The sequence below is a fragment of the Monodelphis domestica genome, chromosome 5 (assembly GCF_027887165.1).
Source record: "Monodelphis domestica isolate mMonDom1 chromosome 5, mMonDom1.pri, whole genome shotgun sequence".
Classification (NCBI taxonomy): domain Eukaryota; kingdom Metazoa; phylum Chordata; class Mammalia; order Didelphimorphia; family Didelphidae; genus Monodelphis; species Monodelphis domestica.
In genome coordinates, this window is record NC_077231.1 from 226,110,789 (window position 1) to 226,182,877 (window position 72,089).

The 72,089-nt window shown below is 42.2% G+C and overlaps 9 non-coding genes across 9 annotated transcripts; 6 read left to right on the forward strand and 3 right to left on the reverse strand.

The window, feature by feature from the left end:
* Positions 1 to 4,645: 4,645 nt before the first annotated feature.
* On the forward strand, positions 4,646 to 4,717 carry TRNAC-GCA (transfer RNA cysteine (anticodon GCA)). Its single transcript has one exon. It is a non-coding gene; the product is annotated as a tRNA-Cys (tRNA).
* A 10,629-nt stretch (positions 4,718 to 15,346) lies between these two features.
* Positions 15,347 to 15,418, forward strand: TRNAC-GCA (transfer RNA cysteine (anticodon GCA)). Its single transcript has one exon. It is a non-coding gene; the product is annotated as a tRNA-Cys (tRNA).
* Positions 15,419 to 19,981: 4,563 nt separating this feature from the next.
* TRNAC-GCA (transfer RNA cysteine (anticodon GCA)) lies at positions 19,982 to 20,053 on the forward strand. Its single transcript has one exon. It is a non-coding gene; the product is annotated as a tRNA-Cys (tRNA).
* A 6,411-nt stretch (positions 20,054 to 26,464) lies between these two features.
* TRNAC-GCA (transfer RNA cysteine (anticodon GCA)) lies at positions 26,465 to 26,536 on the forward strand. Its single transcript has one exon. It is a non-coding gene; the product is annotated as a tRNA-Cys (tRNA).
* A 12,566-nt stretch (positions 26,537 to 39,102) lies between these two features.
* On the forward strand, positions 39,103 to 39,174 carry TRNAC-GCA (transfer RNA cysteine (anticodon GCA)). The gene has a single exon. It is a non-coding gene; the product is annotated as a tRNA-Cys (tRNA).
* An 18,140-nt stretch (positions 39,175 to 57,314) lies between these two features.
* Positions 57,315 to 57,386, forward strand: TRNAC-GCA (transfer RNA cysteine (anticodon GCA)). The gene has a single exon. It is a non-coding gene; the product is annotated as a tRNA-Cys (tRNA).
* A 4,483-nt stretch (positions 57,387 to 61,869) lies between these two features.
* On the reverse strand, positions 61,870 to 61,941 carry TRNAC-GCA (transfer RNA cysteine (anticodon GCA)). The gene has a single exon. It is a non-coding gene; the product is annotated as a tRNA-Cys (tRNA).
* A 6,017-nt stretch (positions 61,942 to 67,958) lies between these two features.
* On the reverse strand, positions 67,959 to 68,030 carry TRNAC-ACA (transfer RNA cysteine (anticodon ACA)). The gene has a single exon. It is a non-coding gene; the product is annotated as a tRNA-Cys (tRNA).
* Positions 68,031 to 71,912: 3,882 nt separating this feature from the next.
* On the reverse strand, positions 71,913 to 71,984 carry TRNAC-GCA (transfer RNA cysteine (anticodon GCA)). Its single transcript has one exon. It is a non-coding gene; the product is annotated as a tRNA-Cys (tRNA).
* Positions 71,985 to 72,089: the final 105 nt, after the last annotated feature.

Here is a 72,089-nt window from a genome sequence, read left to right on the forward strand (position 1 = left end):
GTTTCTAGTCTTATTTATTATTAATTCAATTGCTCTTTTACTTTATATTTTATTAATTTCTCCTTTAATTTTTATGATCTCTAATTTAGTTTTCATCTGGGGATTTTTAATTTGTTCACTTTCTAGTTTTTTAATTTGCATGCCCAATTAATTGACCTCTGCACCCCCTAATTTGTTAATATATGCACTCAAGGATATAAATTTCCCGAGTACTGCTTTGGCTGCATCCCATAGATTTTGAAAGGCTGTCTCATCATTGTCATTTTCTTCAATGAAATTAATTGTTTCTATGATTTGTTCTTTAACTAACCAATTTTGGAGAATCATATTGTTAAATTTCCAATTAATTTTTATTTGCCTCTCAATGTACCCTTATTAAATATTATTTTTATTGCATTATGATACAAAAAGGTTGCATTTATTATTTCTGCTCTTTTGCATTTGTTTGCAATGTTTTTATGCCTAGGTACATGGTCAATCTTTGTGAATGTACCATGTGCTGCTGAAAAGAAGGTGTATTCGTTTTGGTTCCTATTTACTTTTCTCCAAATATCTATTAACTCTAATTTTCCTCAGATTTCATCTATATAGCTTACCTCTTTCTTATTTATTTTTTGGTTTTATTTATCTAGATATGCTAAAGGAAGTTTCAGGTCTTCCACTAGTACAGATTTACTATCTATTTTGTCTTTGAGCTCCACTAGTTTCTCCTTTAGAAATTTGGATGCTATACCATTTAGTGCATACATATTGAGTATTGATATGATGATACATGTATAACCCAATGGAACAGCTTGTTGGCTTTGGGAGTGGGGAGGAGAGAGTGGTGGGGGCAGGGGGATGTGAATCATGACTCATGTAACCATGGAAAAATATTCTAAAGAAATTTTTTAAAAGAAAAGAAAAATTTTAAAAATTAAAAAAAAACAAATTTCTAATAAAAGCTTTTTCCCCCTTAAATACATACTCAAATGAGTTGAATGTATAAGGACAACAGTCATTTCCCAACTGATAAATGGTCAAAGGATAGGAACAGGCAATTCTCAGAAAAAGTAATTAAAGCTTTCTAGACTTATTCCAAAAAATGTTCTGAGTTACTATTTATTTATAAATGCAAATTTGAATGCCTCTGATATATCAACCAAACCTATTAGATTAACTATTGTAACAGAAAAGAAGAATGACAAAACCTGGATGAGCTGTGGGAAAATCAAGACACTAAAGCACTGTTGAGGTAGTTGTGAACTGATATGACTGTTCTGGAGAGCTATTTGGATCTTTACCCAAAGAGCTATAAAACAGTCCATACTCTTTGACCTAGAAATACCATTACTAAGTTTGTATTCCAAAGAGACTACAAAATAAAAAGGGGGAGGACCCAGATGTACAAAAAATATTTCAAGCAGTTCTCTTTGTGGGAACAAAGAACTGGAATGTATGGGAATGCCAATCAATAAGGGAATGATTAAGATATAATATATGATAGTAATGAAATAATGTTGTGCTCCATAAAATGATGAGCAGGAGGAGCTCAGGAAAATCTGGAAAGACTGAGATGAACTGAAGCAATGTGAAATGAGCAGAACCAGGAGAGCATTGTACACAGTGACAGGAATACTGTACAATGAGCAACTGTGAATAATTTAGCTATTCTTAGCAATACATTGATCCAACACAATCCATTAGGACTCATAATAGAAAATGACATCTGCTTCCAGAGAAAGAATGGATGATGGAGTCTGAATTTGGGCCAAAGCAAACTTTTTTCACTTTCTTACCATTGAGTTTCCTTTCACAAAATTATTAATATGGGAAAATATTTTGCATTATTTTAAATGCAAAATCTCTATGAGATTGCTTACCATTACAAAGGTCGATGGAGGTAGAGAATTTGAGACTTAAATTCTTTTGAAAATGTCAAAAACTGTTTTTTCCATGTAATTGGGATGGCTATAAAACAAAATTTCAAATATTCAAAAAAGGTCCCTTCTACAAATATATACATTAAAGAAAAGAAAGAGTGACTTGTAGTTCTCCCTGATAATATGCAGGTGACTTTGAGACTCATCCAAGTCCTGTGGAAGGGGAATGGGCCTTGCAGCTCCTCCTGAGGGGTGATCTGCCATGCTTAAGAGCTAGACTGAACCTGATCATCCAAGGGATTGTTTGCCAGTGGCTTGGGGTAAGGTTGGGTCCTGTTTTCCAGGGGACCTGTCAGTCCTGTGAGGTGAGTGAGGAGGGAAGACAAATGGATCTCCATAATGGTAAGGCCTCTGTTGGAATGATTGGGGAACAAAAGGCCTTTGGAAGGCTTGGTGGTTGTTAGGGTCCCTTGACTTTGGGGTCACTTGATATGACTCTTCTTCCCAGAGTCAGGGAAGGCAGCTGATCCCTAAGGAGGTTTCTCCAAACCACTGGTAATGGCTCTGGAATGCAGGTGCTTTGGGTGTGGTGAAAGCTTGGAAGCTTATTGAGAACATTCCTGTAGATCAGGGGATATAGCTCAGGTTTAGAGCATTTGACTGCAGATCAAGAGGCCCCTCATTCAAATCCAGGTGTACCCTACCAGCTATCTTAACTTTTAGACCTTCCATATGCCCCTCTTCCTCTTTGCTTCCAAAGTACCTGTAAAAACCTGTTAAATTTATGTGGTTAGACTGAATTTTAAATTGGTGGTCACCAGGGATTTAATCAATAAATCCCAAAATGAATTACTCAAGTAAATGAAATTTATGGTAGTTTATTTTACAATAGAGGGGAGATATTAAGGAAGAAAGAAATGGGAAGAGAGAAGGAGAGAGAAAGCTCTAGCTTCCTCTGAGCCAGGTAGAAATTGTAAGGCACCAGTCAGGGGAAAGGAGTCTCAAGACAATGGGCTTTTCTTGGAGGTTCACACCTCCAGAAAGGGCAAGGAACCAAGTCAGCCTTTACACTCACCACAGTGAACATCTAAAAGGAAAGTAGCCTGAGATCTCAGGCATGAGCTTCTCCAGGGGTCCAGTTCCACAGCCAAGTGTCTTCACTCCAAGTCTGAGTGTCTATCTTCCAGGCTCTCCTCAAGTGTTTCTCTTCACTCCAACTCCGAGTGTCTCTCTTCACTCCATCCAGCTCTGAGTGATCTGTCTTCCAGTCCAACTTTGAGTGACTCTTCATCCAGTCCAAGCCTGAGTTACTGATCGATCCTGTGTGTCTCTGTTTCCACTATTTAAAGACATTTTTCTCTTGTGCCACTTCCCTAAATTTTACATCTACCAATCACAGCAGACGTTTCTTTCCAGGACTGCCCACTCTTTCACATGTGGGTCACAGACCTCCCACTCAATGTATAAAATAGGGGTTCATACATTTTTATGGGTAGTTCACACCTTTTTTGTAGTTAGATTATACCTTTTTGTGGTTAAAATGGGTAGATCTATTTTAAGTACTTGGTTTACACATTGGGGATTAGAATCTAAAAATAGATAGGAGAATACAATTTAATCTTCACAATAAAGGAAGAGCTAAGTACCTTCATGTTATAATCAAGGGAGAGCTTAATCCAATCTTCACAAACCCTAGTCTCTCTCAGCCTCAGCTTCTTTCCTACCTTTGACTGGCAAACTCCAAGTATGTTGAGCCCAGGTCAAGTCCCTTCTCTGTCCCAGGCTGGCCTGACACACCTGGAGAGGACCCCAGTTTGCCTCTGTCTTGTCTAAATGACAGATGCTCTTTGGGCATTCCCAGACCTCAGGGAAAACAGAATCTGACTTGATCTAGCTACCTTCCAGTGGCTACCACTTACCTACCTCTTAAATTCTCTTCTGGTCCTAAACCAGGAAGAGATAAAACAGATAAAGAAAACTATAGACACATCTTTCCAATAAACATTGATGTAAAATTTTTTTTAAAAGTACTAGGCAAGGAGGATACAGCATTGCATCACAAGAATCATACACCATGATCAGGTGGGTTTCATACCAGGAAAACTGTGATGGTTCAATATTACGAAAACCATCATCCTAATGGATCATGTAATAACAAAATCAATAAAAGCCACAAGATTGATAAAATACATCTATTCATTTAAAAAACTTTAGGGAATGTTGGGGGAAAGTGATAAATTGCTATCTATCTAAAACCATCTTCAAGTATTATGTGTAATGGGGATTAAATAAATTCTTTCTAATAACATCAAGAGTAAAAGTAGAATTCTCTTTGTTGCCAATAATATTTAGTAATGTACTAGAAATGCTTGCTATAGCATCAAGAGCCAAAAAAAAATCTGAGAATTACAACAGGCAATGAAGAAACAAAGCTATCAGTCTTTGTAGGTGGCATTATTTTATGGACCTGAAGATCCAAGCTTTAGGGGAAAGAATTTAGTACCTGATAAAAATTGCTAAGAAAACGGAAAAGTAATGTGGTAGAAACTAGGCATGGATTAACATCTAAAACCATCCTGTTGGAATGGTTAAGGCCCTAAGGACCAGTGGAGGGCTTGGAGGGTATTTCAGACTCTCAGAGGAGGCCACTGGACATGGCTCTTGAGGCCAGGGTCAGGGTTGGCAGCTGGGCCCTGGAGAGCTGGCAATGGCTCTGAAAGGCAGATGTGCTGGGTGTGGTGGCAACTTGGAAAGGTACTCATTAAGAATATACTTATAGGCCAGGGGGTATAGCTCAGGGGTAGAGCATTTGACTGCAGATCAAGAGGTCCCTGGTTCAAATCCAGGTGCCCCCTACCAGCTGCCTTTCCTTTTAGGCCTGCCACATGATCCTCTTTCTCCTGGCCTCCCAAGTGTCTGCAATAACCCAGCCTCTGTCAGCCTCAGCCTCTTTTCCCCCTGTGACAAATAGTCTAAGCATGCTGGGCCAAGGCCATGGCATCTCCCTGACCTTAGGCTGGCCTCATACCCCTAGAGGATCCCCTGTCTTGCCTCTTTTTAATGTTGAAGATACAGACTTCTCCTTGCTCTTTGGGGATGCCAGGGCCTCAGGGCACACAGTCTGACCAGCTTGAGCAGCCTCCCGTTGGCTGCCATGTTCCTGCCTTTCCAATCCTCTTCTGGGGCCTGTAAAAGCCTCAAGTGGAGGCCACCAACTTGTCAGCCAAACTGCTGACCATGCACACACTCTAGCAGGCACCATACCCTGGAAATCATGTTCAGGGGATCACCACAGTTACATGGAAAGCCCCAGGGGGCCTGATCAGGGCCTCCTCTTTGCTCCCTCACCTCCTTCTCCCTGCATTTAACACCAGGGATCCTCCTGTGGACTCAAGTATATCTTCTGCCCATTGTTCTCTGGCTTCTCATGGACCTCCAGCCTGTGCCAGCTGCCTTGTCTCTGGAATCTATCCCTGGTCAGGTCCTTCTGCTTACACTCCTCCAGGGTATATGAGCAAAAGCCCTGATCCTCCTCCTGCTCTAGACCTTGGGTCTCCCGGCTAGCTGTGATGCTACAGGAAAAATTGGGTTGATGTCTTTGGCATCCAGGTTAGGGTTGACTACAGAAATGGTAAAAAAGTAGGAGAGGTGTGTGAGGAGAAATAGAGAGAGAGTAAGAGAGAAAAAGAGAGACCAAGACATAGAGACTAAGAGACAGAGATGGTGAAAGAGTCAAGACAGAGACAGAGATAGAGAAGAAGAAGCAGCAGCAGCAGCAGCTGTGGCCTTGGGTGAGATCCTTCTTGCTAGCAAGGCCTGGAGGCTGCTCAGCCATAGGGCAGGTAGCTGAGGGTGCAGGTCCCTGGGGTTTCCTGCCTGTTCATTTGGGCCCTGGGTGATGGCTTGAGGTTCCAGAGATGACTGGCTTAAATGCTAGTGTGAATCTCTTTGTCAGGTGCAGCTGGCATGAGGGTCACAGGGAGACAAAACAAATGGCAGCAGTGGGAGATCCAATGGTTCATAAAGAAAGTGAGCCTCGGCAAGACTGGTGGGAGATGGGGGCAGCAGATTGACCAGCTGCACCCCCCCCAACCGGCTGGAGAACCTTGCCTGGTCATGTACAGAAGATGTCATCCTAGGAGAACAGGGGACAACTACCCCTGTGGGCCACTAACTGTGTGTCCCACATCAGGAAGGAAAGCAAATCCATCAGAAACCAGGGGCTGACAACCAGGCTGGAGCTGCCTTCTGGTGATCAACAGAGAGGGCCTTGTCCTTCTACAGGGCAGAGGAGCCAAAAAGATCAGAAAAGGTGCATAGACCCACCTAATCTCTACCAAATGACCCTCCAAAAATCTATAATGCCTCAAAAATTGTTCTGGAGCAGCATAACCCTCAAAAGATGGAGAGAAATAATTTTTCTGTCCAAAACAATTTAGAAGGGCAGCAGGAAAGATCGAGTATGCCAGAGTGGAAGTGGAGCACAAAGCAGCATGCCAAAGCTGCCTTCACCTACAGCAACAGGTTTTGGGCACAGCTGAATCAGCAGCAAAAGCTTCTGAAGGTCTCAGTCATAGATGGTAAGGGAGGGGGGATAGGACAGCTGCTCAGTAGGTGATCACAGGGGTCCCCTTGCTGGCTTTGGGTGCAAGACTCTTGTTGCATTACTCATATGAAGAACCATGTCATAGTCCAGGGTCATGGTCTCAGAGCAAGATCACCAGCACACACCAGTGCTTGAGACCACAGGGCAGCATGGCAGCAGGGACCCTGGTCACAGTTCCAAGACAGAAAAGAATGCTTGTCGTTACTCATATAACAGAGCACAGGCCTGAGGAACATTCAACAGGGCCCAACATTAACTAATTTTTTTTTATTAAAAGAAGAGAAAAAGATTGGAAAATGAGCAAACAACAATAAAGAAAACACAACTTAGTTATTTTGGTGACAGGGAAGAAAAAACATAAACTCAGAAGAAGACAACAAAGTCAATATTGATATATCCAAAGTCTCCAAAATAAATGAGTTGCTCTCCAGCCCCCCCCCCCAATACTGTGGAACTCAAAAAAGCATTTTAAAACTCAAACAAGACAGGTAGGAGATAAATTGAGAAAACAAATGGGAGTGATACAGGAAAATCATGAAAAAAGAGTCAATAGCTTATCTGGTAAGATAGAATTGGTATATGAAAAAATAAGTATAAAAATTTACTGAAGAAAAGATCTCTTTACAAAGTAGAATTGGACAAATGAGGAAGAAGTTACAAAAGCTCATTCAAAAAAAATCAGGTCTTAAAATTGGAATTGAGCAAGTAGAAACTAATGATTCTATGAGACATCAAGAAATAAACAAAGAAATTAAAAATAAGAGAAAATAGAAGAAAATGTAAAATATCTCTTTCAAAAAACAACAGACCAAGAAAAGATATCTAGGAGAGTCCCTCAAAATTTATTGAATTGCCTAGAAGGCTTAAAAAAAAGAAATTAGATGTTATTCAAGAAATTATCAAGGAAAACTGCCCTAGTATTTTAGAAAGTAAAATAGAAATAAAAGAATCCACCAAACATCTTGTGAAAGAGATTCCAAAAGGTTAACTACATGGCATATTATAACCAAATTCCAGAACTACCAGGTAAAGGACAAAATATTGTAAGCATCCAAAATGAACCAACTCAAATATCCTTTAGCGGTAATTGGGAGCTGGGAGAAGTGAAAAATAGAATGGGGTAAATTATCCCACATAAAATTAGCACAAAAGAACTTTTATAGTAAAGAGGAAAATGGGTGAGATGAGGAGGGGAGCATGTGAACCTTACACTTCTAAGAATTGTTTGAAAAGAGGGAAGAACATCAGTCAATTAGGTATAGAAATCGATCTTATCCTACAAGAAAACAGGAGCAGAAGGGAATAAGAGAAAGGAGGCTGAGATGATAGAAAGAGGGTAAATCAGGGGAGATGATGCTCAGAAGCTAAAGGGGGGAAATAAGATGGAGAGTTCTACCCAGAAATTATAATGGTTCAAAGATTTTTTACAAGTCTGTAATAAAGGCTTCATTTCAGAAATACCTACACAAATGAGGTACATGTATAAGAATGCAAGTCATTCCCCAACTGATAAATGGTCAAAGGATAGGAACAGGCAATTCTCAGACAAAGTAAAAAAAATGCCTTAATTCATTATTAATTTAAGAAATTCACATTAAAGCAATTATGAGGTACCAACCCAAATCTATTAGATAGTTATTATGACAGAAAAGGAAAATGACAAAACTTGGAGGGTATGTGGGAAAATCAAGACACTACAGCACTATTGGGGGAGCTGTGAAATGACTCAACCATTCTGGAAAGCAATTTGGACCTGAGGCCAAAGGGCTAGAAAACAGTCCATACTCTTTGATCCAGCAATACCATTACTAAGTTTGTTTTCTAAAGAGATTACAAAACAAAAAGGGGAAAGACCCATCTGCACAAAAAAAAAATTTCTATCAGCTCTCTTTGTGGGGGAAACAACTTGAGAGTGAAGGAATGTCCATCAATTGGAGAATGGCTGAACAAATTATGTATATGTTGGTGATGGAATACTATTGTGCTCAAAGAAATAATAAACTGGAGGAATTCCATGTGAACTGGAAGGATCTCCAGGAATTGATACAGAGTGAAAGGAGCAGAACCAGGAGAACATTGTACACAGAGACTGATACACTGTGGCACAATCAAACGTAATGGACTTCTCTACTAGCAGCAATGCAATTATCCAAGACAATTCTGAGGGACTTATGAAAAAGAACATTATCCACATCCAGAGAAAGAACCGTGGGAGTAGAAACACAGAAGAAAAACAACTGCTGGATCACAAAGGTTGATGGGGATATGATTGGGGATGTAGACTGTAAACAATCACCCTAGTGGAAATATCAATAATATGGAAATAGGTCTTGAGCAATAACACATGTAAAACCCAATAGAATTGTTGTGTTGGCTATGGAGGGTAGGCAGAAAAGGGGAGGGAAAGAACATGAATCATGTAACCATGGAAAAATACTCTAAATTAATCAATTAAAATTTTTTCAATTAAAAAAAAAAGAAATGATGAGCAGGAGGAGCTCAGAACACTTGGAGGAAACACTTGGATGAACTGAAGTAAAGTGAAATGAGCAGAACCAGGAGAACATTGTATATAGAGACAGGAACACCTTACAAAGAACAATTGTGAATGACTTAGCTATTGTTAGTAATACAATGATCCAAAATTATCTCAAAGGACTCATGATAGATATGTCATCTGCTTCCAGAGAAGGAACTGATGGAATCTGAATTCAGTCCAAAGCTAACTTTATTTCACTGTCTTTCTTAACTTTTTTTGTTCAGTTTTCCTTCCAGAAAATAATCAATCTGGAAAAAATGTTTTATATTATTTTACCTATGAAATCTATGTAAAATTCCTTACAATTAGTGAAGGGGAAGGAGCTAGAGAATATGAGAATCAAAATTCTTTTGAAAATGTTGAAAACCTTTTACATGTAATTGGGGTAGATATAAAATAAAAATTAAAAAACAAGTATAAAATAAATATTCAAATCTTACCAAAACATGATCCATTCTAAAACTGTGGACAACATGAAAAGAGACAGAGAGAGAAATGGGCTTATACTTCTCCCTGAGCCTCTGTAGGTGACACCTGGACTCTCAGAAGTCCTACAGAAAGGCCAAATTAATTTCAGCTTCTGTTGAGAAGCATGCTCCATGCCTGAGGGCCATGTTGAATTTGAAAGCCCCACACAAGGCTCCAATAAGATTTTTAGGCCAGTGGGCAGGGGAAACTCATGGTTCTGACTGCTTCAAAGCCCACCAGGAACACACCTGGAGAGGACCCCAACTTGCCTCTCTGGGGCCTGAATGACACAGTCTTCTCCTTGCTCTTTGGGAATGACAAGCTCTTAGGAAAAACAGACTCTGACCAGGTCTAGCAGCAGTCTTCCAGTGACTACCACTTACCCACCTCTCAATTCCTCTTCTGGACCTAAACCAGGAAGAGCTAAAATAGAGAAAGAAGACTGTAGACCTATGTTCCTAATGAACATTGATGCAAAATGTTTAAAAAAATATTAGGAACCAGGTTATAGCATTATATCACAAGAATCATATACCAAGATCAATTGGGTTTCATACCAGGAAAGCAGTGATCGTTCAACATTAGGAAGACCATCATGCTAATAGTCCATACCAATAGCAAACCCCATAGAAACCACATGATTATTTGTACCGGTGCAGAAAAAGCATTTGAAAAAAATACATCTATTTTTTATAAAAACTTTAGGAGATGTTGGAATAAATGGAACCCTTCTCAAAGTGAGAAACTGTATCTATCAAATCCATCTGCAAAAATTGGGACAAAAATGTATTGCTGGTGGAGTTGTGAATTGACCCAACCATTCTGGAAGTCAATTTGGAATTATGCCCAAAGGGTTCTCAAAGAATATGTGGACTGAAAGGGATAAAAGTTATGGTTGGACTGAATATATTTTTAGTTGGTCGCCAGGGATTTTAAATTCTAAATCCCCCCAAAATACTCATTAGAATAGAATTTTATGGTGGTTTATTTACAATAGAGTGAAGATATTAAGGAAGAAAGAAAGAGAGGAAAAGGAGAGAGATACCAGGCAGGAGTTCAGAGGCCTAAACCAAGGCGGGTAGAGGCAAAAGATTAAATCTAGCATGGTTTCTAGCCACTAGGCCTCTTCCAAGATGAGGGGCCTCCTCAGAGGCTGGTGCCTCCAGAAAAGTCAAGGAAAGTGGAGTAAGCCTTACACTCACCACATGACAGTCTAAGGGAAGCAGTCTGAGGATTTAATGATGATCGAGCTCCTCTATAGTCAAGTTCCACCACCAAGTCCCTCTCACAGGAAGTGAAGCAAAATATAAAGGCAGCTCTTTACATCACTTCCTGTGTCTCACATGTACCAATGGTGATTTAAGCTTTGGACAGCCCAGGGGGTCAGTCAATTGTTTCTGATTTGTAACTTGCTAGCACACGCAGGGTCATGATCTTCCTCCTCCCCACTTAATCATTAAGTGGGGGTATATACATTCCTGGTTGCTAAAATTCTAAAGACTAAGCAGGGTGGAGTAAATCTGAAATTCACAGTCCTTGAATCCAGCAATACCACTACTGGGTTTGTACCCCAAAAAGATTTTTTTTTGAAATGGGAAAGATTCTGTTTGTACAAAAATATTTATAGCTGCACTTTTTGTTGTGGCAAAAGATTGAAAAAAATGAGAGGGTGTCAAAGACAAAAAGGCACAAAAGACCATTAAGGCAACATGTGACCTTGATGGATCTGATGACAAACCTAGCATTAATAAGTATCCAGTCTTATGGGGAGATACAATAAAAGACAATGTAACAGAATATAGAGCTAATTGTCAAAATACAGTAACAGAAAATAACTTAGTGTAACAGAATATATTAGATTACATTAATGTGTGAACTTAACCAAAAAATTAAATCTTAAACAATCAGGAAATACAATATATGTGACAGGATAGAGGTACTGATTTCGAGAGTCCTTTTCTCCAATTCCAATAGCTGTGTTACAGACTTCTTCACTATTTTGGAGGGGAACAAACTCAAACAGTTAACATCAATAAGGCAATGGGGGATCTGAAAAGGCTTAAACTTCACCTCCAGACTCATTAAGGTTCCTTCCGCTCCCAAGTGTCATCATCTGGCTAGATTCCTTTGATCACACTTCTGGGGTTCCATGTACTTGCACCGGGCATAGTGTGGACAAACTCCATATTGGATGTGTTTCAGAGACTGGGCAGGCCAAAATGGCAAGGGTGTGTAGGGAGATGACTTTCCCCCTCTGAATCTCAAGAGTACTCAAGCTATCAACTGCAAGAAGACATCCTAAAGCTGGAAGCTGTGTGAGCTTGGTAAGGATCTCCAGAAACAGGAGCTGTTTGAGATAAGCAAGAAACTGGGCCATGCTTGTAATCTCTACTTCCTATCCAAAGGTGGCACTCCCCTAGTATGCACTGCCTAGGAGTAAAAGCCTCATCAGGAATGTTTGGGAGTAGAGTTCTGTTCCTTCCCTCCCATGGGGGTAAAACCAGTGGCCTTGTGAATCCTTAGTCCCCAATCCAACAGCCAGGAGGGTGAAATTCCCCAGGGTCAGTTTAAAAATTGGCTTGGAAGCTAGATGGGGTTGTGGGTGGACAGTGTGGAAGGGGCTGCTCTTGAGGAAAAAAAAAACTCAGCTTCGGAAACTGCAGCAAGCAAGGGAAAGGGAGATTTAGATCTCACCCAAATCTGAGGAACCTCAGGAGATTAGCAGTACTCTGAAGGCCTTGGATTATCCTTTTTGGCAAGGAGCACCAGGCTAAGTCACTCAAAGGTATAAACCTTAAAATTACACACAAAGGTGTAAAACCTTAAAAAAAAAACCTTAAAATTAAAAAAAAAATCTTAGACTTATAAATGTTGGAAATTTCACCATTGGGAAATTTCATACTTGAAAAATTTCCTATTGATAGTGGGAACTCTATTGGAATGTGAACCCCATTGGCATGGGAGGTTCCTCCTCCTCCCTTCTTAAGATTACTTTAGGACAGAAACCTTTTGTTGAACAATGGAAAGGGCTTTGACCTATGCCTAAGCATAGAACAGGAAGTTCTTTGAGTCATGATTGATTTTAGAATTGATACAATAGAGATACTTGGAATGACAGAACCAGGTCTTGGAAAATACAATTTCCACCCCACTCAGTCCTAACAGGATTTAGGAAGGGCTGCAGCAAAGGAGCAAGATTTAATTATTTGAGAATATGATCTTCAACAGACATGTGCAAAGCCACAGACCTCTGGGCGGTCCTGGGTTAAGATAGAGCCACCATTGGCACAGGGAAGACATGGACAGTGATTGGTAGATGTGAGAACTGAGGGGAGGGAACTTGGATGGATTCCTTAAAGATGGAGGGGTCTGAGGACTGAGGGGTGGTTGGTTGGAGAGGTTTTGCTCTGAGAGGTGGTGCTTTGAGAAGTTTGCTCTGAAGGAAGCTGGAGGTGGAGGCCCCTGAGACTGTTTCTCCATTTTGGTCACGTGAGTGATAGGGACTGATCTCTTTTCTTTGCCTCAGCTATCTAAGGGCTTGGGCCTTTTGGCCCAGCCTAAACAGAAGGGGTATTTAAGCCCTATTCCCTTCTCTCCCCTTTCTTTCTCTCTCTCTCTTTCTCCCTCTCTCTATCTCTAATACCTTTCTTCCTCCTGTTTGTAATTAAACTCCATAAAAAGTTGACTGCTGACTTGAGTTTTCATTTAGGAATTACATAGCTGAATTTCTTGGAGACCTTAAATTAATATATATTCAGTCTTTAAAGTGATTTCCTTGTCACAAAGGAAAATGGATGAGCAGGGCAGCCAGGCAAAAAAACAAAACAAAACCAAAAACAGCAAGAGAGAAACACAGTTTTTCAAAATTCATCTACTCCTTATACTTTCTCCAAAGACTTTCTTCAAAGAAAAAAATTAGAATTCTTTTTCCAATTTCATTGGTTGCTAGAAATGTAAGATTAAAATTAATATCCAATAATTCCCAGCATTATATTTTATAAGATTTATTCATAATAACTTGAAGCAGGGGAAGTAGATAAAGCCTGAGTAAAGACAAATTAAGTGGACTGCAAAAGTGGGAGAAGGACTCAAAGAGGGGCATGGTTACAGAACCCTTATCTCCAAAATGTAAGGATGTAATGTAAGGATGAAAGTAGGATTCTGGGAAATGAACTCCTGGGGTACAAAATTCTAATTATAAAACTCTTCCCAATGATATGAAATAAAGCAAGGATTCTTTCTGTTGCCACTATTATTTAGTGTTATACTAGAAATGCTTGTTATAAGAACAAAAGTAACAAAAGAAATTGAAGAAATTAGAAAAGACAATAAAGAAACAAAATTATAGTCTTTGTAGGTGACATGATAGTATATAAACTAGGAAAAAAATTTTATAACAAAATTATCTTACAAAGGTCTAATTTCTCAAATATACAAGAAACTGAGTCAAATTTAAAGGAAATGAAATAATTCCACAATTGTAAAGTGGTCAAGGAATATGAAAAGGCAGTTGTCAAATAAAGAAATCAAAAGTATCAATAATCAGAAGAAAAAAAGTTCTAAATCCCTCCGGATTAGAAAAAATGAAAATCAAATCAACTCTGAGGTACCACCTTAAAACTAGCAAGAGTGGTCAATATGACAGCAAATGAAAATAATAAATGTTGAAGGGGATGTGGCAAAATTGAGACACTAATGCATTACTGGTAGAGTTGTGAAAAGTTATGTTTCCATTTATCTAGCACCTCTCTTGGAATGATTAAGCTCTAAAGAGCCTGTTGACAGATTGGTAGGTGTGGGGCACCCACAGAGAGGGCCCCAGGACATGGCTTTTTTTTTGTCCAGGATCAGGGATGGCAACTGGGCCCTGGGGAGACTTCTCTAAACCACTGACAATGACTCTGGAAGGCAGGTGTTGTGGCAGCTTGGAAAGGTGCTAATTAAGGGTATTTTTATGGCCCAGGGGGTATAGCTCAGGGCTAGAGCATTTGACTACAGGTCAAGAGGTCCCTGATTCAAATCCAGGTGCCCTCTATCAGCTGCATCATTTTTAGGTCTTTCTGTTGTTCCTCTTCCAGCTGTGAATCTCCTTGGGAAGAGGAGCTGGCATGACAGTCACAGTGAGACAGAGAGCCTGGCAGCAGAGGGAGAGGCAAGGCCTGGTCCTGGAGCCCCAGGAAAGTGTCCTGGGTAGGACGAGTGGGAGATGGGCTGCATGGGGCCCATTACTGGTCCTAGAAAGAGGGTGTCTGCCTCGTGGCAGCTAGGGGTCCCCACCTGGGTGGGCCACTAACTCTGTCTCCAATCTGGAAAGGGAATAAGCCCATCAGCAGACAGGCAGGGCCTGAGGAACAGGATGCAGCTGGATGCTGGTGCTCAAGTGAGAGGGATTTGCAATTCTCCTTGACTCTCTCCAGGTGACATCCAGGCTCACCCAAGGCCCATGGAAGGACAAAAGGATTTTCAGCTTCTGCTGAGGAGTGTGCTGCCCTCCTCCAGAACAGATGGAAGCTGAAAGGCCAAAGAACTGAGTGAGCTGGGTCTCAAGGCCAGTGGGTGGGAGGAAGGGTGGATCCTCTCTGCTTGGGGGCCTTCCAGGCCTGTCTGGGTGAGGAGGGGGACACAGTGCAGCTCCACAATGGAAAGGTCTCTGTTGCAATGATTAAGGCCCAAATGGCCTTTGGAGGGTTTGGTGGGAGTTTGGGACCCTCAAAGGGGGCCCCTGGACTTTACCCTTCAGCCAAGATGATGGGCTGGAAGCTGGGACCTGAGGAGGCTTCTCCAAGCCACTGGCAAGGCCTCTGGAATGTAACTGCACTGGGTGTGGTGGTAGCTTGGAAAGGTGCTCATTAAGGGTATTCCTGCAATCTAGGGGGTATAGCTCAGGGGTAGAGCATTTGACTGCAGATCAAGAGGTCCCTGGTTCAAATCCAGGTGCCCCCTACCAGCTACCTCACCTTTTAGGTCTCCTACATGCTCCTCTTCCTCTTTGCCTGGCAAGTGCCTGCAACAACCTCAACCTCTGCTCCACCTTTGGTAGCCACTCTTCAAGCATGCTGGGTCCAGGCCAAGGAACCATCCTGTTATTGGACTGCCCCAACACACCCGGAGGGGATACCAATTGTCTCTTTGGGGCTTGGATGACACAGTCCTTTTGTTCTTTCAGGATGTCATGACCTCAGGGCAAATAGTCTGCCTAGGTTCAGCAGCCTTCCATTGGCTGCCATTTTCCTACCTCTCAAATTCTCTTTTGGATCCAAACCAGAAGGAGGTAAAACAGAGTAAGAAAACTATAGACCAATCTCCCTAATGGCCATTGATGCAAAAATTTTAAATAAAATCATAGCAAGGAGATTAGGCATTATATCACAAAAATCATACACTATGATCATATGGGGTTTAGACCAGGAAAACAGTGATGGTTCCATATTATAGAAACCATCCACATGATGGACCATATCATTAACAAAACCAACAGAAACCACATGATTTTTTTTCTATAGATGAAGAAAAAGCATTTAACAAAATACAATACTCATTCCTTATGAAGACATTAGGAAATGTTGGAATAAACAGAACCATGCTCAAAGTGATAAATGGCATCTATCTAAAACCATCAGCAATCATCTTTAATGGAGATAAATTAAACCCTTTCCCAGTAACATCAGGGGTAAAGGAAGGACACAAATTATCACCAATATTATTTAATATTGTAATAGAAATACTTGCTATTTCAGTAAGAGCAACAAAAGAAATTAAAAGAATGAGAATAGGCAATGAAGAAATGAAATTATCATCCTTTCCAGATGATAGCATTCTTAGAGAATCAAACAAAAAAACTAATAGAAATAATTCACGGATTTACAAAGTACAAGGATACAAAGTAAACCCACAGAAATTATTAGTATTTCTATTTATCACCAACAAAATATTATTGCACAAGATAGAAAAGGACATTGCATTCAGAATAACAGTAGACAACATCAAATACTTGGGTACAGTTAACAAAACCAATCTAGCAACTACATGAACATAGTCACAAAATACTCTTTCCACAAATAAAGTCAGACCTAGACATTTGATAAAATGTTAATTGTCCATGGATAGGCAGAGCCAATAAGGTGAAAATGACAATCCCATCTAAGATGATTTATCTATTCAATGCCATACCAATTAAAGTAGGCAAAAGTTATTTCATAGAACAGGGAAAGATAGCAACAAAGTTCATTTAAAAGAACAAGAAGTCAAGAGTATCAAGAGAATTAAGGAAGAAAAATATGAAGGAAGGAGGTCTGGTCATCCCACATATAAAACTATACTATAAAAGAGTAGTCATCAACACAATCAGGCACTGGCTAAGAAATATTGTGGTGGACAAATAGCGTAGATTAAACAATCAATGCATGATAGTTAATGTCCTAGCAGTTAGTGTTTGATAAAGCTAAAGATTCAAGCTTTGGGGGAAGGAACTTATTATTTGACAAAAACTGCTGGAAAAATTGGAAAATAATATGACAGATACTAGACATGGATCAACATCTCACACCATACACCAGCATAAAGTCAAAATGGATACTAGATCTAGAAATAAAGGTTGACACCTTAAACAGATAAGTGGAATATAGAAAAGTTTGCCTGTCAGACTTATGGATAAGGGATAAATTTATAACCAAACAAGAAAAAGAGAAATAGATCATTTGGATTACATGAAATGAAGGTTTTGTTCAAATAAAATCAATACAAGGAAGATTGAGAAAGAAGAAAATTGGAAAAATTTTATAGCAAGTACCTCTGACAGAAGCCTCATTTCTCAAATATATACAGAACCGAGTCAAATTTATAAAAATAAAGCAAAAATGTCAAAGGATGAGAACAGGCAATTCTCAGAGGAAGAGATGAAAACTATATATAGTCATATGAAAAAGGTTTCCAAATCATTAGTGATTCGAGAAATATAAATTAAAACAATTCTGAGATACCACCTCACATCTACCACATTAGTTAACATGACCAAAATGGAAAAAGATAAGTATTGGAGGAGGTGTGAGAAAATTGTGATTATAACACTGTTGGTGGAATTGTGAATTGATTCAACCATTCTAGAGAGCAATGTGTAACCAGGCTCAAAGGGGCATACAATTATGCAAATCCTTTTTACCTAGCAAAACCATTACAAGAGATCAGAGATGAGGGAAAAGGACCTTCTTGTACCAAAAGATGTTTAGCAGCTCTTTTGTAGTGGCAAAGAATGGGAAATTGAGGGGTTGTCCATCACTTTGGGCATGGATGAACAAGTTGTGGAATATACTTATAATGAAACGCTATTATTATTATTATTATTATTATTAATGAAATATAAGGAATGATGAACAAGATAAGTTCAGAAAAACCTGGAAAATCTTCCATGAACTGATCCAAATTGAAGTGAGCAGAATCAGGAGAACATTGTATACAGTAACAGATATTATGCGATGATCAACAATGAAGGATAAACCCATGACCAAGAAAACAAGTCTCCAAGAAAACCACAAAGGATTCAGGATGAAAATACTCTCCACAATCAAAAAAGAAATTGTTGAAGTCTGAGTACAGGTCAAGGCCTGCTATCTTCCACCTTATGATAAATATGTGTGATTTGGATCTTCTATCTTGACATAAGCAATATGGAAATATGTATTACCTGAAACATATATATATATATGCATATATATATCTGATATTGGGCTATTCATCATCTTGGGAAGGATAGAGGAGGATGGGAAGGGGAAAATTTGAATGTTAAAATGTCAAAAAATAATTGCAAAAATTCTTTCTAAAGTTAACTGGAAAAAAATGGGAAAAAAAGATTCCTGTTATCTTCAGAAGCCTCAAGAGGAGGTCAAAGACCAGTCAAAGTCAACTGTGCCCTTCCTGGAAGCTCAGGGTCATTAGGTCACCCCAGGGACATTGAAAACCACAGGACCTAGCCAAGGCCTTCTCATTGTTACCTCAACTCGTTTGTCCCTGCATTTAACACCAGGGCTCTTCCTATGCCCGCAAGTGCATCTTCTTCCCATTGCCCTCTGGCTTCTCATATGCCTCTGACTTCTGCCATCTGCCCTATCTCTGGGGTCTGCCCCTGTTCCATCTGCTGACCCTCCCCTCAGATATATGGGCAAAAACTCTGCCCTTCCTCCTCCTCTAGCTCCTCAGGCCTCCCAGCTATCTGGGCTGCTATGGAAACTTTTAGTTGATGTCTTTGGCATGCAGGTCACAATTGGCCATGGGAAATCAAAAAGCACAAGAACGACAGAGACAAAGACAAAGATGGGGAAATAGAGACAGAAAGAGTCAAAGGAGAGAGAGAAAGAGACAGAGAGAGAGGGAGAGACAGGCAGATAGATAGAGAGACAGAAAGAGAGATAGAGAGACAGAGAGAGAGATAGAGAGACAGACGGACAGAGAGAGACAGACAGACAGACAGACAGAGACAGACAGACAGACAGACAGACAGACAGAGAGAGAGAGAGAGAGAGAGAGAGAGAGAGAGAGAGAGTGAGAGAGAGATGTGGCCTTGGGAGGGGTCCTTCTTGCTAGTCAGGTGGCCTGGAGACTACCCAGTCAGAAGGCAGCTGACTGAGGGTGCAGCACCCTGGAGTTTCCTGCCTGCTGGCTCAGTCCCAGGGTGATGGCCTGAGGTTCCAGAGGTGACTGGTTCAAATCCAGACATGAATTTCTTTGTGAAGAGGAGCTGGCTTGAGGGTCACAAGGAGCCAGAGAGCCTGGCAGCAGTGGGAGAGGATGCTCTGGTGGCCTAGGGTAGCAGGAAAGTGGGCCTTGACTGAACTAGTGGGAGATGGAGGGACCAGACTGCCCAGGGTCCCCTGGCTATAGAGCATAGCCTGGACAGAAGATATCTGCCTTGTTTCATCCAGGAGTGCCTAACCATGTGGGCCACTAACTGTCTACCTCCCATCGGGAAAGTCTGTCAGTAACCTGGAAAGGGCCTGAGAAGCAGCCTAGAGCTGAGATGGTGCTCCAGAGATGGGGCTCCTTGTTCTCCCCAACCCTCTGCAGGAGACATCGAGGCTCACCCAAGGCCTGTGGAAGGGCAAAAGCACTTGCAGCTTCTGTGGAGGGGGCCTACAGCCTCTGGGCTATATTGAAGCTGATGGTCCAAAGCACTGTCTCAGCTCCATCTCCAGGCCAGGAAACTTGGGACAGTTGGCTTCTGCCTTCCTGGGCCCTGCCAGGGTGATCTGAATGGGGAGGGAGGACAAGTTGCAGCCTCATATGACTAGGGCCTTTGTTAGAATGGTTGAAGCCCAGAGGGCCTGTGGAGAGTATAGGGGGTATTGGGGACCTTCAGAGGGGGCCCCTGGACATGGCTCTTGAGTCCAGGGTCAGGGCTAGCCACTGGGCTCTGGGGAGACTTCTCCAAAACAATGGCAATGGCTCTGGAAGGCAGGTGCTCTGGGTGTGGTAGCAGCTTGGAAAGGTGCTCATTAAGAATATACTTGTAGGCCAGGGGGTATAGCTCAGGGGTAGAGCATTTGACTGCAGATCAAGAGGTCCCTGGTTCAAATCCAGGTGCCCCCTACCAGCTGCCTCACCTTTTAGGTCTTCCACATGCTCCTCTTCCTCCTGACCTCTCAAGTGTCTGCAATAACCCCAGCCTCTGCCAACATCAGTCTCAGTCTCTTTTCCACCTGTGGCTGCTATACTCCAAGCATGCTGGGCACAGGCCAAGGCATCTCCCTGACCTCAAGCTGGCCCCACCCCCCTGCAGGGGCACCCAGCTTGTCTCTTTGTGACCTGGATGACACATGCTTCTTGATGTTTGGGATGTCAGAACCTCAGAGTAAACAGAGTTTGGCCAGGTCCAGGAGCCTTTCATCAACTGTCATTTTCCTACCTCTCCAATCTTCTGGGCCCTGAAAAAAGCTCAAGAGGAGGCCATCAACTTATCAGAAGCAACAGCAGGCACCCTTTCTTGGTAAGGGGTACACAAGGACACAGAAAACCACAGGTGTCAAGATTCTGGTTCTGGACCTGGTCAGAGCCTCCTCTTTGCTTTTTCATCTCCTTTGTCCCTACACATGAACTTTGAGTTTTTACTGGGTCTGCAAGTGTGTCTTCTGCTCATTGTCCTCAGGCTTTTCATATGCCTGCAGCCTCTGCTTGTTACCCTGTTCTTTGGGACTGCCCCTTCTCCTTCTGCTTACACTCTTCCCAGGTCTATGGGCAAAAGTCCTTCCCATCCTCATGCTCTAGATAACCTTAGGCATCCCAGCTTGCTGGGCTGCTACAGGTAAAATTGAGTTGAAGTCCTTCAAATGCATGTTAAGGTTGGCTGTGTGAAGGATCAAAAAGCAAGAGAGACAGGCATAGAGAAAGAGACAGAGAGAAAACTCTGGATCATAGAAATTGATATAACTAAATATGGCTTAGTAAATAACAAACACACAAAAAAATCTTGAAATCCAAGGCACCATCCTCCAGCACCCTAGGAACTGTGGGACTACAGGCTAAAACTAATAATTAAACTTATTGTTCTAGATGCTAAAAAAATTTTCTTAATGAGCAAGCAAAGAAGAAAGAAGCCAATTATTGATGGCTATTTTTCAGACAGAGAAAGCTTCAGTTCAACCTCAAAGGACCTTGAAGTAAAAATATTTACTTCAAAAACAGAAGACAAATACAATAAATGGCCACAGGCTCTAAAACAACATTTGGAAGATCTTTAAAAAGACCTGAAAAATCAATGAGAGAAATTGAGAAAATATTAGGAAAAAAATAAGGATAGGGAAAGAAAATTAAGAAAATTATGAAAGAAAGGCCACCCAACTGGAAACAGAGATTCAGAAACTCAAAGAAGAAAATCATTTATTAAGAATTAGAATTGGACAAGAGGAAGCTAACAACATTTCAAGATAGTAAGAAATAATAAAATAAAACCAAGAGAATGAAATTATAATAGAATATATGAAACATCTTGTCATAAAAACAATTGACCTGGAAAATTGGTCAATAGGAGGTAATATAAGAACAGTTGGAATCCCAGAATGAGTGATTTTTAAAAAGAGAATAGACATTATAATCCAAGAAATCATCAAGGAAAAGTACCCAGAAATTATAGAACCAGAGGGTAAAAAAAAGAAATGGAAAGAATCCACCAACCACCACCTCAAAGAGATCCAAAGATGAAAATACACAGGAACATCACTGAAAAGTTCTATAGCTTCCAGTGTAAGGAAAAAATATGATAAACAACAAGAAAAAAATTTAAGTGATTATGGAGCTATAGTCAGAATAACACAAAACTTAGTGGTTACAATATTAAAAAAAAACAGCATGGAACACGAGATTTCATATAGCAAAGGAACTGGGTTTATGCTGAAGAATAACAGCCAGCAAAGTTAAACATAAGTATACAGGGTAAAAAAATGGATATGTAATAAATTAAAGGAGTTTCACCTACTCTTGGGAAAAAACCCAGAACTCAGTAGAAAATTTGCTGCGTAAGAAAAATTACAAAGGTAATGATAAAAGACCAATCATATGCAACCCAAAATGTCAAATTATATAATTCTTACATGGGAAAATGTTACCTATGACTTTAATAATGACATCATTACCTGGTTACTGTGAATGGGCATAGATAGGCAAAAGTCTTGATATCAATACAATATAATAAATCAAAATAATAGGAAAATGCACCAGGAAGAGGTAAAAAACAATAACTATCTCATAAAAAAGAGGAATGAGTATAAGAACTGCCATACAGAAGAGGAGGAGGGGTTGGAGGACTGGTAGTACTACAACTCTGCTCTCATCATATCCTGGTTAAAGAGAGAACAACATACAGAACTGAAAGGGAAAAGCCTTTTTGCTGTACAGAGAAACAGAAGAAAAAGGAGTTAAGGAAGGGACTAAGTCTCTTTAAGGGACTGGGTGACTAAGAGAAGGAAGGGTAGAGTATGAGAAAGCAGGGCAAGGGGATAAGAAAATGGAAGGGTACCTAGAAGGGAGAAGACATCAAGAAACAAGGAAGTAAAGAATGGGTTAAGGGAAGGACTCAGTACAAAGTATGATAAAGATTTTTAGAATCGAACTCATATCAAGAAATAGAAGGGCACAGTGGTGAGGATAAGGAAGGAATTTTGGGAAAAGTGAATAAAATAAGAAATAAATTGTAAAAGATAAGGAACAGGGAAAGAACCCTAAGAAAGGTGGGCCAATTTGGAACCAGGAGGGCAGATTTCAAATAAGGGAAGATTTCAAATAAGGGGTATGAATTGGAGAGATAGTGGACAGAAGAAATAGGACATCAGAGGAAGGATATGGCAAAAAGTAAAGAAGAGGACAAATAATGAGAAAAAACATATTGGAAGGAAGAGCCACAGAGAGATACACAGAGGAAGAGACACAGAGATAGAGAGAAACTAGGCAGGTAGAGGCACTAGGCAGATTCTTATGTGCTCTCTTGGCACTGTGCAGTGGCTCTTTTTGTGTTCCCTTCTCCTAGAATCAGACACAATCATTAAGAAAAGTCCCATAATATTTTAACAATCAATGGCACTGTTTCTATAGTCTAATATACATTGGCATTAGGGCTAATGAACATTTTAAACTTACCCTACTGCAAAATTAAAAAAAAAAACAATTATACAGGTAACATGTGCTTCAAATACAAAAAAATGAGAGAAAAGTAAAACTGAAATACTGTATTACACATAAAAGGGAAAAGAATAATTTTAAATGTTTTTAAAAATTAAAAATATAGAGCTTAAAATCAGTGACACACTGTGTCAGTCCAGGAAAAGTAGAAACCCCAAAATGAGATCCATTTCCTTTTTAACTTGTCCATGATCCACAGTGTGAGTCCAAATGATTTTCACCATGTAACAGTTTTATAAAACAGTAGTATAATAGGTAATGCACATTCAAAGATATACCCAAATCCCCAAAATCATAATAGCCCAGTTAATGACAATAGCAAACAAACCCACTATCTTTTGGATTCACTTGAGCCTCTATATAGCCACTTGCTGTGTGACCTTTTAAAAACCTATGAACTCATGGATACTTGTCACAAATTGTCCAAATGTAGCCAATCTTTCAACCTTGGCTGAGATATTTTAAACAAAGTCTACTGTTGCCATCAGTACAAAATTTGACAGGAGAAACCCAGAAAAAATCCCCTCTGTACTCCTGATGAAAATCTTTTGGGTCTAAAAATGTCACCAAGAATTTAGATCATTCTGGTGGGAGAGTAGAGTAAGCAGAAGATTTACAAATATAAAAACTCACTCAGTAGTTACTAGGCTTCACAGGAAAATCCTTCCTACCTCCCAGGTGGTTACCCTCTACAGGGTAAGCAAGCCCCTATTTGGGGACCTCCATCCCTCTGGTATGAGACTGTAACAGAGTAAAAGACCTGTCTCCAAAATGTCCCATCCATTTCACTATGAATCCAAGGACTAAATAATAAAAATTAATTCAGATGTTTCATCCATTACATTTTTAATAAATGTCGAGTTGGGGAAATACAATGGTGCCATTGCACTTCACCTCAGCTACTAAATGGACCCTTGCCTCTTGTTACAAACAACTCAAAGACAGGCAAATGATCAGTCAGAGGTAGTGGTGCTACTAGATATCTGAAAATCACTTCCAAAGACCCCCTTAACATTAATTGAGATATTTAACTCACTAAATTCTCCAAAGGTTACATACAGGTCATAACCAGTTTGATGGAGTTTATCCATCATAATCTATGTGACAACTAACAAAGGCAAAAAGGCACAAAAGGGCATTAAGGTAGCATGTGGCCTTGATAGATCTGGTGACAAACATAGCATCCTTAAAAAACTTTTTTTTGCCATGGAAAAGGATTTGTGCGAGTTGTTTTTGGACTTTTGCAATGGTATTTTCTCCAGTCTCATCATAGGGCCAGTACAAATAAAAGCAATGTAACAGAACATATAGCTAATAGCCAAAACACAGTAGCTAAAAATAATTCAATGTAACAGAATAGTATAGATCAGATTAATATGTGAACTTAAAAAACGAAATTGAATTTTAAAGCAAACACTCAGTAAATACAATAACCATGACAAAATACAGGCATTGAATTCAAACGTCCTTTTCTCCAATTTTAATAAAGACTTGTTCACTATTTGGAGGGGAACAAAACTCAAAAAGTAAACATTCATAAAACAATGGAGTCTGAAAAGGCTTAAAAATTCACCTCCAGATCTCATTAAGGTTCCTTCCCCTCCCCAGTATCATCATCCATTTAGATTCCTTTGGTCACACCTCTGGGGTTCCCCATACCCACACTGAGCATAGTGTGGACAAATCCCACATTGGATGTGTTGCAGAGACTGGGCAGGTCAACATGGCAAGAGGGTGTAGGAAGATGAATCTCCCCTCTGAATCTCAAGAGTGCCCAAGCTAATCACAAGGACCAGTGCACTGAGGAACAGTAGGAAGAAAAGACATCCTAAAACTGGGAGAGGTTTGAGTTCAGGAAGGCTCTCTGGAAACAGAAGCTGTTTGAGATAGGCAGGAAATTGGGCCATGCTTGCAATCTCTTCTGCCTGTCCATATGTGACACTACACTTGTATGCATTGCCTATGAATAAAAACCTCACAAGAATATTTGGGAGAAGAGTTCTGTCCCTTCCCCACACACAGGAGTAAAACCAGTGGCCCTGTGAATCCTCAGTCCCCAGTCAGCTTAAAAATTGGCTTGGGAAGCGACAGCAAGCAAGGGAAATGGGGATTTATGCTTCACCAACTTCTTAAGAACTCCCAGTTTGTGTGTTGAAAAGACACCACTCAGGGTCACAGCAGAGGATCTGGTCCTAGGCAAACAGAGACTGCACACTGGATGGGGACCACACAGGCTGAACTGGCAGAAGCAAGAGCAGGAACACAGTGACTGGAACAGGAAGAGCAGCCGGGCACCAGAAGCAGCAGGAGAGAAACACAGCTTTGCCAAATTTATCTACTCCATATTCTTTCTTCAAACGCTTTCTTTAAAAAATGTGAGGAGTCTATTGCTTTGTGAATCACCAGAAATGTAAGATTACAAACGAATATCCAATCACTCCAAGTATCATATTTTATAAGATTTATTAAGAATCACTTAAAGTAAAGGAATAAAAAAGGTAATTATCTAACAAAATAAAACCATGTGCCCAAGCTTTTCTACCTGCTCAAAAACCCCACATCCACAGCTTCTATCACAGGAAGAGAAGAGAGCGAGAGGCAGAACTACACAGAATTATATCCTGCCTATGTCAGCATATAAAGACTGCAGGAGAGTGGGATGCTGGGAATTGTAGTTCACAAGTACAAAATTCTAATTATACTGGCATAGCCCAGGCTGCTCATGGGCAGCCTGGGGTACCTACCTGTGTGGGCCATTAACTGTGTTAACAGCAGAAAAGAGAGCATTTCCATCAGCAGCCTGGCAAGGAGGTAAGGAACAGGATGGAGTCTCAGGCTGGTGCTCCAGAGATGGGGCTTGGAGTTCTCCCCAACCCTCTCCAGGAGACATCAAGGCTCACCCAAGGCCTGTGGAAGGGCCCAAGAACTTGCAGCTTCTGTGGAGGGGGCCTTCCTCACCTCTGGGCTATATGAAGCTAAAAGCCCAAATGACTGTCTCACTTTGTTCTCCAGACCAGTGAGTGGAAGAATGTTGTGTCCTGCCTGCTTGGGACCTGCTAGGCTGGTCTAGGTGGGGAGTAGAGAAATGGTAGCCTCATATGGCTGAGGCCTCTGTAGGAAAGGGTGAGGCCCAAAGGGCTTGTGGAGGGCTCATTGGTTGTGGGGGCCCTCAGAAGAGGCCCCTGGATGTGGCTCTTGTGCCCAGGCTCAGGTCTGGCAGCTGGGCTCTGGGAAGATTCTCCAAACCACTGGCACTGGCTCTGGAAGGCAGGTGCTCTGGGTGTGGTGGCAGCTTGGAAAGGTGCTCATTAAGCAAATCCTCGTAGGCCAGGGGGTATAGCTCAGGGGTAGAGCATTTGACTGCAGATCAAGAGGTCCCTGGTTCAAATCCAGGTGCCCCCTACCAGCTGCCTCTCCTTTTAGGCCTTCCACATGCTCCTCTTCCTCCTGGCCTCCCAAGTACCTGCAAGAACCCAGCCTCTGTCAGCCCCAGGTTCTTTCCCACTTGTGGTTGCCACACTCCAAGCATGCTGGGCCCAGGCCAAAGCACCTCCCCTGACCTCAGTTTGGCTCCACGTTCCTACAGGGGACCACAGCTTGCCTTTCTGTCACCTGGATGACAACTTTATCATTATTAGGGCAGTTAGAAAGGGCATACATAGACAAAGGGCAAGGGTTTGAGTTGAATACAGCTGATGATATAAAAATATAAAATTAAGGAGGAATGCTTTGGAAGCAGGGAGAAGAGAAAAATAGAGGCAGATATGTTATCCCACATAAAAAGTTATGAAAGAGGCCTTAGAGTAGAGGGGTAGATAAGGGAGCTGAGGAGGAGATCATGTGAACCTTACTCTCATCAGAACTTACTCAACAAGGAAAAAACATACACAGTCAGTTGGGTACAGAAATCTATCTTACCATACAGGAAAGTAGGATGAGAAAGGGATAAGAAAAGGGGATTGGGATTGATAGAAAAGAGGGTCAATTGGGGGATGAGGTGGTCAGAAACTAAACAAGGGAAATAGGATGGAGAGTAGTACTTAGTAATTATAATGGTTTAAAGATTTTTTGAGGTTACTAATAAAGACCTTATTTCTTAAATATAGAGAGAAATGAGTAGAATATATAAGAACATAAGCCATTCACCAATTGATAAGTGATCATACGAGAGGAACAGGCAGTTCTCAGATAAAGCAATTAATGTTCTACATTGCTATTAATTTGAGAAATGAAAAGTAAAACAATTCCAGAGTACCACACCCAAATTTATCAGAACAACTATTAGGACAGAAAAAGAAAATGATAAAACTTGGAGCAGATTTGGGAAATGTAGACACTAATATATTTTGGGGGGAGTTGGGAACTCATTCAACTCTTCTGTGGAACAATTTCAGCCTATGCCCAAAGGTCTATAAAGCAGTCCATACCTTTGACCCAGGAGGACCATTATCAAGTTTGTATCCCAAAAAGATAAAGAAAAAAGGAAGGACCCATATGTACAAAAATATTTAAAGCAGCTTTCTTTGTAGAGGCAAAGAATTAGAAAGTGAGGGGATAACCATCAATTGGGAAAAGATTAAATGAGTTGTAATATATTATGATGATCAAATGATGATCAAAAAAATCTGCGCAGGAAGAGCGCAGAAAAACCTGGAAATATTTAGATGAACTGAAGATAATTGAAATAAGTAGAACCAGGAAAAAACTGTACACACTGATAGGAATAGAGTACAATGAACAACTGTGAATGACCTAGCTATTCTCAGTAATATTATGATTTAAAATAATCTTAAAGGACTCGTGATAAAAAAAATGCCATTTGGTTCCAAAGAAGGAACTGATGGTGTCTGAATCCAGACTAAAGCAAACTTTCTTCACCTTCTTTCTTAGAGTTTTTTGTTCTAGTTCTTTCCACAAAAGGATTAATGTGGGTAACTCTTTTGTATTATTACACATGTAAATTCAATAAGAGATTTCTAAACACCTTAGGGGATAGGAAGAGGGAAGAAAAGAATTCAAGACTCAAAATCCTGAATAAAATGTTAGGAAATGTTTTTGAATGCAATTGGGGGGGGAAATAAATTAAATTAAATTTTTTTAATTTAAGAAAAAAAGAAAACCATAGTGAGAGGTCACTTGGCCTGTGTTGGCCAGAATGTCCTATTCACTGCCTCATAGCTTTTGTCCTTGCAGTTGAGATCAGGTGTGCCTGGGCCTGTAAGTCTGTCTTCATCTCATTGCCCTCTGGCTTCTCAAGGGCCTCCAGCCTTTGCCTGATGCCCTGCCTCTGGGACCTCCTTCTCCTCTTTCTGTTTAAACTCCCTCCAGCTCCATGGACATAAACCCTTCTCTTCTTCCTTTTCTAGCATCTCAGGCTGCCTAGGCAGTTGGTCTACTACAGGCAACAGTGGGTTGCTGTCCTTGGTACACAAGAAAGCATTGGCTATGGAAAGAGCCAAAAAGTAAGAGGAGAGACAGAGACAGAGACAGAAACAAAGAGAGACATGAAGAGCTGAGACCTTGAGAAAGACCCTTCTTGCTAGCAAGATGTGGAGTCTACCAGCAAAGGAGTGGCTGAGGATGCTGGTGGCCTGAGGTTCTGGAGGCTGATGTGATCCAGCTGTGAATCCCCTTGTGAACAGGAGCTGGCATGAGCGTCTCAAAGAGACAGAGAGCCTGGCAGTAGTGTGAGATGTAAGACCTGATCCCCCAGGAACCAGGAAAGTTGTAATTGGTCAGACCATTGGGAGATAGAGGCAGCAAACTGACAGGGACCATTGCTTGTATAGCCCAGCTTGCTCATGGGCAGCCTGGGGTGCCTACCTGTGTGGGCCATTAACTGTGTCTTCCAGCAGGAAAGGGAGCAAGTCCATCAGCAGCCTGGCAAGGAGCTGAGGAACAGGATGGAGCTTCAGGCTGGTGCTCCAGGGATGGGGCTCCTTGTTCTCCCCAACCCTCTCCAAGAGACATCGAGGCTCACCCAAGGCCTGTGCAAGGGTAAGAGGACTTGCAGTTTCTGTGGAGGGGGCCTTCCTCACCTCTGGGCTATATGAAGCTGAAAGCCCAAATGACTGTCTCTCTTTGTTCTCCAGACAAGTGGGTGGAAGAATGTTGTGTCCTGCCTGCTTGGGGCCTGCTAGGCTGGTCTAGGGGGGGAGTAGCGAAGTGGCAGCCTCATATGGCTGAGGCGTCTGTAGGAAAGGGTGAGGCCCAAATGGCTTATGGAGGGCTTGTTGGGGACCCTCAGAGGGGGACACTGGATGTGGCTCTTGTGCCTAGCGTCAGGTCTGGCAGCTGGGCTCTGGGGAGGATTCTCCAAACCAGTGGAAGTGGCTCTGGAAGGCAGGAGCTCTGGGTGTGGTGGCAGCTTGGAAAGGTGCTCATTAAGGGTATAATTGAGGACTAGGGGGTATAGCTCAGGGGTAGAGCATTTGACTGCAGTTCAAGAGGTCCCTGGTTCAAATCCAGGTGCCCCCTACCAGCTGCCTCACCTTTTAGATCTTCTATATGTTCTTCTTCCTCCTGGCCTCCCAAATACCTGCAACAACCTCAGCCTCTGTCAGCCTCAGCCTCTTTCCCTCCTGTGGCTGCCACACTCCAAGCATGCTGGCTCCAGGCCAAGCACCTCCCTGTCCTCAGGCTGGCCCAACAGATCAGGAGGGAACACCAGCTTGCTTCTCTGTGACCTGGATGACGCAGTCTTTGCGCCTCTTTGCAGACAGGGACTCAGAGCCCACAGAATCTGACCAAGTCCAAGAACCATCTATTGACTGCCACCTTTTTGCCTCCACAATCCTATTCTGGAGCCTTCAGAAACCTAAAGAGGAAGACACCAGATTGTCAGAGCCAAACTGCTGACCAGACGCCCACTCTAGTTGGCATCCTTTCTGGGGGCTCAGGGTCAGGGCATCACCCCAAGGAGGTAGAAGACTGCAGGTACCCACATTTCTGGTCCTGGGCTTGGCCAGGGCCTCCTCTTTGCTCCCTCATCAATTTTGTCCCTGAATTTCGGATCAGGGTTCCTCCTGTACCTGCAAGTGTGTATTCTGCCCATTGCTCTCTGGCTTCTCACATGCCTCAAGCATCTAACTCTGTGTGCTCCCCAGCTTCTAGGGCTTGCCCCTGGCCTTCTGCTTATACTCCCCTCAGGTGAAGGGGCAAAAGCACTGACATTTTTCTTTGTCTGGCCTGTCAGGACTTCCAGCTCACTGGACTTCTATAGGAAATATAGGAAATAGAGCATTTGACTGTAGATCAAGAGGTCCCTGATTGAAATCCAGATGCCCTCTACCAGCTGCCTCACCTTTTGGGGCTTCCAACATTCTCCTCTTCCTCCTGGCCTCCCAAGTGTCTACAAGAACCCCATTCTCTGTCATCCTCAGCCTCATTCCCACCTGTGGCTGCCACACTCTAAGCATGACCTCAGGCTGGTCCCACACGTGTGCCCTGGAGGGGCTACCAGCTTCCATTTCTGTAACCTAGATCACACACACACACTCTTCGCCTTGCTCTTTGAGGATGTCAGGGGCTCTGGACACAGAGTCAGGCCATGTCCAACAGCCTCCCATTGGCTGCCTCTTCAGTCCTCTTCAGGGGCCTGCAGAAACCTTAGGAGGAGGCCACAAGCTTGTCACAGCCAAGTGCACACACTTAATTATATCCAGAGGTTCACCCAAAGGCCCATGAAATAGTGACTGATTTCTTCTGGCATCTTCTATTGCTATCATCTTTTTAAATAGTCTGGAATTATAAGAGTACCTACAACATTTTCTCCAGGAGATCCACTTTCCTGGTCCAGGTCACTGGCAATATCTTACCCTAAAGCTGCTTTCCCTAAGTTCCACAATCCTCTCTATGGAGGCTGAGATATTGCTAAGGATCCACAGATATAACTCAATGGTAACAGAAAACAATGTCCTAAAATGATGTATATCTTTTTTGAAACAATAGAGTTGGTTTAGAATGAGTGATTAGGGTAAATATTTAATAATGTATTAAATACATCATTAAAATAATATATAAACTACCTTTCCCAAAAATAAAAGAATATATGTATGTGTTTATGTATTTTTAAATTTTTTATTTTTAAAATATTTTTCCATGTTTACATATTTCATTTTTTTTCTTTCCCTTCTTCCCTTGCCCCTTCTGGATCCAATAAGCACTTCCATTGGGTTATACAAATGTTTATATAAATACATACATATATATAACAAATTCCTGCTAGTTATCCACTTTTTAGTGGAGATATTTTTATCCCACAAGCATATGCTTGTTAGGTTAAATAATAGTGAGGTTACCGAACATCTGCTATGATGAATAAATTTTCCATCCCAAAGAAGAAGAGGTATAGATGTATGACAAAAGGGGAATGAGGTGCCCTAGTCGGATTTCTATTCATACAGGGATCATAGGGACAGCATACTAGAATCAGTGCCAAGTGAGAATTTTCTCCATGAGAAGAGATGTCCTACCAGAGAACAAGTCAGAAAAGCCTACCTCAGTCTTTCGTGAACCATCACTCTTTGCCTCTCCCATGAGATGGCTCTCTCTACCTTGGTACCCTCTTATATCACCCCCACAGGGCTGTTGGTGTGGGAAGTCATCAAGCCTACACTGTCTGACATGGTCACACGTGAGTTCCAGAGTTGCAAAGTGACTTTCTGGAAAAATAAGGCACCCATGGAATTCCCCTCTGTGACTTCTCTCTCTTTAACTTCCCTCACTAATGGATTATTATTCTCTCTACAGTACAAAAGAAATTATGTAAGAGCAAAGACTTATAGAATAAACATATATCCTGCCTTAATCCCCCCAGATTATTACCCTAAAAAAGTACATTCACACAATTAAAACCTAAAGACCATTACCCATTACCCACCTCCTTTCCCTCTCCACAGAGTTACATTCACTCCCATTACAAGCCAGTCAAGCCAAGAACATCAATCACCTTCAAGATATATTCCATTGCAGACAGAAACCAGGCAACATTTCCAGGTGTTTTAAAGTAACACAAGAAAAATAGAACTTGTAAACTGAGGAAAACCTCTATTCTGGTCGGTCATTAAATTACCCTCTGACCCTGAACCTAGCTACAAAATGTTTTGTTACCCATCTCCTAAGTAATTGTGATTGATTGTGAAAACTGACCAAAAGTAACAATGATTCTCCTTTGGTCAGGGAGAACTAACCTCCAGATCACCCTATTTATGTCATTCATCTATAGCAACAATGTTTCATTGACTATCTCCTTAGGCTATGCATCTGTTGTTAAGTTCTATGGAAACATATAGGAAGAAAATTGATTTTGTGCCAGAAAAGCATGCACTCACTGAACCTATAAAATAAACAAACCTCCATGCCAAGGCAGAACACTATATGATGCCTACACATGTGATACTGAACACATAGTGCTTCTCACTGCATTAATCGACTGAAATCATGACACCTGGGCAGAGTGGAACACAGACCCTTAGAGAGACCGCTGAATGGATCTCTAAATATTGGCTTATATGATCAGCAACTTATTATCACTCACTTTAGTATACCTGGCTTCAATAGTCCAGGTTTTGGGGTATGCAATGTTCTCAGGGTTGTTAGACATTAGAGAATGATCCTTCAAAACCAAATATCAGGTATAATGCCATTAACTCAAATTTTAAAAACCATACTTAAAACTAACAAAAAAGGGGAAGAAATCAAAAGAAAAACCATTCTCATACCCCATTCAACAATGTGATACTGTTAATCTTAAAAATTCTCAGACTTTACCTTAGAACATTTGGTTAGGACCATTCCCCATTTTAAAACAATGAAGGGTCTTTGGTCAGGAAGGTGGGAACTCTAACATTACTCCACCCATACTTAGGCATACTTTAGGGGAAGATAAAGTTGTAAACTCCTTACTGAACAATGAAAAGTACTTAACCCATACTTATAGTGAGGCCAAGCTCTTAAGCTAGATCTATTTTTAGATCTAATACAAAAAGGTGCTAAGTACCTATGAAGGTCAAATTAATCACTAAAAGGTCAGGCAACTTGCAAACTTGCAAGGGACAAGCTTAACAAAAGAGGTATGAAGTTTTAGTCTACCCAGAGAAGTTGAGAACTAAAGAAGGTGTGAATTAAGAATGGTCAGTCCTTTGAAGCATGTCTACTGTGATTGGTAAATGTGAAAACTTAGGGGAGGTGACATAGGAAAAAATTCTCTTTAAAAGGAGGTCAGAAAGGCCTCTGAGGGAGCAGCTTGCCAAAGCTGAATTGGAGGGCTCGGTGGCTGAACTTAGTGGAGCTGAGGAGCTAAACTGGAGGGTCTCTCTGAACACTAGAATCTTGCTTGGAAGGATCTTGTGGTGAGTGGATTAAAGACTGACTGGTCTCTCTTAAGGCTTAGGCCTAGACCATGTTGGCCTAGGCCATTCATACTATATTTCTCTCTCTCTCTCTCTCTCTCTCTCTCTCTCTCTCTCTCTCTCTCTCTCTCTCTCTCTCTCTCTCTTCATTAATTCCTTAATCTGTATTAATTAAAATCTCTATAAAACCTAGCTGACTTGAGTATATTTAATATTTGGGAATTTTCCCATGGTGACCACTATATTTTTGATTTTCAAAACCATATGTTCACGGTCACAGTTTAAGGCAACCACTCTTTTAACTGTTACAATACTTAAAGAGGTATTTTTAAAGAAACAGATTTATTACTTAAAAGTTAAATTTACTAGATAGCTAAAATAGCCCTGATTCTCAATATGCAGATATGTAAGTTCATCTCCTGCTAAAAGTGTGGCTTAGGCAATTTAATACATAAGATATGGTTACCCAGTGAATATATGGCACTGGTTTTACATGAGAATGCTGAATCCAAGAATTCTTTACTCAGTTTTTATGGCATTCAATGTAGTCAGCCTCATCTATGTAACAGATTTTCCCAAGCAGGTTGAGTTCCACTAGTTAAAGAAGAATCCAGGACTATGTCAGAGGCTTTCTCTACTAAGAATGCCATGGCCCCAGAAGCCCTAAGGCATGGTGGTGCTCCAGCAATCACAGCATTCTGCTATACAGAGTAGTAGGCTGGGAGTAATATGTGGGTCCAAGATTTGGGTCAAGACCCAAGAAGCCACCCTGCTCTGTTCATGTGCATACAAGATTGATGACTTTCTGTAGTTTGCAATTCCTAGAGCAGAGGCATGGCCTATTTTAATTCTGTGTGAACTAACTAGTGTTGGGAATACTACTGAAATGGTACAGGGAGCTAACAGGGGCTTAGTAATATCCTCATAGCAAGGGATCCATTTTTGGTAGAATCCAGGGACTCCCAGGATTGCTCTCAACTGCCTCTTCAAGAGAGAACAGAGAACTGTTGGATAGCTTGAATGCATTGAGGACATATAGAGCAGGTTCCAGCAGCTAAAATACAATCTAAATATTCCAGTTTTGGAAGGCACCACTTTGACCTGGAGACTTTGTGGTCCCTCTAAGAGGGGACATCTGCTCTCTTCCTGGCATATCTTGACATCTAGTGCCACTAAAAATAGATCACCTCTATCAATAGCTCCTTGGATAAGTGACCCTGGGGAATGGAAGGTGGAGGACCACTTATTTGTCCTATTGGTAAAAGGAGCAGCTGACTTACATTGGCCCAGGTGAGAAGAGGAATTGGCCCAGAGGAACTCAGGATTGTCTGCTGGAATTTCAAAAGGATGAGCTGCTCTCTCCTGATAATCAAGAAGAAGAACTGGGAATGAAGTCAGAGAAGCCTCAGGCAATTATAGAGACAAAGAATCTTCTGTAGAGCAGAATATTGTGGCCCTCATAAGAGACCTCTGCCTAATAGATTTATCAGGGAGTCAGGCATTATGAGGAATGAATGTTCTACAGACAGAGGCCCCATGGGCATAAGGCAAGGAGAAAGCTTACAAATATTTTGAGACTTCCCTGACACCCCAACTGCATTTAAGTTACAGATAGAGACACATTCAGAATCGAGTTTGCTCAGTAAGAGAGATCTTGGAGCCTCAGTGTCCAATAGGCAATCATACTAAGTGTCACCCACCTTAAGGGTTACATGATGCTCTTTACTAGGGGGAAGGGATTAGACTGGAATAAATGGGAGTAAATAATCAAGGTGTGTGGAAAACAAAAGTCACTACACTCAGACCCCAAAGTCCCTTCCCCTCCCTCACAACATCTTAAATAAGGATTCTTCTGGCATTCTCTGTAGTCGCCATAGTTTCTTTGAGAGACCCTAGTTTTAAACCACTTTTTCAAAAGCTGATAGATTTTTTTCTAGTTATTCCCAGCTCTATCAGTAATAACTCTTGTTTCCATGAGATGAACAGTCTATGTAAAGGAGATCTGAGTGGGACAAGCTTCTTAATATGTCAATTTCCCATTTATAAAACAAAATTTACCAAAAAAAAGTGAAACAAAAAAAATCAGAAACTGTATATTACTGCCTAAATCTCTACCTTGGGTCTCTCCCTTGAGGCCATATAGTTCAACTGAATTGCCTAGGCACAGCTTAGTTTATGTTTTATTCTTTTTTAAGAAATGACAATTTTTAAAAACCTGAAGTTCCTCTCTTTCTTACTCCTCCTTTCTTAAAGCTAGTCTAACCCTATTGCTTTCTTTTCATCTTGGAAACTTCCCTGTCAGTTTACCTTGCTGACTTGCCTTCTTCTCTCTCCAACCAAAAAGGAAACAATATAATGGACAAACACAAGCAAACATACAAGAGGACTGTTCACAAGAAATACTCAAAAAAGAAACAGATATCTTACCCCAAAATTTTCCAGGACAGTCTGAACTGCTCAGGAACCCAGAACCTTAAAAAAAATCTATATTACACATAAGTAACTCTTTGGAAAAAATTAGAACAAAGCCAAAACAGGAGAATTTGAACTTCAGATTCATAGTTACTATCCTGTTATGGTTAAAATTTGGTAGAGACCATGTCTTAATTTATAATTGTTTATTAAATAATAAAATGCAGGCTAAAGAAAGAGAGAGTCATTCCCTTAGCAGCCTCCTTGAAAAGCCCTGCTGAAGATCAAAAGGATGGTTTTTGGGCCTACACCCATCTTTTGGCTCTGGATTCCCAGGCAAAAAATCCTCCACATCATCCCAGTCGCAGTCTCTTTCCCACCTGTGGCTGGTATACTCCAAACATGCTGGGCCCAAGCCAAGCCATCTTGCTGAACTCAGGCTGGCCCCATGCCCCTGGAGAGGACTATAGCTGGTCTCTCCAGAGCCTGGATGACATGCTCTTCTCCTTGCTCTTTGGGGATATCAGGGCCTCTGGGCAAACAGAGTCTGGAGAGCTCTAACAGCCTTCCATTGATGACCACTTTCCTGCCTCCCAAATCCTCTTCTGGACCAAAACCATAAAGAGCTAAAACAGAGAAAAGAAACTATAGGCCAATCTCTGTAATGAGTATTGATGCAAAATTCTTAAACAAAATACTAGCAAAGAGATTACAATATTATATATCAAGAATCATACACCACAATCAGGTGGGCTTTATACCAGGAATGTAGGAATGGTTCAGTTTTAGGAAAACCATTAGTATAGTTGATTATATCATTACAAAACCAACAGAAATTACATGATTATTTCAATAGATGCAGAAAAAGCATTGACAAAACAATACCCATTCCTTATTGAAAAAAAAATTTTTTAAACATTGGAATGACTGGAACCTTCCTCAGAGTGATAAATGGCATCTATCTAAACCCATCAGCAAACACTCTCTGTAATGGGGATAAACTAAAACCCTTCCCTGCAACATCAGGAGGGAAGCCAGGATGCCCACATGCTCACTATAGCAAGAAGAGCAGCAAAAGGAAATGAAAGAACTAGGACAGGCAATGAAGGAACAACATTGTCACTCTTTGCAGATGATACGATGATATACCTAGAGAAACAACCAAAAAACTAATAGAAATAATTAACTACTTCAGGAAAGTCCCAGGATACAAAAGAAACCACCTAAATCACCAGCATTTCTACTTACTACCAACAAAATCCAACTGTGAGAGATAAAAAAGAAATTCCTTTCAAAATAACACTAAACAATATGAAATACCTGCAGGCAAAACAAACCCAACAACTATATGAACACAATTATAAAACACTCTTCTCACAAATAAAGTTAGACTGAAAACATTTGGTAAAACATTAGTTGCTCATGGATAGGCAGAGCCAATATAGTGAAAATGACAATCCTCCCGAAATTAATTTACCTATTCAGTGTCATACCAATTATTCTATATAAAAATAATTTCATAGAACTCTAAAAAATAAAAATGAAGTTCATGTGGAAGAAGAAAAGGCCAAGATTATCAAGGGAATTAATTTTTTAAAAAATATGAAGGAAGGTGGCCTGGTCGTTCCAGATACCAAGCTACACTATAAAGCATCAATCATCAAAACAATTTGGTACTGGCTATGAAATAGAGTGGAGGATTAAGGGGTGTGATTAGAACAGTGTCTGGCCATGTCCAGCAGCCTCCCATTGGCTGCCATGTTCCTGCCTCTCCAATCCTCTTCTGAGGCCTGCAGAAACCTAAAGAAGAGGCCCCCAGTTTGTCAGAGCCACCTGCTGACCAGACACCCACTCCAGCAGGTGCCCTCTCTGGGGGCTCAGGGTCAGGAGGTCACCCCGGGGACAGAGGAAACCACAGGTGTCCAGGTTTCTGGGCCTGGGCCCGGCCACAGCCTCCTCTTGGCTCCCTCGTCTCCACTGTCCTTCTGACCACTGGCCTCTGCCTTCTCCTGGACCTCCAGCCTCCACCTGCTGCCCTGTCTCTGACATCTGCCCCTCCTCCTCCTGGTGACCCTCCCCTCGGGTACTTGGGCAAAAGCTCTGCCCTCCCTCCTGCTCCAGCCTCTCGGGCCTCCCAGCCAGCAGAGCCTCTACAGGAAACAATGGGTGGATGTCGCTGGCCCCCGGGATAGGCTTGCCTGTGGGAAGAGTCAAACAGGAGGGGAGAGAGACACGCACAGACACACACACACACACACAGACAGAGCTGAGGCCTAGCTGAGGCCCTTTTACGAGCCAGGCCCAGAGGCTTCTCAGACAGAGAGAAGCTGGCTGAGGGGGCAGGGCTCTGGGGCTTCCTGTCGGCTGGCTCAGACCTAGCCTGGTGGCCTGAGGGGCCAGAGGTGGCTGGTTCAAATCCAGCTGCATCTCCTTGGGAAGGGGAGCTGCCATGAGGGTCACCAGGAGACAGAGAGCCTGGCAGCAGAGGGAGAGGCAAGGCCTGGGCCCGCGGCACCAGCAAAGTGGGTTTGGCAGGCCCGCAAGGAGACTGTCCAAGGCCTCCTGGCTGTAGAGCTCAGTCTGGTCGTGGGCACGTGGGGTCGGCCTGGTGGCAGCCAGCGTTGCCTAGCCGGGTGGGCCACAAACCCCAACAGGAAAGGCAGCAGGTCTGTCAGCAAACTGGCCAAGGGATGACTAGCAGGCCAGAGCTGCAGGCTGGTGCTCGAGATGGGGGGCCTGAAGCTCTCCAGAGCCTCTCGGGGGCATCCAGGCTCACCCAAGGCCTGTGGAAGGCCAAAAGGTCTTGTAGCCTCTGCTCAGGGCCGTCCCCGCCTCTGGGCTATGTGGGAGCTGAAAGCCCAAAGCCCTGGCTCGGCTCCATCTCCAGGGGCCTGGGGAGGGTTGGCTCCTGCCTGCCTGGGGCCTGCCAGGCTGCTCTGCCTGGGGAGTGAAGACAAGATGTAGCCCAGGTTTACCAGGGCCTCTAGCACAACCATGGAGGCCCAAAAGGCCTCGCTGGTGGGTACGGGGGCCATTTAACAGATGGTGCCCCTGGATGGATGTGGCTCTTGTGCCCAGGGTCAGGGCTGGCAGCTGGGCTCTGGGGAGGCTTCTCCAAACCACTGGCAATGGCTCTGGAAGGCAGGTGCTCTGGGTGTGGTGGCAGCTTGGAAAGGTGCTCATTAAGTATATCCTTGCAGGCCAGGGGGTATAGCTCAGGGGTAGAGCATTTGACTGCAGATCAAGAGGTCCCTGGTTCAAATCCAGGTGCCCCCTGCCAGCTGTCTCTCCTTTTAGGCCTTCCACATGCTCCTCTTCCTCCTGGCCTCCCAAGTACCTGCAAGAACCTGGCCTCTTTCCTACCTGTGGCTGGCACACCCCAAGCATGCTGGGACCAATTGATCATTGAACAACATTGCTGTTACTCTGTACAGTGTTCTCCTGGTTCTCCTTGTTTCACTCTGCATCAATCCATGAAGGTCTTTCCAGCTCTCTCTGAATTATCTTGTTCATCATTTCTTGTAGCACAATAGTATTCCATCCCATCATTTGCCACAATTTGTTCAGCCATTTCCCAGTGGATGGATATTCCCTCAATTTCCTATTCTTTGTCGCTACAAAGAGAGCTGCCAGAATTTTTTTCTTTTTCTTTTTGAAAAATTTAATTAATTAGTTGATTTAGAATATTTTTTCATTGCTACAAGATTCATATTCTTTCCCTCTCCTCCCCCCAAACTTCTCCCATAGCTGACGCACAATTACACTGGGTTTTACATGTCTCATTGATCAAGACCTAAGAGATATTTTTCTACAAGTAGGTCCTTTCCCTGTTTTTTGGATCTTTTTGGAAGATAGACTTGTGGCTCTATTACTCAATCAAAGGGTATGCATGGTTTGGGGTGTGGTTCCAGATAGCCCTCCAGAACTGGATCACTTCACAACCCCACCAACAATATACATGTCCCAATTTTGCCTCATCCACTCCAAAATTTATCATTTCTTTTACTATCATATTCCCAATCCTCAGAGTTGTCTTAATTTGCATTTCTCTAATTAAGGGTGATTTAGAACATATTTATATGATTATTAATAACTTTGTTTTCTTCATCTAAATTGCCTGTTCTTATCCTTTGCCCATTTGTCAATTGGGAAATGACTTTTGTTGGTATTAATTTTACTCAGTTCTCGTTATATTAGAGAGATGAGACTTTTTTCAGAGAAATTTCCTATAAAATATTTTCCCTAGTTTGTTGGATCCCTTCTTATTTTTTTTACGTTTCTAATTTGATTTTTTAAATTTTTTAACATTTTATTGTATTGATTAAGAAAATTTTTTCGACTTCCGGATAATCATGGCTGCAATCTAGACGCCACACGCTTCCTCTCCCCGGCACCGAACGAAATAGACTACATCAAAGGAGCATAAAAATCACCTTTGGAGGAAGAGAAGGACACCCCAGTACTCCCAGTACTCCACAGAGGCGAAGGTACGTGGGGCTTGAACATTTCCACACTATAATAAGGAGGAAAAGCTTGCACAGAAAAGTGAACTGAGCCGCCCTTCCCCAACCTGACCTCCCCCACCAAACCAGAGTGAGCTACCTGAGCACTCACTGGACAGCGAGTGAGTGGGGAACATCTCTGTCTGGGGGGGGTGGCACTCCAGGGTCCTTGGGATCTGGGGACTGCCAGGAAAAAACGTCTCAGGGCAGTTTCACTGGAGAATCCAGCTCTTCAGCGGAGCTGTACTTGGGGCGGCTCCTCTGAACATCTCCGCGGAGCGAAACACCAGGGGCAGATCATGAGTTGATTATCTGGGCGGAGCTGAACACCTGGGCAGTGTGGCTGTGATCAGGGACCCAGCACTCTAAGAAACCTTGGAGGCTGGGAAGAACTAGTCTGAAGCAACCTAAATTCACAGAAAAACCACCCATATAACCCAGACCCCAGACCAAAAAGGAAAGGGGGAATAAAACCACCAAAGGGATGGCTCACATGGCCCAAAATCAAGCCTCCAGGAAGAAAGGGAAAAAAGTGACTATTGAAAACTTTTATGGTGGAAGTACCCAAGGAAAAGAGGAGAATGAGGAGGAAATCCAAAAAAAATCAGAACACGCCTCCCAAAATGGAAACTATCAACAAGCTCTGGAAGATCTCAAACTGGAACTTATCCAAAAGATGGAAACCTGGAAAGAAATATGGGAGAAAGAGATCAGCTGTCTGACAGATAAGAATGCTTAATTGGAAAAAGAACTTGAAGCATCCAATAGAAGGGCAGACAAGGCTGAAAAGCAAAACCAGTCCCTAACAACCAGAATTAAGCAACTCGAAGAAAGTGAGATGATAAAACAGCAAGAATCAATAAAGCAAACCCAAAAAATTAATGAATTAGAAGAAAACATAAAATATCTCACTGAGAAGGTCACATATCTGGAAAACAGAGGGAGAAGAGAAAATCTCTGAATTATTGGTCTCCCAGAAAAAAACAGAGATAAACAATAAACTCGATATTATTCTACAGGAGATTATAAAAGAAAATTGCCCTCACGTTCTGGAGCAAGGGGGCAAAATAGAAATAGAAAGGATTCATAGAACACCTTCTATACTAAACCCCCAAAAGACAACCCCTAGGAATGTAATTGCCAAATTCAAGAGCTTCTAAGTAAAGGAGAAAATCCTACAAGAAGCCAAGAAGAAGAGCTTCAGATATAAGGGGGCTCCCATAAGGATCACACACGACTTAGCGGCTAACACACTAAGAGACCACAAAGCATGGAACACAATATTTAGAAAGGCAAGAGAGCTGGGTCTCCAACCAAGAATCAACTACCCAGCAAAACTGACTATATACTTCCAGGGGAAAGCATGGGCATTCAACAAAATAGAAGATTTCCAAGCATTTGCTAAGAAAAGACCAGAGCTCTGTGGAAAGTTCGATATCCAAGCACAGAAAGCAAGAGAAACGTGAAAAGGTAAATATGAAAGAAAGGGAAAAGGAGATAAATTTTATCTTTTTCTTTAAGTCAAACTCTCTTCTATAAGGACTACATTTACATCAAATTATATATATTAATATGTGGGGAAAATGTTTTGTGTAACTCTAATAAATTGTAGCATCATAAGAGTAGTTAGAAGAAACATGCATAGGGAAAGATTGGGGCATTAAGAAGATTTGGGGAAAGTGGGGGGAAAGAAAGGAAAAGGGAGGGGGAAACCGTCGATAATACTAAGATTAACTTCAAGAAATAGGGGGGGAATCAATAGAATAATCTTTCCCATATAAAGATACACATGGGAAGGGGAGGGGAAGAATTCTCATATGAGAAGGAGAGGAAGAGAGTGTGAAGTGGAATTACTTAAACCTTACTCTCAGTGGAATCAAATCTGAGAGGGAAGAACATCTAGATCCAGTGGGATCCTGAATTCTATCTTATCCATTAGGGCAAGAAAGAAAGGAAAATTAAGGAGGGGGGGAGGGAGTACAAAAAGGGAGGGAAGGAGAGGGGGGAGGGGAAGGGAGCATAAAAAGGGAGGGGCTAGAAAGGGAAGCATCTCAAGGGAGGGGACTAGGGGGACTGACCTAAAGTAAATCACTGGTTCAAAAGGAGAAAGCTAAAGAAGAAAGGTCAGAACTAGGGGAAGATATCAAAATGCCAGCGAATCCACAAATGACAATCATAACTTTGAACGTGAATGGGATGAACTCACCCATAAAAGGTAAACAAATAGCAGATTGGATTAGGACCCAAAACCCTACCATATGTTGTCTTCAAGAAACACCTATGAGACGGATTGACACTCACAAGGTTAGAATTAAAGGTTGGAGTAAGACCTTTTGGGCCTCAACTGATAGAAAGAAGGCAGGAGTTGCAATCATGACATCTGACAAACCCAAAATAAATATAGACCTGATCAAAAGGGATAGGGAAGGTAAATATATTCTGCTAAAAGGGAGTATAGACAATGAGGAAGTATCACTAATCAACATGTATGCACCAAATGGTATAGCATCCAAATTTTTAATAGAAAAACTAGGAGAATTGAAGGAGGAAATAGACAGTAAAACCATATTAGTGGGACACTTGAACCAACCACTATCAAATTTAGAAAAATCAAACCAAAAAATAAGCAAGAAAGAGGTAAAAGAGGTGAATGAAATCTTAGAAAAATTAGAGTTAATAGACATATGGAGAAAAATAAATAGGGACAAAAAAGAATACACCTTCTTTTCAGCACCACATGGCACATTCACAAAAATAGATCCTACACTAGGTCATAGAAACATGGCACTCAAATGCAGAAAAGCAGAAATAATAACTGCAGCCTTTTCAGATCACAAGGCAATTAGAATATTGATCAGCAAGGGTACATGGAGACCCAAATCAAAAATTAATTGGAAATTAAATAACATGATACTCCAAAATTGGATAGTTAGAGAAGAAATCATAGAAACAATTAACAATTTCATTGAAGAAAATGACAATGGCGAAACATCCTTTCAAACCTTATGGGATGCAGCCAAGGCAGTACTTAGAGGAAAATTCATATCCCTGAGTGCATATATTAAAAAATTAGGGAGGACAGAGACCAAGGAATTGGAAATGCAAATCAAAAAACTTGAGAATGAACAAATTAAAAACCCCCAGAAGAAAACCATACTAGAGATCCTAAAAATTAAGGGAGATATTAATAAAATAGAAAGTGACAGTACTATTAAGCTAATAAACAAGACTAGAAGCTGGTACTTTGAAAAAACAGACAAAATAGACAAAGTACTGGTTAATCTAATTTAAAAAAGGAAAGAAGAAAGGCAAATTAACAGCATCAAGGATGAAAAGGGGGATCTCACCTCCAATGAAGAGGAAATTAAGGCAATCATTAAAAACTACTTTGCTCAACTATATGGCAATAAATATACCAACCTAGGTGATATGGATGAATATTTACAAAAATATAAATTGCCTAGACTAACAGAAGAAGAAATAGTTTTCTTAAATAATCCCATATCAGAAAAAGAAATCCAACAGGCCATCAAAGAACTTCCTAAGAAAAAATCCCCAGGGCCTGATGGATTCACCAGTGAATTCTATCAAACATTCAGAGAACAGTTAATCCCAATACTATACAAACTATTTGACATAATAAGCAAAGAGGGAGTTCTACCAAACTCCTTTTATGACACAAGCATGGTACTGATTCCAAAACCAGGCAGGCCAAAAACAGAGAAAGAAAATTATAGACCAATCTCCTTAATGAATATAGATGCAAAAATCTTAAATCGGATACTAGCAAAAAGACCCCAGCAAGTGATTAGAAGGGTCATCCACCATGATCAAGTAGGATTTATACCAGGGATGCAGGGCTGGTTCAACATTAGGAAAACTATCCACATAATTGACACATCAACAAGCAAACCAACAAGAACCACATGATTATCTCAATAGATGCAGAAAAAGCCTTTGATAAAATACAACACCCATTCCTACTAAAAACACTAGAAAGCATAGGAATAGAAGGGTCATTCCTAAAAATAATAAACAGTATATATCTAAAACCATCAGCTAATATCATCTGCAATGGGGATAAACTAAATCCATTCCCATTAAGATCAGGAGTGAAACAAGGATGCCCATTATCACCTCTGTTATTTGACATTGTATTAGAAACACTAGCAGTAGCAATTAGAGAAGAAAAAGAAATTGAAGGCATTAAAATAGGCAAGGAGGAGACCAAATTATCGCTCTTTGCAGATGACATGATGGTCTACTTAAAGAATCCTAGAGATTCAACCAAAAAGCTAATCGAAATAATCAACAACTTTAGCAAAGTTGCAGGATACAAAATAAACCCACATAAGTCATCAGCATTTCTATATATTTCCAACACAGCTCAGCAGCAAAAACTAGAAAGCGAAATCCCATTCAAAATCACCTTAGACAAAATAAAATACCTACGAATCTATCTCCTGAGACAAACACTGGAACTATATGAACACAACTACAAAACACTCTCCACACAACTAAAACTAGACTTGAGCAATTGGAAAAACATTAACTGCTCATGGGTAGGACAAGCCAATATAATAAAAATGAACATCCTACCCAAACTCATCTATCTATTTAGTGCCATACCCATGGAACTTCCAAAAATTTTTTTTACTGATTTAGAAAAAACCATAACAAAGTTCATTTGGAAGAACAAAAGATCAAGGATATCCAGGGAAATAATGAAAAAATACAAAGGAAGGGGGTCTTGCAGTCCCAGATCTCAGACTATATTACAAAGCAGCGGTCATCAAAACAATTTGGTACTGGCTAAGAGACAGAAAGGAGGATCAGTGGAATAGACTGGGGGCAAGCAACCTCAGCAAGACAGTATATGACAAACCCAAAGATCCCAGCTTTTGGGACAAAAATCCACTATTTCATAAAAACTGCTGGGAAAATTGGAGGACAGTGTGGGAAAGATTAGGCTTAGATCAACACCTCACACCCTACACCAAGATAAATTCAAAATGGGTGAATGACTTGAACATAAAGAAGGAAACTATAAGAAAATTAGGCGAACACAGAATAGTATACATGTCAGACCTTTGGGAAGGGAAATACTTCAAAACCAAGCAAGAATTAGAAAGAGTTACAAAATGCAAAATAAATAATCTGGATTACATCAAATTAAAAAGTTTTTGTACAAACAACAAAGGTTTAATTACTCAAATTTATAAAGAACTAAATCAATTGTACAAAAAATCAAGCCATTCTCCAATTGACAAATGGGCAAGGGACATGAACAGGCAGTTCTCAGCCAAAGAAATCAAAACTATTAATAAGCACATGAAAAAGTGCTCTACATCTCTTATAATCAGAGAGATGCAAATCAAAACAACTCTGAGGTATCACCTCACACCTAGCAGATTGGCTAACATGACAGCTTTGGAAAGTAATGAATGCTGGAGGGGATGTGGCAAAGTGGGGACATTAATTCATTGCTGGTGGAGTTGTGAATTGATCCAACCATTCTGGAGGGCAATTTGGAACTATGCCCAAAGGACGATAAAAGAATGTCTGCCCTTTGATCCAGCCATAGCACTGTTGGGCTTGTACCCCAAAGAGATAATGGACAAAAAGACTTGTACAAAAATATTCATAGCTGCGCTCTTTGTGGTGGCCAAAAATTGGAAAATGAAGGGATGCCCTTCAATTGGGGAATGGCTGAACAAATTGTGGTATATGTTGGTGATGGAATACTATTGTGCTAAAAGGAATAATAAAGTGGAGGAATTCCATGGAGACTGGAACAACCTCCAGGAAGTGATGCAGAGTGGAAGGAGCAGAACCAGGAAAACATTGTACACAGAGACTGATACATTGTGGTACAATCGAAGGTGATGGACTTCTCCATTAGTATCAATGCAATGTCCCTGAACAATCTGCAGGGATCTAAAAAATACTACCCACAAGCAGAGGATAAACTGTGGGAGTAAAAACACCGATGAAAAGCACCTGCTTGACTACAGGGTTGGAGGAGATAAGACTGAGGAGAGACTCTAAATGAACACTATAATGCAAATTCCAACAACAGGGAAATGGGTTCGAGTCAAGAACACATGTGATAACCAGTGGAATCATGCATCGGCTATGGGAGAGGGAAAGGCGAGGGGGGAGGGAGGGGGAAGGGGAGGAAAAGAAAATGATCTTTGTTTCCAGTGAATAATGTATGAAAACGACCAAATAAAATAATGTTTAAAAATTAAAAAAAAAAGAAAAAATTTTCCATGGTTACATGATTCATGTTCTTTCCCTCCCCTCCTTCCACTCCCCTCCCATAGCCAATGAATAATTTCACTGAGTTTTTCGTGTGTCATTGATCAAGATCTATTTCCATATTATTGATTTTTGCATTGGGGTGATCATTTAGAGTCTACATCCCCAATTATATCCTGTTACAAGGGAATCACTTTAAAAGACTGATATATATTAATTTAAGGTCGCCAAGGAATTCAGCTATGTAATTCCTAAATGAAAACTCAAGTCAGCCGTCAGCCTTTTTTGGAGTTTAATTACAATAGGAGGAAGAAAGGAATTAGAGATAGAGAGAGAGAAAAAGAGAGAGAAGGGAATAGGGCTTAAATACCCCTTCTGTTTAGGCTGGGCCAAAAGGCCCAAGCCCTTAGATAGCTGGGGCAAAGAAAAGAGATCAGTCCCTATTACTCATGTGACCAAAATGGAGAAACAGTCTCAGAGGCCCCCACCTTCAGCTTCCTTCAGAGCAAGCTTCTCAGAGTCCACAGGAACCACACTGACCAACTACTCAACCCTCCTCGGAGTCTTCAGACCCCCTATCTTTAAGGAAACCATCCAAGTTCCTCCCCTCAGTTCTCCCATCTACCAATCACTGTTCATCAATTTCCCTGTGCCAATGGAGGCTCTAGCTTAACCCAGGACTGCCCAGAGGTTTCTGGCTTTTGCACATGTCTGTTGAAGGTCATGTTTTCAAATGATTAAATCTTTGCTCCTTTGCTACAGCCCTTTCTAAATCTTGTTAACCTGAGTAGGGTAGAGATTGGAATAATTAAATTTTGATCTAGGCTGCAGCCCTTACTCAATCCTGTTAGGACTGAATAGGGTGGAGATTTATTCCAAGTATCTCCATTGTATCAATTCTAAAATCAATCATGACTCAAAGAAATTCCTGTTCTATGCTTAAGCATAGGTCAAAGTCCTTTCCATTGTTCAGCAAAGGGTTTCTGCCCTAAAGTAATCTTAAGAAGGGAAGAGAAGGAACCTCCCATGCCAATGGGGTTCCCATTCCAATAGACTATCAGTAAGAAATTTTCCAAGTATGAAATATCCCAATGGTGAAATTTCCAACATTTATAAGTCTAAGGAAATTTGAGGTTTACAATCCCATAGACCTCTTTGATCAAGCAGTTGTTTTTCTTCTGTGTTTCTGCTCCCACAGTTCTTTCTCCGAATGTGGATACTGTTCTTTCTTGTAAGTCCCTCAGAATTGTCCTGGATCCTTGCATTGCTGCTGGTAGAGAAGTCCATTACATTCAATTGTGCCACAGTGTATCAGTCTCCGTGTATAATGTTCTCTTGGTTCTTTTCCTTTCATTCTGCATCACTTCCTGGAGGTCGTTCCAGTTCACATGGAATTCATCCAGTTCATTATTCCTTTCAGCACAATAGTGTTCCATCACCAACAGATACCACAATTTATTGAGCCATTCCCCAATTGAAAGGCGCCCCTCTTTTTTCCAAAATTTTGCCACCTCAAAGAACATAGCTATAAATATTTTTGTACAAGTCTTTCCCCCTCATTATCTCTTTGTGGGGTATAAACCCAGCAGTGGTAATGTTGTATCAAAAGACAGCCTTTTAGCTTCCTTTGGGCATAGTTCCAAATTGCCTTCCAGAATGGTTGGATGGATTCACAACTCCAAAAGCAATGTATTAATATCTCAATTTTGCCATATCCCCTCCAGCATTTGTTACTTTGCTTTGCCATCATATTGGCCAATCTGCCAGATGTGAGATGATACCTCAGAGTTGTTTTGATTTGCATTTCTCTACTTATAAGAGATTTAGAACACTTTTTCAGGTGCTTATTGATCAAAGCCTTCTCTAATTGATTCCTCCTACCAGTGAACTGCCCCTTTGATTCCCACATCCCCAGAACACAGGTATCTATTATACCACAAATCTACTTTATGTAGTTTATTTGTAACTTAATAAATTGTAAGTAAAGTATAACCTGAGCCACATTTTGTACTAAAGGAACTTTCTTGAGGAATCCTTTTAATAAATCATTGACTTGCTTCCAATTTCTCTTCTTATATAGTGTGATAACTTTTTTTGGAGGAGGTGGTTTTCTTTTAAAATGTTTAAGTGTTTTATATCCTCTTTTCATACTCTGGGCAATTTATATTTTTGTAAATATTCATTCATTTCACTTAGGTTGTCAGATTGATTGGCATATAATTAGGCAAAAGAGCTCCTAATGATTCCTTTAAATTTCTCTTCAAAGGTGATGAGTTCACCCTTTTCATTTTTTATACTAGCAATTTTATTTTCATTTCTTTTTTAATCAAGTTAACCTATAATCTATTTTATTTGTTTTTTTATAAAAAACAAATCCTAGTCTTATTACTTCAATTGCTTTTTACTTTCAATTTTATTAACCCCCCCTTAAAACATATTTTAGGAGGTATGTTTCATGGGTAGGTGATTCTGGGTTGTAAATCTGGTCCTTTTGCCTTCTGGAATATCATATTCCAAGTTTACTGATCCTTCAATATGGAAGCTGCTAAGACCTGTGTAATCCTGACTGTCATTCCAAGATATCTGAATTCTTTCTGGATGCATGCAGTACTTTTCCTTGGCCTTGTAGCTATTGATTTCAGCTGTAACATTCCTGGGAGTTGTCATTTGGGGATTTTTGTGGATTCTTTTCATTTTGATTTTACCTTCTTGTTCAAAAATATCAGGGAAATTTTCTTTTGATAGTTTCTTATAATATGATGACAATGTACCTTTTTTCCATATAGCCAATTTTGCTTTTTAAGATACTATTTTCTTTTTGAATCTCTTTCATTTTTCCTCTACCTCTTTTATTTGATATTTGAAATCCTTTCTGAATGGTTCTAAAGACTGACACCAATCCCCATTATTCTTTGAAACATTGCATGCAATTGCTTTTAATCTCACTCTTCCCTTCTGAGTTTGCACCTTGTTATTTGTCTTCATAATAATTTTCTGTGTTTAGGTGTTTATGTTTTGATGTTTGCTCATTTTCCTAGACTTTTTTGTGGCTTGTAGTTTTATCTTAAATGTGGGCGACATTCTCAGGGTAGAAGGTAATGTCTTTTCCTTGGTGCTACCCTCAGCTCTAGTTCAGATTTCTGCATATTTCATTTGTTCCAAGGTAGTATATGGCCAGGGGGGCTATGTCCCCCCTGGCCATATACTACCCATTTGGGGGGGGCTCAAGTCTTCATCATGGACTTGGGCAGAAGCTCCAAGCCCTCACTTGGGGCTTACACTGATTAGACAAACACTGCAGACTCACTTGTGCTGGGGCTTGGGATCTCATGAGTTTATTTTAGGACTTGCCACTTCCAAAAGTATGGGAGTAGGGGTATTTTCCTCTTGGCTTAGGCAGGGTCTTGGGGTCTCCAGGTTGGCATGGGCCCAGGTTCAGAAACTCTAACAGTTGGGATTGTTGGGGGCTCTTGTTGGCTTGCAATGGTGATCCTTGGTTCTACCTTGCTGTGAGCTGCCTTCTCCTCTCACTCTCTCTACCTTCCAAAGTGTTTTCTTCAAGAAAGTTTTTTCACTCCATCTCCTAGTTGGTTCTGTTGCCCCAGTGTTTATTTTGAAGCATTCTTTTAAGGTTGATTGGAGAGGATTCCAAAGAGGTTCCAACTTTCTATGCCTCTATTCTGCCACCTTGATAAAGCTCCTCCTGTGTCTTTAAGTATGTCTTCAGTCAAGGGTTCCCTGGCTTCTCCTGTGTCTTCAAACTCTGCCAGCTGCCCTACCTCTGGAGATTGAATCTGCTCCTTCTACGGACACTCCACCCAGATGCATGGGCAAAAAGCACTGGATTTCATCCTGATCTAGCCTCTGAGACATTTCAGCTAACTAGGGTGCTTCTGGCAACATCAGCTTGATGTCCTTGGTATCCAGTTTAGGACTGGATTTGGGAAGGGTCAAAAAGCAGACAGATAGAGAGAACAAGGTGAGAGCTGGGGAGAGATCCTCTTTTTTAGCCTGGCCTGGAGGCTGCCCAGCCAAAGAGTTGTGGCCTGAGACTACATCCCTGAGGTTTCCTCTCTACTGGTTCAGTCTCAGACTGCTGGCCTGAGAGTCCAGAGGTGGATAGTTAAAATCCAGCTGTGAATCCCTTTGTGAAGAGGAGCTGGCCTGAGGGTCGCCAGGAGACAGAGAATGCAGCAGCATTGGTTGATGCAAGGCCTGGCTCCAGAGCACCAAGAAAGTTGGCCCTGGAAATTCTGGTAGGAGTTGCAGGCTGCTCAGGGCCCAGGAGCTATAGAGCCTAGCCTAGGCATGGATGGATGGTGACTGCCTTGTGACAGCCAAGGATGCCTAGCCCTGTGGACCACTAAGTACATTCCCCCGACCAGGAAAAGAACCAAACTTGTACCCAAGAAGGCTAGGGGATGAGGAGGAGGCTGGAGCCTCATGCTGGTGCTCAAGGGAGAGGACTTGGTTTTTGGGGGAGACTTATGGGTAAGCATGGTGGCAATCTAGATGTGGGACTCTTCCCTTCCTCAGACCCACTGATATAGACGACCTCAAAAGACCCCAAAAAACCACTCTCATAAGAACAAAGGGACTCTACAGTAGGGCGAAGCATTGAAGTTATGTGGGATTTGGGCATTTCCACATTACAAGGGACTGAAAAAGCTCCCACCCAAACTTGAGCTGATCTACCCTCCCCAACCTATAGACCCAGAGTTAGAGCCAGCGTGTACCAGAATCAAAAAGTGAGTGAGGGGCACCTCTGGAGCAAGCAAGGGGGCAGCTCTAGGTCTTGGGAGCTGATTAAGACCACCAAGGAGCTACCCATGAGAGCAATTACACTCAAAACTCCAAATTGGAGAAACAGCTGGAAGCCTCAAAAAGCATGATAGAACAAATTGAAAATGAAAACCAGCCTTTAGAGACCAAAATTAGGCAACTGGAAGACAATGACCTTGCAAAACAGCAAGAATTAATAACACAAAGTCAAAAGACTGAGAAATTAGACGAAAAAATAAAATATCTAACTGACAAGATGACAGATAAGGAAAACAGAGGAAGGAGAGACAATCTGAGAATCATTGGTCTATCCGAAAATCCAGAAACAGAAATCTTGACATCATAATACAAGATATCATCCAAGAAAACTGCCCTGAGGTTCTAGAACAAGGGGGCAAAATAGACATTGAAAGAGTTCATATAACACCCTCTACACCAGTGGTTCTCAACCTTTCTAATACCATGACCCTGCAATACAGTTCCTCATGTTGTGGTGACCCCAAACCAAAAAATTATTTTGGTGGCTACTTCAAAACTGTAATTTTGCTACAGTTATGATTCAGAATGTAAATACCTGATATGTATTATGTATTCTCATTGCTACAAATCAAACATAATTTAAACATAGTGATTAATCACAAAAACAATATTTAATTATATGTTGAGAAATATTAATCCAGAAGGAGGCAGCTTGAGCACTGGGGCAGGAGGTACCTCTTGCCTTGGGAGGGGGTATGCCTTCTTCTTCCTGAAGTCTCCCTCCAGCTCGAGCTGAGGCTTCACTTTGCTGGGGTTACTTGTCTCCATTATCTGCTCCAGGAGTTATCTGCTCCAGGATTCGTTCTTAACCCCTCTGGAGCCAGCACCGGGGTACTCTCTCTGGGACTTTGTTTGAGTCCGGTCTCCAGGCAACAGGGTAAATCCATCGCCCCTCATAGTGGGAGGGCTGCTGATAGGTAACTAATATTAGTACAATATGCGGGCAGCAGGGTTCCCATTCTTTCTGAGATCTTGCTGTAAAGTAACGCAATTTCTCAGCAGCTAAAGCCATAGGAAATATGTATTTTCCGATGACTTTAGGGGACTCCTGTGTTTTGGTCGTTCGACCCCCACCAGGGTTGCGACCCACAGGTTGAGAACCGCTGCTCTACACTAAATCCCCAAAAGACAACTCCCAGGAATGTAATTGCCAAATTTCAAAGCTTTCAAGCTAAGGAGAAAATCCTACAAGAAGCCAAAAAGAGAAAATTCAAATACCAAGGAGCACCAATCAGGATCACACAAGACCTGGCAGCTTCCACACTGAAGGACAGCAAGGCCTGAAACACAATATTCAGAAAGGCAAGAGAACTGAGTCTTCAACCAAGAATCACCTATCCATCAAAACTGACTATATACTTCCAGGGGAAAGTATGGGCATTCAACAAAATAGAAGATTTCCAAGTATTTGTAAGGAAAAGACCTAAGTGGAAAGTTTGATATCCAAACACAAAGATCAAGAGAAACATGAATAGGTAAATATGAGAGAGAGGAAAAAGGAGAAAATGGTTTTTTTTATTCAAACTCGCTTCTTTAAGGGCTACAGTTAGATCAAATTTTATATATATATATATATATATATATATATATACATATATATATATATATATTAATATATGGGGAAATGTTATTTGTAACTCTCAAAAACTGTATTGATTATAATAGTAATTAGAAGAACCACTCATAGGAAATAATTGGGGAATTAAAGGCTATAAAATGATATGCAAATAAAAAAGGGGTGGGGGAGATTGATGATGGTACCAAGAGATACTTGAAGAAATAAAATAAATAGAATAATCTTTTTCACACAAAGATACTCATGAGAAGGGGAGAAGAACACTCTTATAAGAAGTAGAGGAAGAGGGTGCTAATATATAATACTTAAACCTTACTCTCAGTGAAATCAATTTTGAGAGGGAAGAGCATGTAGATCCATTGGGATCTTGAAGTCTATCTTATCCTAAAGGGTAAGGGATAAGGTAAAATTAAGGGGGAAGGGTGAGGGAGTACAAAAAGGGAGGGAAGGAGAGGGGGAAGGGAACTTAAAAGACCCTAAAAAAAATAAGAAGGGAACAAAAAGGGAGGGACAAGAAAAGGAAGCATATCAAGGGAGGGGATTAGGGGAATCGATTAAAAGTAAACCACTGGTTTAAAAGGATAGAAGAAAGGACAGAACTAGGAGAGGATATCAAAATGCTAGGGAATTAAAAAGTGATAATCATAACTTTGAACATGAATGGGATGAACTCACCCATAAAATGTAGATGAATAGGAGAGTGGATTAGAATCCAAAGCCTTACTATATGTTGTCTACAAGAAACACACGTGAGGCAAGTAGATACTCACAAGGTCAGAATTAAAGGGTGGAGCAAGATGTATTGGGCCTCAACTGATAGAAAGAAGGCAGGAGTTGCAATCATGACATCTGACAAAGCCAAAATAAATATAGACCTGATTAAAAGGGATAGGGAAGGTAAATACATCCTGATAAAAAGGAGTATAGACAAGGAGGAAATATCACTAATCAACATATATGCACCAAATGGTATAGCACCCAAATTTCTAATAGAAAAACTAGTAGAATTGAAGGAGGAAATAGATAGTAAAACTATGCTAGTGGGAGACCTGAGCCTACCACTATCAAATTTAGATAAATCAAATAAAAAACTAAATAAGAAAGAGGTAAAAGAGGTGAATGAAATCTTACAAAAAATTAGAGTTCATAGATATATGGAGGAAAAAAATAGGGACAAAAAGGAATACACCTTCTTTTCAGGAGCACTTGGTAAATTCACAAAGATTAATCATATACTAGCTCATAAAAACATGGCATACAAATGCAGAAAAGCAGAAATAATAAATGCAACCTTTTCAGATCATAAGGCAAATAATGATCAACAAGATTACATGGAGAGCCAAATCAAAAATTAATTGTAAATTAAACAATATGATTCTCCAAAATCAGTTAGTTAGAGAACAAATCATATAAACAATAATTTCATTGAAGAAAATAACAATGATGAGACATTCTTTCAAAATCTATGGGATGCAGCCAAAGCAATACTCAGGGGGAAATTTATATCTGTGAGTTCAAATATGAACAAATTAGGGAGAGCAGAGGTCAATGATTTGGACATGCAAATCCAAAACCTTGAAAGTGAACAAATTAAAAATACCCAGAAGAAAACCAAATTGGAGATCCTAAAAATTAAGAGAGAAATTAATAAAATTGAAAGTGATAGAACTATTGAACTAATAAATAAGACTAGAAGCTGGTATTTTGAAAAAACAAACAAAATAGACAAAGTACTGGTCAATCTAATAAAAAAGGGGAAAGAGGAAAACCAAATTAACAGTATCATCGATGGAAAGGGAGAACTCACCTCCAATGAAGAGGAAATTAAAGCAATCATTAAAAAATCTTTTGCCTAATTATATGGCAATAAACATGCCAATCTAAGTTATATGGATGAATATTTACAAAAATATAAATTGCCTAGACTAACAGAAGAAGAAATATAATTCTTAAATAATCCCATATCAGAAAAAGAAATTGAACAAGCCATCAAAGAACTCCCTAAGAAAAAATCCCCAGGGCCTGATGGATTCACCAGTGAATTCTTTCAAACATTCAAAGAACAGCTAATCCCAGTACTATACAAACTATTTGACATAATAAGCAAGGAGGGAGTTCTACCAAATTCCCATTTTGACACAAATATGATACTGATTCCAAAGCCAGGCAGGTGAAAAATGGAGAAAGAAAACTACAGACCAATCTCCTTAATGAACATAGATGCAAAAATCTTAAATAGAATACTAGCAAAAAGACTCCAGAAAGTGATCAGGAGGGTTATTCACTATGACCAGGTAGGATTCATACCAGGGGTGCAAGGATAGTTCAATATCAGGAAAACCATCCACATAATTGACCATATTAACAAGCAAACTGACAAAAAATCACATGATTATCTCAATAGATGCAGAAAAAGCCTTTGATAAACCTTTCTTTCCTTTTGAAAACACTAGAAAGTATAGGAATAGAAAGGTCTTTCCTAAAAATAATAAACAGTATCTATGTAAAACCATCAGCCAACATCATCTGTAATAGGGATAAACTAGATGTATTCCCAGTAAGATCAGGAATGAAACAAGAATGCCCATTATCACCTCTATTATTTGACATTGTACTAGAAACACTAGCAGTAGCGATTAGAGAAGAAGAAGAAATTGAAGGTTTTAAAATTGGCAATGAAGAGACCAAGCTATCACTCTTTGTGGATGATAAGATGGTCTACTTAAAGAATCCTAGATAATCAACTAAAAAGCTAGTGGAAATAATCAACAACTTTAGCAAAGTTGCAGGATACAAAATAAACCCACATAAATCATCAGCATTTCTATTTATCTCCAGCACATCTCAGCATCAGGAACTAGAAAGAGAAATTCCATTCAAAATCACCTTAGACAATATAAAATACTAGGAATCTATCTGTCGAGACAAACACAGGAATGATATGAATACAGTTACAAAACACTTGTCACACAACTAAAACTAGATCTGAGCAATTGGAAAAACATTAACTGCTCATGGGTAGGATGAGCTAACATAATAAAAATGACCATCCTACCCAAACTTATCTATTTATTTAGTGCCATACCCATCAAACATCCAAAAAGCTTTTTTACTGAATTAGAAAAAAACATAACAAAGTTCATTTGGAAGAACGAAAGATCAAGGATATCCAGGGAAATAATGAAAAAAATAGAAAGGAAGGTGACCTTGCAGTATCAGATCTCCATCTGCATTCTAAAGCAGTGTTCATCAAAACAATTTGGTGCTGGCTAAGAGACAGAAAGGAGGATCAGTGGAATAGACTTGGGGTAAGTGACTTCTGCAAGACAGTCTATGACAACCCAAAGATCCCAGCTTTTGGGACAAAAATCCACTATTTGATAAAAATTGCTGGGAAAATTGGAAGACAGTGTGGGAGAGATTAGGTTTAGATCAACATCTCACACCCTACACCAAGATAAAGTCAGAATGGGTGAATGACTTGAACATAAAGAAGGAAACTATAAGTAAATTAGGTGAACACAGAATAGTATATCTGTTAGACCTTTGGGAAGGGAAAGATTTTAAAACCAAGCATGACTTAGAAAGAGTCATGAAATATAAAATAAATAATTATGACTACATCAAATTAAAAAGGGTTTGTACAAGCAAAACCAATGTAACCAAAATCAGAAGGGAAATAGCAAACTGGGAAACAATCTTCACAACAAAAACCTCTGACAAAGGTCTAATCACTAAACTAAATTAAAAAATAAATAAAGTCACTTTAAAAAAAGAGAGAGAGAGGGCTTGTAGTTGTCCCCATCCCTATCTAGGTGTCCCAGAATCTTATCCAACATCTTTGGAAGACTTAAAGGACTTTCAGCTTCTGCTGTGGGGTGGCCTTCCATGCCTCTGGCCATATGGAGCCTAAAAGCCCAAAGCACTGTCAGCTTCATCTGGAGTGACCTGGGGTATGATTGGCTCCTGTCTTCTTCAGGATTGCCATGGTGGGTGGAGAGTGAGGACAAGATGTTGCCCCATAAGACTGGGGCCTCTGTAGGAGTAGGTGAGGCCCAAGGTGCCCATGGAAGGCTTGGTGGGTGTGGGGCACCCTCAGAAAGGGCCTCTGGACATGGCTCTTGTGCCCAGGGTCAGGGCTGGCAGCTGGGCTCTGGGTGGCTTCTCCAAACCACTGGCAGTGGCTCTGGAAGGCAGGTGCTCAGGGTGTGGTGGCAGCTTGGAAAGGTGCTCATTAAGGGTATCCTTGCAGGCCAGGGGGTATAGCTCAGGGGTAGAGCATTTGACTGCAGATCAAGAGGTCCCTGGTTCAAATCCAGGTGCCCCCTACCAGCTGTCTCTCCTTTTAGGTCTTCCACATGCTCCTCTTCCTCTTTGTTCCCCATCTGCAATAACCCCAGTCTCTCTGAGCCTCAGCCTCTATCCCACCTGTGGTTGGCACACTCCAAGCATGCTGGACCCAGGCCAAAGCACCTCCCTGACCTCAGACTGGACCCACATATGTGGAGTGGACCCCAGCTTGCTTCTTTGTGACCTGGATGACACAGTCTTCTCTTTGCTCTTTGGGGATGTCAGGGCCTCAAGGCAAACAGAGCCTGGCCATATCCAGTAGCCTCCAATTGGCTGCCACTTTCCTGCCTCCCCAATCCTCTTCTAGAACCTGTAGATACCTAAAGAGCTTGTCAGAGCCAAACTGCTGGCCAGGCACCCACTCCAACAGGCACCCTTCCTGGGCACTGAGGGTCAGGGGATCACCCCAGGGATATAGAATACTGCAGGTGTCCACATTTCTGTCCTGGGCCTCCTCTTTGCTCCCTCGTCTTTGTCCCTACATTTGACACCAGACCTCTTCTTGTTGCTGCAACGGTGTCTTCTGCCCCTTGCTCTCTAGCCTCTACCTGCTGCCCTATCTCTGGGGCCTCCTCCTCCTCCCTCATGACCATGGGCAAAAGGCTTCCCTTCCTCCTGCTCTTGGCTCTCCAACCTTCTAACTAACTGGACTGCTACAAGCAACACTGTGTTAACGTCCTTGGTATCCAGGTTAGGCCTGCTGTGGGAAAGGTCCAAAAGCAGGGGGGAAAAGAGAGGACACACAGAGAGACAGAGACTGAGAGAGGCAGACAGAGAGACAGAGACAGAGACAGTGAGAGCTGCAGCCTTGAAAGAGGTCCTTCTTGTTAGCAAGGCCTGGAGGCTGCCCAGCAAGCTTAGGGTGCAAGGCCCAGGGGCTTCCTGTGTACTGGATCAGGGTCAGGCTAAGGAGAATAACTGGACATTCCTGTCTGGGATCCAGGTCAGAGATACCACATGATCTGCTGCTTTTTGCATTTTCTTTGTCCTTGGCAATCCCAGGGAATGTCTTCCTTTTTTAAGGAATGGAGGACAGCATCCTTTCCAAGAACATGATCTGTCCCACTATGCGGATGGAGAAGGGGGACAAGCTGATGCACAACCTTTTCATCAGGTATCACTAATTAAAGCTGTCTTGGGATGATCAAGGGAGGGGCTGAGCCATGAGCTCCTCCAAAGCTATTTAATAGGCTTTCTGACTCAGCTTGGGGCGTCCTGATGTCACGAGAGCCATGGAGACCTACCTCACTTCTTGGTTATGACTCTGGCCTAACCAATGAGCCCAAGAGGATCAATAAACTTATATTATTCAACAAAAATCAGTCTCTCCAGGTAATTTTAGCACTAACAGAGAACGGGGGCAGCAGACTGCCCAGGGGACCCTGGCTGGAGAGCCTAGCTTGGTCATGGACACACGAGGTCTGCCTTGTGGCAGCCAGAGGTGGCCCCTAACTCTGGGCCCCCCATAAGGAAAGAGAACAAGTTAATCAGCAAACTGGCAAGGGGTGAGGAGCAGGCTGGAGCCACATGGTGCTGCTCGAGAGAGGGGGGCTTGCTGTTGTCCCGGGCCCTCTCCAGGTGACTGGAAGCCTCCCCTGAGGCGGGTGGAAAAGCAAAAGGACTTGTAACTTTTACTGAGGGGGTGCTGCCATGTCTCTGGGTTAGATTGAACCTAAACAATTATTTCAGTTAAATCCCTGATCCAGTGGGCTGGGAGACAGTGGGCTCCTGTCTGCCTGGGGCCTACCAGGCTGGCCTGGGTGGGAAGTGAAGACAAGTTGTGGCCTCATATGACTGGGGCCTCTGTTGGGATGGTTGAGGTCCAAAGAGCCTATGGAAGGCTTGGTGGGTGTTGGGGACCCTCAGAGGGGGCCCCTAGCTGTGGCTCTTGTGCCCAGGGTCAGGGCTGGCAGCTGGGCTCTGGGAGGCTTCTCCAAACCACTGGCACTGGCTCTGGAAGGCAGGTGCTCTGGGTGTGGTCATAGCTTGCAAAGGTGCTCATTAAGGGCATCCCTGCAGGCCAGGGGGTATAGCTCAGGGGTAGAGCATTTGACTGCAGATCAAGAGGTTCCCTGGTTCAAATCCAGGTGCCCCCTACCAGCTGCCTCACCTTTTAGGCCTTCCACATGCTCCTCTTCTTGGCCTCCCAAGTACCTGCAAGAAACCCAGCCTCTGCCAGCCTCTGCCAGCCTCAGCCTCTTTCCCTCCTGTGGCTGCCACACTCCAAGCCTGCTGGGTCCAGGCCAAGCCCCTCCCTGACTTCAGGCTGGCCCCACATTCCTGAAGATGACCCCAGCTTGGCTCTCTATGGCCTGCCTGAGGCAGGCTTCTCCTTGCTCTTAGGGGATGTCAGGGCCGCACAACAAACAGCATCGGGCCATGTCCAGCAGCCTCCCATTGGCTGCCACCTTCCTGCTTCTTCAATCCTCTTCTTGTGCCTGCAGCAGCTTCAAGAGGAGGCCCCGGCTTGTCAGAGCCACCTGCTGACCAGGCACACTTCAACAGGTGCCCTCCCCAGAGGATCAGGGCCATTGAGTCACCCCAGAGACGTGGAAAACCACAGGGGTCGGGTTTCTGGTCCGGGCCGGGCCTGAGCCTCCTCTTTGCTCCCTCGTCTCCTGGTCCCTGCATTGGACACCAGGGCTCTCCAGTGCCTGCACGTGTGTCTTCTGCCCCTTGTCCTCGGGCTCCTCATGGGCCTCCAGCCTCTGCCAGCTGCTTGTCTCTGTCCTCTACTCCTGCTCCTTCTGCTGACCCTCCCCTCCAGTGGATGGGCAACAGCCCTGCCCTGCCCTTCCTCCTGCTTAGGCCTCTCCGGCTTTCTGGATAACTGGGTTACTACAGACAACATTGGGCGGAGTTCCCTGGCATCCCGATTAGGGGTGACTGTGGGAAGGAGACAAAAAGGGACACAGACAGACAGACAGAGATCCAGAGACAGACAGACAGACAGACAGACAGACAGACAGAGATCCAGAGATCCAGAGACAGACAGACAGACAGACAGAGAGCTGAGCCGCACGGGAGGCCCTTCCTGCTAGCCAGAATTAGAGCCTGACCAGCCAGAGAGCAGTTGGCTGAGGGGGCAGCCCTTGATTCCTGCCTGCTGGCTCAGGCCCAACCTAGTGGCCTGAGGTTCCAGACGTGGCTGCTCCCATGCAGATCTGAATCTCCTTCTGCTAGAAGCCCTGGCACGAGGCTCACGAGGAGATGGAGAGCTGGCAGCAGTGCCAGAGGCAAGGCCTGGCCTCAGAGCACAAGGAAAGTTGGCCTCGGGGAGACTGCAGGGACATGTTGGCAGCAGACTGCCCGGGGCCCCAGGGCTGCTCATGGCAAGATGGTGTTTGTCTTGGGGCGGCCAGGGGAGCCTGGCCATGGGGGCCATGAACTGTGCTCCCACAGAAGGGAGCAAGTCCTTCAGCTAACCGGCCAGGGGCTGTGGAGCAGATGGGTGCTGCGTGGTGGAGGCTGTCCATGTTAAAATTCTCAAAGACCGATTCTTCATTTATAATTATTTATTAAATAATATAAAAGGGGGTCAGAGAAAGAGAGAACCCCAGTCAGATATGGACCCCCATTCCCTTGACCATCTGCTCCAACCACTAGGCCCAGAGCCAGGAGCAGGGAGTCTGGCCTACACATACATTCTTGCTCTGCCTTCCAAGGGAGAAGGTTCCCATTTGCTCCCTCTACTCCAACTGATGCTCTTCATGAATCCCTTTCCAAAGCTCTTCCCATTGGAGGACTGAGACCTCACTCTGGCCAAAGGGCTGGACTTCCACATACCAGGAGACCTCTAGCTTGCCTGCAGTATGCATAGCCACTGCTTTCTGCCCCACTGGCTTTCCTCTACTCCACTATCTCAAAATGCTTGTTTGCAGATAAAACAGGCTTTGTCTGCCTCTTGTTCAGCCAGAGGGTGGGGAAAGAAGCAGAATGGTTACTTAATCTTTCTCCCTTTTCAATTCTAAAGATTGTCTTTGGGGGTCAAAAAAGGGGCACAGGCTAGTGAGGAAATTTCACAATCCCCCCCTTGATTCCCTGGGAGGTAGAGTAGTCTCCTCAACAAAGTTCCCATTATGTTATCTATCCATTTTTGGACGGTCTCTCCAGGAATAATAAGAGTACAAAGGTATGATACAGTTCATGGAGGGTCTAACTATTTGGGGGTGTTTCTTAGCATATTGAAAATGACAAGAACTGTTAGGAGGCGCTCTCCTTTTTTGGCACAACAGGTTTACATAACCAAAATAAAATATCAGCACCTGGAGAGGACGAAGGGGATAGATGACCAACACATACATTTTAGTTCATTATATCCAAAGATTCACTCAGTGTCTGTGAAGGAGTGCCTGATTTCTTCTGAGTTCCAACAGAGCTTGTGACCAATTTGTTGCAAGCACTTGCCAGGCAAAGAGGAGGATGAGCATGTGGAAGGCCTTAAAAGGTGAGGCAGCTGGTAGGGGGCACCTGGATTTGAACCAGGGACCTCTTGATCTGCAGTCAAATGCTCTACCCCTGAGCTATACCCCCTGGCCTGCAAGGATACACTTAATGAGCACCTTTCCAAGCTGCCACCACACCCTGTGCAGCTACATTCCAGAGGCCTTGCCAGTGGCTTGGAGAAGCCTCCTCAGGTCCCAGCTTCCAGCCCATCATCTTGGCTGAAGGGTAAAGTCCAGGGGCCCCCTTTGAGGGTCCCAAACTCCCACCAAACCCTCCAAAGGCCATTTGGGCCTCAATCATTGCAACAGAGACCTTTCCATTGTGGAGCTGTTCCCCTCCTTACCCAGACAGGCCTGGAAGGCCCCCAAGCAGAGAGGACCCAACCTTCCTCCCACCCACTGGCCTTGAGACCCAGCTCACTCAGTTCTTTGGCCTTTCAGCTTCCATCTGTTCTGGAGGAGGGCAGCACACTCCTCAGCAGAAGCTGAAAATCCTTTTGTCCTTCCATGGGCCTTGGGTGAGCCTGGATGTCACCTGGAGAGAGTCAGGGAGAATTGCAAATCCCTCTCACTTGAGCACCAGCATCCAGCTCCAGACTGTTCCTCAGGCCCTGCCTGTCTGCTGATGGGCTTATTCCCTTTCCAGTTGGGAGACACAGAGTTAGTGGCCCACCCAGGTGGGGACCCCTAGCTGCCACGAGGCAGACACCCTCTTTCTAGGACCAGTAATGGGCCCCATGCAGCCCATCTCCCACTCGTCCTACCCAGGACACTTTCCTGGGGCTCCAGGACCAGGCCTTGCCTCTCCCTCTGCTGCCAGGCTCTCTGTCTCCCTGTGACTGTCATGCCAGCTCCTCTTCCCAAGGAGATTCATAGCTGAATTTGATCTGGTCACTGCTGGAACCATGCAGGGCCTGAGCTAGTGTGGAGAAAGACCCAAGACCCTGCAGCCTGAGCCAGGTCCTCTTTGTGTGGCCTTGTCAACAAGAAGGGCCTCTCCCAAGGCCTCAGAATGATTTCTGTCTGTCTGTCTGTCTGTCTGTCTGTCTGTCTCTGTCTCTCCTGCTCTTTGACACTTCCCACAACCAGCCCTAACCAGGATGCCATGCCAAGGACATCAGCATAATAATGCCTCTAGTAGCCCTGGTAGCCCAGTGGCCTCAGGGGCTAGAGCAGGAGGAAGGGCAGGGCTTTTGCCTATACACCTGAGGGGAGTGTCAGCAGGAGGAGAAGGAGGAGGCCCAGAGACAAGGCAGCTGGCAGAGGCTGGAGGCACACAAGAAGCCAGAGGACAAGGGGCAGAAGACACACGTGCAGACACAAGCGCTCTGGTGGTAAAGGCAGGGACAAAGGAGATGAGGGAGCAAAGAGGAGGCTCTGGTCAGGTCCAGGCTCAGTGACCTGACACATGTGGTTTTCTGAAATCCTGGGGTGACCCAATGGCCCTGGACTTCTAGGAAGGGTGCCTGCTGAAGTGCCTGCATGGTCAGTAGGTGGCTCTAACAAGACTTTGGCCTTCTCTTGAGGTTCCTGAAGGCACCTGAAGGCCTTTTTTAAAAAGTTTTTCAGTCTTTCAGTTACATGTAGAAACAGTTTTTACAATTTTTTTGGACATTTTAACATTCTGATGTTCTCCTTCCCCATCCTCCTCCACACTTTCCAAAGCAATGAATAGCCTCAGATATAGATATTATATATATATATAACATTATATAATATTACATATTATATATTTCATATTTATATATTTCTTATAACGCATATTTCCATATTGCTTATGTCATGATAAGAACCCATATCACACATACATGACACATACACACAGATACATATGTCTCTTTAATGAAATAAGATAGTTGATGGCAGACTTTGATCTACATTCAGAATCCAACAGTCTTCTTTGGTCGTGGAGAGCATTTTCATCCTGAATCCTGTGTGCTTATCTGGGAGACTCATTTTCCTAATCATGGTTTAATCCGTCACAGTGGATCATTGTATAATATTTCTATTATGATGCATATTATTCTCCTGGTTCTGCTCACTTCACTTTGCGTGCGTTTGTGGAAGACTTTCGAGGTTTTTCTGAACTCTTCCTGTTCACCATTCCTTATGGCTCAATAGTATTCCATTACAACCATATGCCACAACGTGTGCATCCATGCCCCAAGTGATAGATAACTCCCCAGTTTCCCATTCTTTGCCACTACAAAAGGGCCACTAAACATTTTTGGCACAGGTAGGTTCTTTTCATTTATCTCTGAACTCTTCAGGATATAGACTCAGCAATGCTATTGCTAGGTCAAAGGATATGCAAGGTTTCATGGCTTTGAGCCTGGTTCCATATTGCTCTCCAGAATGGTTGAATCAATTACAGGTCCACCTGTAAATTTGTTAAATTTGTAAAATTGTGTTAGTGTCACAATTTTCCCACATCCCCCCAACACTTATCATTTTCCATTTTGGTCATGTTAGCCATGTGAGGTAGTATCTCCGAATTCTTTTAATTTACATTTCTCTAAATAATGATTTGGAGTCCTTTTTCATATAACTATGAATAGTTTTCAATTCTTCTTCTGAAAAATGCCTTTTCTCATTCTTTGACCATTTATTGATTGTGAAATCTTATTTAATCTTATAAATTTGACTCAGTTCTGTATCAATTTGAGAAATGAAGGTTTTTTAAAAAATTATTTTATTTGGTCAATTTCAAACATTATTTCTTGGATACAAAAATCATTTTCTTTTCCTCCCTCCCCTCCCATGGCTGATACGTGATTCCCCTGAGTATCACATGTGTCCTTGATCTGAACCCATTTCCATGTTGTTGGTATTTGTACTGAAATGTTCATTTAGAGTCTATATATAATTTCATAGCTGTGCTTTTTATGGTGACAAAAAATTGGAAAATGAGGGGAATGTCCCTCTATTGTGGAATGGATGAACAAATTGTGGTATGTGATGGTGATGGAATATTATTGTGCTATAAGGAATGATGAACTGCTTGTTTTCTATATGAACTACATTATTCTATTACAAAAATGAATAATATGAAAATAGGTATCGAGTGATAATACATGTATAACAGTGTCAGCTTGTCAGCTCAGGGAAGCAGGAGGGAAGAGGGGAGGTAGATAACATAAATTATGTAACCATAGAAAAATATTTTTAGATTAATTAATTAATTAAAGAAGAATATCAGGGCAGTTTTCTTTGATAATTTCTTATAATATGGTGTTCATATTTTTTTTTTAACCAGGGCTTTCAGAGAGTCTAATAATCCTTTTTTTTTCAACACTTACCTTCCATCTTAGAATCAACACTAAGTATCAGTTCCAAGGCAGAAGAGGGGTAAGGACTAGACAATGGGGGTTAAATGACTTGACCAGGGTCACACAGCTAGGAAGAGTCTGAGGCCAGATTTTAATCTAGGACCTCTCATCTCTAGGCCTGGCTCTCAATCCATTGAGTTACCCAGCTGTCCCACAATAATTCTTAAATTGACTATTCTGGATCTTTTTTCCAGATAAGTTGTTTTCTAGTCAGTAAGTTATGTAATAGATGATATTTGAGGGTATATTTGATGGATACTAGATAACTAATGGATCAGGTAGTTATCTTCTTTTTGCCTACCCTCCTGTCTTTTATACCTCCCTTCCTCCCCTCTTCTTCCCTTCAGTTTCCCCTTCCCCCTTCTTCTTCAGCCTCCTTCTTAGTCACTCAGGGTGAGCTATGATGTTTCAGAGGAAATACTCTTGTATCTTCTTTATCTCAAGTAAGGGTTTATTGGGGAAAACAGGGAAGATGGAGGATAAGGTAAGAGGAGTGGGATTTCCCTATTATCTACAATGAGCATTAGGTTGGAGGATATTTAGAGAAATAACAAGTCAGTCACTAGCATGGAACAGAGCCAGTCAGAGAGAGATACATGATCTATTGTCCTTCTTCTTCTACCTTCAAATCAGTCAGGCCACCTCCAACTTGATTATCCCAAGACCCAGAGATAAACCCCGCTTCTTCCTTCAAAGTCACCATCAGCCCAAAGCCCAGAAAAAGTCACCATTGGTTTGGCTCCAAACTGCTTTTCCCTGTAACATTCCAAATGGAATTTGCCTTTGATTGATAGCTGACCCATCTCCAGCTTCTGTCCTTTGCATATATTTTCTTATAATTTCTCTCTTCTCCATAGTCATTTAATATTTTTTTTCATTCTTTTGATTTTATTTTGTTGTTTCTTGACATCTCATGAAGTCATTAACTTCCATTTGCCCAATTCTCATTTTTAAGGAATAATTTTGTTCAGTGAACTTTTGAACCTATTTTATCATTTAGCCAATCCTACTTTTTAAGAAACTGTGTTCTTCACTAGATTTTTGTGTGTCTATTTCCATTGGGCCAATTCTACTTTTAAGGTGTTATTTTCTTCTTGTAGTGCTTTCATTTCTCTTCCCCATTTTTCCTTTGCTTTCTTGTGTGATTTTTGAAACTCTTTTTGAGCTCTTCCAGAGCATGAGGCCAATTACCAGTTTTGTTTGAAGCATGTAGCTGCTTTGATCTCACTATCTCTTCTGACTTTGTGCCTTGTTCTTTGTCTCCATAATAATTTTTGGTGGTTAGGTGGATTATTTTTATGTTTGCTCATTTTCCCAGCCTTTTTCGTGACTTTTATTTTTTCTTATACATGGGCTGTGGTCTATAAGGGTAGAGGGTACACTCTTAAACTTCTGTTTTTCCTTGCAGCTCCAGTTCTGTGTTTCCACAAGTTTAAGTTCTTCCAAGGTGGTATGATGACCTGTGGGCTGGGAGCTCTGAAATCTGCTTCCCACTGCTAAATCAGTCTCCTCCAGGGCCTGTTGATGACTTGTAGGGCCCAGAGCACTGTGAGCTACTTGATGCTGGTGCCCTGGGACTCCCCTTTAGCTTCTCAGGTAGGTACACTGAAGACTGCCTTATGCTGGGGCTTGAGGTCTCACTGCAGGTTTGCCCTATGTCTTGGAAGTTCAAGAGATGAGCATGAGGTCTTCTGCAGGGTCTTGGGGTCACAATGTTGGATAGGGCCAAGGTTCAGAACCTAAAGAAATAGGGGAGAGTTGAAAGGGCTTCTGTTGGCTTGTGTAGGTGCTCCAACTGGATTTGAAACAGCCACCTCTGGAACCTCAGGCTACCAGCCTGGATCTGAGGCAGCAGGGAGGGAGCCCCAGAACCCTGTACCCTCAACCGGCAGCTCTTTGGCCTCCAGGCCTTGCTAGCAAGAAAGGTCTTTCTAGCTCTCCGTCTCCCTCCATTTCTCTCTCCCATTTTCCACAGCCAGCCCTATCCTGGATGCCAAGGACATTAGCCCAATGTTTCCTGCAGGAACCCAGCTAGCTGGAGGGTCTCAGAGGCTAGAGCAGGAGAAAGATAAGGACTTTTTCCCAGGCACCTGGTAGAGGGTCAACAGAAGGAACAGAGACAAACCCCAGAAGCAGGGCAGGAGGCAGAGGCTGGAGACACCTAAGAAGCCAGAGGGCAAAGGGCAGAAGCCACCAGCTTAGGAAGATCCCTGGGGTCAATTCAGGGACAAAGTAGCTGAGGGAGCATGGAGGAGGCCCTGCCAGGCCCAGGACCAGAAACCTGGACACTTGTGATTTTTATGTGCCCATGATAACTACCCTCCTGAGCCCTAAGATCCGAGAGATGGTGCCTGATGAAGTGTGTGCCTGGTCAGCAGTTGGCTCTGAAAAGCTGGTGGCCTTCTCTTGAAGCAGCTGCAGGCACAAAAAGAGGACTGGAGAGGTAGGAAGGTGGCAGCCAATGGGAGGCTGCTGGACCTGGGCAGACTCTGTTTGCCCTGAGGCTCTGCCATCCCCAAAGAGCATGGAGAAATCTGTGTCATCCAGGTCACAGAGAGGTAAGCTGAGGGCCCCTGCAGGGGTGTGGGGCCAGCTTGAGGTCCAAGAGGTATTTTGGCCTGGACCCAGCATGCTTGGAGTGTGGCAGCCACAGGGGGGAAAGAGGCTGAGGCTGGCAGAGGCTGGCAGAGGCTGGCTGAGGCTGGGTTTCTTGCAGACACTTTGGAGGCGAGAGGAAGAGGAGCATGTGGAATGCATAAAAGGCGAGGCAGCTGGTAGGGGGCACCTGGATTTGAACCAGGGACCTCTTGATCTGTAGTCAAATGCTCTACCCCTGAGCTATACCCCCTGGCCCATGAGTATACTCTTAAATAGTACCTTTCCAAGCTGCCACCACACACCACACCACACACCACACACCACACACCACACCCAGAGCACCTGCCTTCCAGAGCCATTGCCACTGGTTTGGGGAAGCCTCCCCAGAGCCCAACTGCCTGCCCTGATCCTGGGCACAAGAGCCATGTCCAGAGGCCCCCTCTGAGGGTCCCTGACACCCACCTCACCCTTGGGCCTCACCCACTCTGACATATGGGGCCACAACGTGTCTTCACTCCCCACCAGACCAGCCTGGCAGCCCCCAAGCACACAGGAGCCAGCTGAGACCGTGCTTTGGGCTTTCAGCTTCAGTATGCCCCAGAGACAGGGCAGTTGGCAGAGGCTGGAGCCACGTGAGAAGCCAGAGAACAATGGGCAGAAGACTTACAGGCACAGGAGGAGCCCTGGTCTCAAATGCAGGGACAGAGGAGATGATGGAGCAAACATGAGGCCCTGGCCGGGTCTAGCCTCAGTGACCAGCTCACCTGTGGTTTTCCACATCCCTGGGCTGACCCAGTGACTGAGGAAGGGTAACACTTAAGGCATGTGCATGGTCAGCCGTTAGCTCTGACCTCTTCTTCAGGCTTCTGAAGGTACCAGGATACCTTTTTTCTCTAGTTTTTTTAATTTTTTCAGTTACATTTAGAAACTATATTTGTAATTTTTAAAAAACATTTTAACATTCTGATTTTCCCCTTCCCTATCCTCCTCCATGCTTTCTGAGGCTATGAATAGCCTGATTTAGATTATATGTATATATATTTCAGATAATACATATTTCCATATTGTTTATGTCAAGATAGAGGACCCATATTGCACATACATTACACATACACACAGATACATACATGTCTCTAATGAAATAAGATGGAAGATGGCAGGCTTTGTTCTGCACTCAGACTCCGACGGTTCCTTCTTTGGCCGTGGAGAGCATTTTCATCCTGAATCGCGTGTGCTTATCTGGGAGACTCATTTTCCTGATCATGGTTTAATCCTTCACAGTTGAGCATCACAAAATAGCTCTATTTCTATATACAGTATTCTCCTGGTTCTGCTCACTTCACTTTGCATCCATTCATGGAAGACTATCCAGGTTTTTCTGAACTCTTCCTGTTCACCATTCCTTATGGCTCAATAATATTCCATTACAACCATATTCCACAACTTCTCCATCCATTACCAGGGTGAAGGATAACTCTTCAGTTTCCAATTCTTCACCACTTGAAAAAAAAAAAAAGAGCAGCTAAAAACATTTTGATACAAGTAGATCCTTTTCTCTTATCTCTGATCTCTTTTATATATTGACTCAGAAGAGGTATTGCTGGGTGAAAGGATATGCATAGTTTTGGACCTTTTGACTATGGTTCCTGGTCCCATATTGCTCTCCAGAATGGTTGAATTTGTTCATTATTCCACCAACAGTGTGTTAGTATCACAGTTTTCCCACATCCCTCCAACATTTAACATTTTCCTTTTAGGTCGTGTTAACTACTGTGGTAGTTTGAAGTAGTGTCTCAGAGTTGTTTCCATTTGCATTTCTCTAATAAAAAAATGACATTATTTTTTCATATGACTGTAGATACTTTTATTTTCTTCCTCTGAAAACTGCTTGTTCTTATCCTTTGACCATTTTTGGATTGGAGAATCTTTTTTATTGTAACAAATTTCACTCACTTCTCTATATGTTTGAGAAATTATGCTTTTTTTTAGAGATACTTGCTATAAATTTTTTTCCAAATTTCTTCTTTCTCGTCTAATCTCAGTTACATTGGTTTTATTCATACAAAGTCTTTTAAATTTCCTGCAATCAAAATGATCTATTTCATTTCTCTTAATGTTTTCTGTTTTGTTCAGTCATAAATTTGTCCCTTATCCATAAGTCTGACAGGTACATTTCCACATTCCCCTAATTTGTTTACAGTGTCACTCTTTGTTTCTAGATCAAGTATCCATTTTGACTTTATCCTGGTGTTTGGTGTGAGATGTTGATTCATGTCTCTTTTCTGCCATACTACTTTCCAGTTTTGACAGATTTTTGCCAAATTGTAAGTTTTTTCCCCCAAAGCTTATATCTTTAAGTTTATTGAACACTAAGTTGCTATATACATTAACTCTGTCCTGTACCCTTAGCCAGCTTCTTTCTTTGGCTGGGCTCTGGCTAGCAAGAAGTATCTTTCCCAAGGCCTCAGCTCTGTCTCTGTCTCTTGGTATCTGTCTCTCTTTATCTCTGTCTCCATGTCTGTCTCTGTCTCTGTGTCTCTGCCTTTGTCTTTGTCTGTCCATCTCCCCCTCTTCCTTTATTTCTCTGTCTCATACTTTTTGACACTTCCCACAATCAACCCTAACTTGGATGCTAAAGACATTAACCCTATATTTCCTGTAGAAGTCTATGAAGCTGGAAGGCTTGAGTGCCTAGAGCAGAAAGAAGAGCAGGGCTTTTGCCCTTTACACATGAGGGGAGTGCCAGTACTTGTTCATTGTTTAATTCCTTTTCCTTTTTCCTTGTTAATATCCCTAGAATAGATTAGTAATAGTTAAATTAAGATAGTTGAGTGTAGGTTGTTTGCTATTTTGGGTCGACGTCTTAGTTTAGGTCATTGGTAAGTACTTTAGGTTCTGCACAAATGCCAAAATAGTGGTTTCAACATGATTTAGGCTTTGTGCAAAGAGGGGACTGTATTAAGGAAAAGACTGCATTTGATTGGCAGAGACCTCTAACACAGAATCACATGGGACCCTGGGTCAAGATTTCAAGCAAGAAGATTGGGGGACATTTATCCCAACTGTCAACAGTTTTTTCTTCTGGGGCAGAAGTAGGAGCAGTAAGTGTGGCTATACAAAGACACCACTGGTCCTTGGAAGACGTCAGCTGTGGAGAGGGTTTACTTTAGCCAGACTGCAGGTCAGCTGGACAGGAGAGTATAAGGAAGATTCATCTACATAGCTGGGAGCTGTTATCTTTCCTTTCAGATTTTTACCCATCTTGGACTCAACTTTGTGAGATACTATTTATGTGGGACTTATTCAGCTTAGGAAGTTAGGCAATAGGATAGTTATTAGGGAAAATTCATTTTGGGGATAAGATTTAGAAATTTCCCTTCTCCTTGTTACCTTCATTCCTATTCCATTTCCCCATGAATAAACTCAAAATATTTATATGTTTACCTCTTGTTTTTTCCACTTAAACATCCCATAATAACAGCAGAAGGGGCAAACCCAAGGAACTGGGCAGCAGACAGAGACTGGAGGCACATGAGAAAGGAGAGGACAAGGGGCAGAAGACACACCTGCAGGCATGGGAGAGCCCTGGTGTCAAATGCAGGGACAAAGGAGATGAGGGAACAAAGAGGAGGCCCTGGCCAGGCCCAGGACCAGAATTCCGACACCTGCAGTTTTCTGTGTCTCTGTGTACTCCTGACCAAAGGAGGGTGCCTGCTGGGGTGTGCATGATCAGCAGTTGACTCTGACAAGCTGGGGGCCTCCTTTTAAGGCTTCTGCAGACCCCAGAAAAGCATTGGAGAGGCAGGAAAGTGGCAGTGGATGGGAGCCTGCTGGACCCACTCAGACTGTTTGTCCTGAGTCCCTGATAACTCCCTAAGAGCAAGGAGAAGCCTGCCTCACCAGGCCATAAAGAGTCAAGCTGGGGGCCCCTGCAGGGATGTGGGGCCAGCTTGAGGTCAGGGAGGTGCTTGGCCTGGATCCAGCATGCTTGGAGTGTGGCAGCCACAGGAGGGAAAGAGGCTGAGTCTGACAGAGGCTGACAGAGGCTGACAGAGGCTGAGGTTGTTGCAGGTATTTGGGAGGCCAGGAGGAAAAGGAGCATGTGGAAGGCCTAAAAGGTGAGGCAGCTGGTAGGGGGCACCTGGATTTGAACCAGGGACCTCTTGATCTGCAGTCAAATGCTCTACCCCTGAGCTATACCCCCTGGCCTACAAATATACTCTTAATGAGCACCTTTCCAAGCTGCCACCACACCCAAAGCACCTGCCTTCCAGAGCCATTGCCAGTGGTTTGGAGAAGCCTCCCCAGA